The sequence below is a fragment of the Cricetulus griseus genome, chromosome 7, assembly GCF_003668045.3.
Source record: "Cricetulus griseus strain 17A/GY chromosome 7, alternate assembly CriGri-PICRH-1.0, whole genome shotgun sequence".
NCBI classification, from domain to species: domain Eukaryota; kingdom Metazoa; phylum Chordata; class Mammalia; order Rodentia; family Cricetidae; genus Cricetulus; species Cricetulus griseus.
This window is the reverse complement of record NC_048600.1, coordinates 40,963,288-41,035,376: the sequence shown is the minus strand read 5'-3', so window position 1 is coordinate 41,035,376 and position 72,089 is coordinate 40,963,288.

The window sequence follows — 72,089 nt, the reverse complement described above, 5'->3', positions numbered from 1 at the left end:
TACATTGTCCCACTGGTCTTGGGCATGATAGGCTGACTGGTGGAAGAGCCAGTCTCAGCTTTTCTATGCATCCTAATTCCAATCATACAGAATGACTGTTCACTTGTCCTTACTTTACATGTCCCTGGTGAGAAGGAATGAGCAGCTACTTTTCCCTAGAGGATGTGCTGAGGTGACTGGTGTGGGTACAGTGACTCCTACATCACAGACAAGCATCTGCCCTGGCCTTCCTCCCATTCATCTGCCATGTGAGCTGTGGGCTTCATGGTGGACGAGATTGAAACTGCCTCCAGGAAGCTGAGGATGAGACACTGGGGTGGGCATGAGTCTGGATTGGACTGCTTTGTCTTATTGCTTTTGTTACAGCAAAGCAGGCTCCATGTGGGCATCTCTTTACAGAACTTGAATCAAATAAGACAGCTTGTGACAGATTCTATTTAAAAAGTTTCCCCTGTGTATGTGTGTGTGTGTGTGTGTAGGAGAGTGCATGCTCCTGTGTGTAAATGTGTACTAGCATGTCTCACAGTGTTTGTGGAGGCTAGGGAGAGGTCAACCTTAGGTGTTGGGTCCTCATTTTCTTCCTTACCTGTGACAGTCTCTTGCTGTTTGCCATTGCATAAAGCAGGTTAATCTACCTGCAGGCCTTTGTGACTTGCCTCTGCCCCTTGTCTTGTACCAGGACTATAGATGCACACTTTGGGGATCTGAACTTAGTTCCTCAAACTTGTGTGTCAAGCTCTTTACTTGCTGAGCCATCTCCCCAGTCCACTTTCCATTTTGATAGATTGATTCTACTTGGAAAGCATTTTGGTACGTTTTGGAACATTTTGGAAAAGAAGAGCCCCGACTGGACCCTGGTGTTAGCAAGACCTCTTAATTAAGTGAGCATGCTTGAGTGGACTCACATGTCCAGGTGTGTGTGTGTGTGTGTGTGTGTGTGTGTGTGTGTGTGTGTGTGTGTGTGTGTGTGTGTGGGATGACCAGCAATTTAATGCACTTTTCTCTCTATGCTGTGGTGGAAAGACCTGCCATGATGTTGATTATCTCACAGAACATGATGCCGTGCTCAGAAAGGAAACCATTCTTTTGGTTCACAACTTTGGCCACTCTTTCTTAAGTGCAGAAGATATCCTAGCAGGAAGTCTGCTGGCAAAGTGGCCACAGAGAATGTGTCAAACCCTTTCATCTCTGCAGGCTCAGTGGGATGACTCAAAGGTACTGTCTCTGACATGCATGGTGGTAATGTTGGGGACATAGGAAATTCAGAAGTTGCAGGAACTGGAGAAATCTGACTTCCTGAGGCTCCAGTTTTCATCTTCAGTGGAACAGCATGTGGTGGTTAAAGCAGGAACTCCTTCTTGGATTTGAACTCTGGACCACTGCTGCCTGTCAGTGCTCAGGAAGGCATTTGACTTCTTTGTTTATTAAGGCTCCATCTTCCCAGGGATTTCCTGAGGCTTACTGACACCAGTGTGTGATGGAGCCAGCACCCTGTAGGGATTCCTCTGTCTTATTGCTGTGTACAAGTCGCCTTCCCATTGTGGGGGACAAGAGACAACCCACAGAACAAGGAAGCAGGCGGGATCTCTGAGATTATGCATACCTAAAGTGTATCCAGAACAACACTGAGTGCTGGGGGCTGGGTACTGGGCTTTCTCTTATCAGGTATTTGTACCAGCCACTGCACATAGCTATGCCAGCCCGCTCCTTGAAAACTCAACATCTTGTGGGCCAATTCTTGTCATGATCATCTCTGAGGAAGTCGGTCCCTTGGTACTCCAAGTAGAGATTCCAGGATCCCTGCCATATACACAGAGTGCCATTGGTGTTATTCCTATGGGGGTAAGCATGTTTAAGCTCGACCTGAGAATGCCCAGTGCAGTGGGGAGGGGGGTCTTTGTTTCAACTCTGCTTAACATAGAATGACCATTGTTTTCTCCAGGAGATTCTGGTGCAGAGAGAGGGCATGTCAGCAGAGATCCTGCAGTGTCCTGAAAGCTCAGTCTCTTGGGCAACCCTCATTAGTCTGAGTCAGGTCAGCAGAGACTAGGGTACTCGCAAAGGAGCATGAGAAATACTCTCTAATTGCCTGTTAACTTGACAAGATCTAGACTCGCCAAAAAGACCAGACTCTGGGTATTCTGTGATGGCGTTTCCACTGATTTTCCACTGATTTAATTGAGGTGAAAAGATCCACCCTGAGTGTGTGTAGCACCATTCTGTGTTCTTAGGTCCCCATTATAGCTAGTACTAATTGTCAATTCAACACAGTGTAGAGTCACCTGAGAAGAAAGGCTTTCTTTGCCTACATCAGGTTGGTCTGTGGACGTGTCTGTGGGGGATGTCTTGATTATTGACTGATGTTGTGAACTAGCTCACTACAGCAGCACCATTCCTTGGGGAAATGGTTCTGGGCTGTATAGGAAAGCTATCTGAACATGTGCCTGTGCCTAAGCTATCAGGAGTGATCTTCCATGGTTTCTACTTCAGGCTCCTGCTTGAGTTCCTACCCTGACTTCCTCAGTGATGGACTGTGACCCAGAAGTGGTAAGCAAAATAAACATTCCCTTTTCCAAGTTGCTTTTGGTCAGAGTGACACTCATCCAAGCAATAGAACCAACCTGCACAGTCCCTGAATGAATGAAATGGAAGAAGAGAGCCCAGTACCAGCACTCTCCTCTCTCTGCTTTCTTAGCTTTAGTGCAGCCAGCTGCCTAAAGTTCCTGTTGCCATGACTTTTAGCCCAGGATGGACTGTCCCCTCGAACTGTGAGCCAGAATAAACCCATCCTTCTTTAAACAGATTTTATCAGGCATTTTGTCACTGCAATGAGAAAAGTAATTAGATGAGCCTGTGGAAATTATTACATGATCTCTACTTTCCCTATGAGAAGACCAAGAAGGGCACTACTGGGGTCTATGGTCTAGCATCAGACATGGCCAAACCTTGAGAGCACTTTTGATCTGTCACCATCCTGCCTGGTAGGAGCATGAGCTTCTTGGGGATGGAGCAACTCATCTAATGCTTCCCTGCTATTAGACTTACCTGAGATGCTAGGTCTGCCCTGAACCTACCATGGGGAGGTTACTGGGCTGAACAGTCACCTGCATGTAGGTCTTGATGGCTCAGCTCTGAATCACCTGCCATGCCAATATGACATGGCATCTGACTGTATACAAATTGTATTCCAGAGGCTGGTCACCAGCTCAGTCCTTTAAGTCCCTTCTGTTCTATCATCTTGCAGCCAGACCTGAATCCTGCTCTCCCTGCCTCCCAGATTTCTCTACCTTCCATTTACAAGAGAAGTCCTGCTCTTCAAGGAGGATGGGTGTCTCTGATTTAAGCTCTTCTGGCTGCAGTTTAGTTTTCCTTTCCTAAAGTGCTTTGCAGGCCTTTGTGAATCAATCTATTTTATCATAGTGGATCTGATGCTTCCCCAAGATGCAGGAAAACTACCTGTTACAACCACTGTCTCTGATCCTGGGAGGTAGGGAGAGGTTCAGCCAGGTTTGCCAGGCCTGGTCTGTACCAGGGCTTTTCCTTTTGGGTCACCAACCAATTCCCAAATCATAACACAGAGACTTATTTATTATTAGTTATGAATTCTTAGCTTAGGTTAGGCTTATTTCTGGCTAGCTTTTTTTAAAACTTAAATTAACCTGTTTCTCTTTATCTAGCTTTTGACTCAAGGCTCTTTATCTTTCCTTCTGTATGTCTTACTTTCCTGTTTCCTCCAGTGTCTGTCTGTCTGTCTGCTACCTGGTTTCTGGCCCCAGAAACGCCCTCTCCTTCTCCCTCGTTCTATTTTTCCTCCTCCTCGCCTTCTTGTTGAACCTAGATCTCTCCTCCTACTTAGTCTCCCTGCCAGTCAGCTCCATCTATCCCTCTCCTGCCTAGCTACTGGCCATTCAGCATTTTATTAGAACATTCAAGTGCCTTGGGCAGGCAAGGTGAAGCAAACACACCTTTACATAATTAAAACAAATGCAGCATAAACAAATGTAACACACCTTCACATAGTTAAAATAATATCCCACAGCATAAACAAATGTAAGACATTGTTACATAGTTAAAATAATATTCCACAATACTGATCTCTTTCCATCAACTGTGACCAGCCTTCACCCATTTACATCCTGGTAAGAACTCGGTCCTCTCAGGCATGAGTCAGAGAGAACAAATAATTCCTCTCTCTCTCTCTCTCTCTCTCTCTCTCTCTCTCTCTCTCTCTCTCTCTCTCTTTCTCCTGCTCCTCCTCCTCCTCCTTCTCCTCCTCTTCCTCCTGTGGAACTCTCTTTGTAGACCAGGCTGGACTCGAACTCACAGAGATCTGCCTGCTTCTGTCTTCTAAGTGCTGGGATTAAAAGTGTACTCCAGTACTGCCTGGTGAGAACAAATAATTCACTGCCAAGGCTGCTGCTAGCATGCTGGCCTCCACTTTGTAGTTTCTCTGCATCTGGGACAGTTGTGTGTCCTTATGTTAGCTGGGGAAAGGCTCTGTCCACATCCTGGAGCCCAGGCAAGACTGCCTTTCTGCTTCAGCACTGATGTTGTGTTGTCTTCCAGACTTTGTTAGCACCACAGCTGGTCACTAGGTGTTCCAACAGCCATGTGGCAGATTTTGTTGCTGATGTTTCACATGGTTAGTGCAAATATTTTAGTGATGCCATCTATAAAGCATGAACGGCCTGTGCTTTGCAGTGAGAGCTATATCTTTGTTGTGATTGGATCTTTCTTTCCTTTTTTCAGCTCTATGACTTGAGTGAGAGTAATAACCACAGACAGTAGAAATGAGCTTCGTGAGCCCTGTCTCCATTCCAGGTGCTGTGTAAGAACTTTCAGGCTCTGGGCCACTGACATCTCACAATCATACAATATAACTGAGATTTTTTTTTTCTATTGATGGATAGGGAAACAAGCTCCATGGATGAAGTCTGCTTTTGTATCATTTGGGAGCTTTTGAGTTGAAAGTTCCTAAGCAAAAATTCAGAAGAGCAAAGAAATGAATAGGAATTTGAATGTGATTTGAATATTTGAAGGAGATTGATTGGTTGACATATTAGCCTAAGGAAGCCATTCTTACCCAGTAGGATCCTGTAGAGCAGTGGTTCTCAGCCTTCCTCATGTTATAGTGACCCCCAGCCATAGAATTATTTTTGTTGCTACTTCATAACTGTGATTTTGCTACTGTTATGAATTGTAATATAATGATCTGTTTTTTCCTATGATTTTAGGTGATCCCTATGAAAGTGATATTCTACCCCCAAAGGGATTGTGACCCACAGGTTGAGAACCACTGCTATAGAGCATCATTCAGGTGGGAACAGCATCCACCTCACCCACTTAAAACACGTCCATGGGTTTCAAAAGATCCCATGGACAAAATGAAGAAGCAGGTGGGGTGCCATTTCAACTGCCATGTTCTCCCTTGCTTGGAGTTTTTTGACTTTATGGGTTTAGGACATGGCATGTTTTCTGGGAATCCCCCAAAGACTTTCTCTTTTGGCTTCTTCTTGCCCTTTCCTTTTCCATGGCCCAGATTTACTCAGATAAGATCTCTTCTGGCACAGAAGCAGCCCCACATGTGGCTTCTGAGCTTTGCATCACTTTCTGTTGCCTCCCTCTTATTTCTGGTGATGTTCTATGATCTTTCTCTAGTCTTTCCGTATAGCCCAGAGCCTGAATCTGTCAACATTCATTCTTAGCTGCACCCAGACACAATTCAATATCTTACCTTAAGCCTACAAAGTAGGGTGAGCTCTACCCGTGTGGCCATGGCTCCCATTAAGCAACTCCTCTGGCAGATATGAGCTCTCAAGTGGTCCCAGTCCTTTCAGGGCATTTTCCCTGCAGGGCAAAGGGGCCAGGGAGGTAGTGATATATGGTGACTAGAACGCTGAGTGTGGCCTTTGGAGACTAGCAGACCTAATTCTGTCATTTATAAGCTGTGTGTCCTTGGGCAAATGACATGAACTTTTGGAGTTTTCATTTGTCATCTATCCAGTGGGGATTATAGTACCTTTGATGGGGATGCCTCACACCTATTGTTAAATTCTAAATCCAAGCTGGAAGAAAAAAAATAAGAAAGAAAAACTGAGTGAGTCAAATTTCTCTTGAAGCCTAAAAAATTGAAAATCATTTCACAATTCTTCACTAAGTCTAGCATAGAGAGTTTTTCTCCCAGCCATGAAAACAGGTTATTGGTTTTCCATCAAACATCTGCTAGGTCAGTAGCTTGCAAGTAGGAGACATAAACCTTAAAATCACATTCAATACAAATACTCTGATTGGGAAGTGTGGGACTTCAGGCCTGTTCTAGCCCATAAAATAATGACAGTAGTAATACTATTTATTAGTAACATTTGCAATGATGCTATTTCTCTAGGAACCTCACAAACATCTGCATGCTTTCTGAATTCATGTAAGTTCTCAAACAAAGAAAGAATTGGCCATGAACTCTACCCCACTATTTGAGCTACCCCATATGAAAAGCACCCTTACTCTTCTACTCATATGATGAGGGTGAAGTTATAGAAAACCGACAGTTCAAACTGCTTATTCTAGTATTATGACTAAAGAAAAGACTAGGGAGACTACAGCACACTGGCACTGGAAGATAACAACAGGCTAATAGTGGGACTCAGTCACACCCTTGGGAGCTGCATGCTGTTTCAATAGTCAGGAAAGAGGCAATCTTTGAAGAAAGCTTCAAAGGTCCAAAGTTGGTAAGATGACTCAGTTAGTAATGTACTTTCTGTGAAGGCATGAGAGCACAACTTTCACCCCCTAGGATCCACATACAGAGCCAGTGGTGGTGGTGCTTGTTTGTAATCTTATCCCTGGGGAGATAGAGACAGGTGATTCTGAGGCCTTACTGCCCAGCAAACTGAGCTGAATGAGCAAGTGTCAGGCCAGTGAGAGACCCTGTCTCAAAAACCAAGATGGACAACTCCTGAGGAATGATGCTAGAAGTTGACCTCTGGCCTGCACATGCATATGTACTCATGTGAGGCATATTTATATACATGTATGAATATACACACATGGACACACAGAGAGAGAAAACTACTGAGTCCAGCAGCTGTTGTGACAGGAGAAGCCTGACTGCCCTATCTATACCCACAGAGGGTCACTTCTATCCCACCTTCATTGAGATTCAGCCCCATCCAAATCTCCTGTCTCATAGTAAGCTGAGCAGAGAATCTGCATTGCACTTATAAATCCTTGTGAGAAAGCATGTTTGATTATAGGGAAGGAATTCTAGAGTTACCAAGGCCCCTGTGTTATTCAACAATAGCAAGGTGATTAGATAAAAAGGTAGATTATTGAATCTACTCTTTAAAAAATCTAGTATTTTAAATATTTTACATTGGATTGGACTTTTGTGTATTGTATACCAATATTGTATATTGATTCAAATTTGAGATTCATTTTTGTTGAACCATGCTGTACATATTTTTCTAATCTTGTTATTAGCTGTACAGGTACAATACCTGTACAGCTCATTTAATAATGTAATACACATTTTAGTTCTTGAAAGTTATTATTATCAACTATATAAGATAATGAAGAAATGAAGGTTAGTAATTATTCACCAACTACAATGGAGCTTGTAGTCTAATTAGGTACGTTTTAAAGGTCAAGCAGAGATATATTTTAGAAAGACAGATTGTCTTCAAACACTACAGAATATGGCATTTAAGATCTTTTAATAACATAAAGTTTCCTTTTTTATGACAATGAGACATGTCTGCTCCTGGCAGCACCAATCTACTTCAGAGCAGATGATAGGCATCTAAGAAACTCCACGTGGAGTTTATTTTCTTTGTAGCAAAAATAACCACTAGGCAAGAAAGTGCCTTTGCCTCAACTGCTGACAGTATGCTGTCCAAATTGGACAAGCAAGACACCAAAAAGAGTGACTGCAAACCTTGCCAAGACAAGGTGAACAGTCCTTCAGAAAAATCCTGCTTCACAGAAATGTGTCAGAGATGCTAGGCCTACAGGCTCAAGATAGATGCTGCAACATTGCAGAGGAACCTTAGGTGACTACCTAGGCAGCTAGATGTTTTTGTCATTTTCACATTTTTTAAAATAACTTGCTTGCACTTCCTGTTTACTCAGTTAATATTATTTCCTTCTCAGGTCTCTGAGGGAGTTGAAGACTAGATAGTTATAGTTTTCATTGTTTACCAGACTCAGAAAAGAAACTCACTAAAGATATGTATAGTGTAAATGGTTTGAGAGACATTAAAAGATAATTTGATAAAGTAAATTAGGTGAAAGACATTGGACTCACCAAGATAGGATAATGAAGTATTTTATCTGAATTTGTCAAATGCAAATGAACTAGATATTTTCTCTGAATTTATCAAATGAAAATGGACTAGACATTGTTGATGAACTTGTCGTCTGTATATAGTGTATATACTTACTGTATTTATTGTGTATAGTTTTTCCTATGTTAGTTGTAGCCTTCTTTTTGTGTGAGACAAAAAGGGAATTGTGGTGACATATTATTTATGATTTATTAAATTCAGAAAGCAAAGTCATCCACAAGCTATAGAAATCAGGTAGTGGTGATACACACCTTTAATCCCAGCAGCCATAGAGCTAGGAGGTGGTGGCACACACCTTTAATCCCAGAATTCAGGATTAAGAGGTAGACAGATCTCTGTTAATTCGAGGTCACACTGACTACACAAGATTGATTCAGTCCTAAAAGAAACATCTCGCATAAAGGTGATCTCTGCACTTGGGATCACACACCTTTAATCCCAGCACCAGGGTGTTGGAGACAGGAGTGATGATGATGGGCAGACAAAGGAATAAAAAGAGGAGGAGACAGGAATTCAGAGGCTTTTTGCCTCTGAGGATTCATGGAGACAGGATTACCATTTCATCTGGGTAGAGGTAAGATCTTTAGCTTGGCTGCTTTGTTTCTCTGATCTTCAGCTTGGAGCTTGAACCCCAATATCTGTCTTTGGGGTTTTATTTTTCAAGTTACAGCATGGTGGGCCCATGTGACCTTGTTGATAAGCTGATCACAAAGCTGCTTCAGCCTTCTTCCTTCTGAGGTTTAAATCTGTTCCTTGGTGAATTTGATACAAAGCATATACCTCCTTATCACCAAACTAATGATCTGGCAAGGTTCAAGGATGGTTGTCTGCATTTATATCAATATCACTACCATCACCACCATTGATAGATGACATTGTCACTATTAATCATTAGCATTACCACCACTATCATCAGTATCATCAGCACCCTCATCATCATTGTCGCCACTATGACTGTCACCACAGTTAACATCACCATCACTGCCATAACTACCAAGCTTTACCAGAATCACTGCTATCTCCAATCCCATTACCACTATTACCACTATCATCATCATCATCATCATCATCATCATCACACCACCATCATTAACATCATAACCACCACCACTACTACCATCATCATCAATATCAGTATTGCTAATATGACCACTATCAGCATCACCAACACTAATGTCAACATCACCTCCACCATCACCATCACTATCATCCTAATCACCATGAGCACCAAAATCATGGCACACTTGACATTATTTTTAGTTACTTTAATTCCCCATTAACACTGCCAACACTGTTGTTCTTTCCATCACCACTATCACCATCGTTACCGTCACCAGTATCACGATCATCACCACCCTTGTCATTTACATTATTCCCATCACTGCTGTCATCATCTTCATCATCTTTATCAAAATCACCTCTACCATTTTTAGCACCACTTCAATCATCGTTGTTAGCACTATCATCTCTGTCAACATCACCACCACCATCATGCGCTAATCTTATGTTAATCAGCAGTCTTGCTAGCTGTAGAGTTGAAACCCTTTCTGTGTCAGTTATTACACACTTCATGCTAAGCATGAACTGCGACTATCCTCATTTTACTCAAGAGACAAGAGATCTATACTCATACAAGGGGTTAGAATTTGAACCTTAGGCTTCTGAACCCAGAGTGAAGGGTGGAGGGATTCCCTTGCTTCTTGGATTGACATGTAAAGTTTAATAATGTGGGCTTAAATGTTGGAATGATTTAAAGCCAAAGCAGATCTTTTGAGGTACAGTACAGAAAGAAAGCTATATAAGAAGACCATCTCTATGTGTTCATAGGACATTTGTGCTGACAATCTGTAGGAGAAATGAGAAGGAAAAATTGCCGGACTGGAGGTCTATAAGGGAGAGTGGCAATTGAGAATTGGGAGGCTTGGGGTAATTTTCCAGCAATTTCTAATATGTGCCTTCTATCCATGGCAAGCAAAATAAGAAGGCATCACCACATCTCACACATTAGCCTCTCAATCAGTGGCCCATTATCTCGTCTGTTCAGGTGTTTAATGGAAGTTTCTCTCTCCTGCCGAGCTGAGAGCTTAATGAAGCTGGAATCCTCCAGCCTGCATCAGTGAGGCCACATTCCCCCACAAGGCGGCCTCCTTGCAGCCCTGAGTGGGGTAATATTTCTCCTCTTTTTCATATTCTAATGAATAAATGATATTCCCATTGGTTATTTATCTACTTTTAGAACTTGAATGGAATTCTTCTGATAATTATGGCATTTCACCATTTGATAGGAAATTGGTACCTGCTGCCTGGAGATAATGGTCCAATTCAGTGTCTATGAAATATGGAATTTTCTGCTAATTCCTGCCTTGAAATTTGTAAATCATCAGCGGAGTTGGTTATTAAAATTCAGGAGTTTAAAGACATGGAGCGAAGGGGGAGAGGCCTTTCCTCATTAAAATTACAGAAACTAACAATGAATGCTGGACCCAGTTTTCAGCCCAGAAGGCTCAGAGCAACTCAGCTCAGAGTTGTTGGCGATGTGACTATCTCTCCAGGAGCCTGGGACTGTGGCGTGGGAGCTAGCTGGCTGGAAGGCACCTGTCAGAATATGTAGAAATGAGAGGTGACAGCATGACATAGGAGACAGGCAGAGGCTCTGGGTAGAGTGGAGATAATGGCTTGAATGATTGTGCATGACTGATTGTACATGCCTTTCTGAAGCTCATTTTCTGCACTGGTCAAGTTTTATGTGTGTGAGTACATGCATGTATGGGTGTTAGGGGATATATGTGTTGATGCACATGTATGCACATACATGTGGTAGCCAGAGGACATCCTCGGGTGTTATTGTTTCTTAGACACTGTCTTCCTTGATGTTACTGAGACAGGGTCTCTCATTGGCCTGGATCTCACTAGTTATGGCTACACTGGCAGACACTTGCTGACTCTTTCTCTTTTGATGTCAAATATCTTAGGTGTGTGTGGGCTTTACAAAGTAGGACTCATCTTCTTAGCTCCTGCCATGCTTGTTGTCTTCTTCCAATACAAGGATGATATGTCAGTTTCTACAAACTCAGTAGCTACTACCAGCTGAAGAGTGAATGAACAAATTTGAAGGTGAATGAAGCAAACTGTTAGTGTTTTGTGATATGACAACAGTTGAGAAAAACCTAAAGGAGGGAGTATTTACTTTGTTTCTCAGATTCACATTTTTGAACCAATGTTTACTTGTCACCATCACGAGGAGTGTGGTGTGGAAGCCAATCATGGCAGGGAGAGGGTGTGGTGGGGCAGAATGCTCACCTCATGGGAGCTGGGAAACAGGGAGGGAGGTAGAGAAAGACTTAGAGATTGAGACAGACAGAAGGAGATAGAGATAGACAGAGGAGAGACAGGCAGTAGAGAGGGTGGGCAACCTGATGGGTACCAAGAATCTAACATGTGAACTGTAGTGAGTATTTCAAAGCCAAATCACAATACAAACTGAAGACGAAGGAGAGAAGATGTCTTTAAGAAAGAAGATGCCAGGAAAGAGAAACAGGTTAAGTCAACACACTGTGGCCACTCCTTGCAACATGGACTTGATGGACCTACTGTTCTCTTGTTCTCTGGTCTCTGTGCCAGGTACATCTCTGGGGATAGAGACAGTGCATTTGAGTAAGGAACATCACGGTACAATCTTAGTAGCATCCTTGCTTCAGTAGAACCAAAAGAAAGAGGACAATCTGTGGGTTTCAAGAAGAACTTTGAAACCGCCCTAGAGTTTTTGGTGCCTGTGCAATTTGCATTACTCAGGCAGTGTTGGACACCTGTGCTTCTGCAGACCACAGGGGCCACCCCTGCACCAGGGCTTTCTTGTCACACCTCAGCTATTCCTAGTGGCAAGCAAGGCAGCCATAGCCCTTGCTATGGTTAATCTCAATTATTAACTGGGCGGGATTTAGAGTCATCATGAGAATAGGCCCCTAAATGTGGGCAGCACCATTACTTGGGTTGGGTTCCATAGTGTATAAAAAGGAGGCAGTGAGCTGAGCATGAGCACTCATTCATCTCACGCTGCTTCTTGATTGCAGATGTGGGGTGAGCAGTCACCTCTGATGGAATGATCCCCTTAAACTATGAACCAGTTATACCCCCTCCATTAAATTGCTCCTTACTAGATCTTTTATTACAACAAGAAGAAAAGTAACTAAAATGGCCCCTTTCCATCTATCCTCTGCACCAAGTGGAGGATGGTTTTCCTGCCCTGCTCTCCCTCCTCTTACTTCTTGTTTTCCACTGGGACCCTGTTCTGGCCACCACACTTGCCCAGTGTCTGGCATCCAGAGAAGTGGAAGAGAACTTAGTTTTAGGTGTGATAAGAACCTGTGTGAACCTTGCTGTAGGACCAGGTTGTACCTGCACTGCCTCCCCGAGTCCTTGCGTGTGTGTGTGTGTGTGTGTGTGTGTACGTGTGTGTACTCCTTAATTATGTATTTCTTCTATACCAATCTTTTGGCACAGAGGGACTCTGCCTGAGATGGCATGACCTTAAAGATCATGGGTGTCAAGATACTCACATCCTCATGTTAATAGGTTAACTCATTATAGTTACTCAGTGCTGTGGTGATGGTGGTGGGGGGGTACATTATTAGTTAGTCTTCTCATTGCTGTGACCAGAAACTCAAGGGAGGGAAGGGCCAAATTTTGGCTTGCAGCTTAAGGGTACAATCGGTCTTGGTTAGAAGGTATGGTCACATTGTACCCACAGTCAGGACACAGAGAGATGAATGTTGGAGCTTAGTTCTAGCCCGTGGAACGGTGCTACCCACATTTAGGGTAGCTCTTCCTATCTCAGGACACCCAGTCTAGGGAATCTCTCACAGACACAACCAGAGGCTTGTCTCCTAAGTGCTTTAGATCCCATGAAGTCAACAAGATAACCCAGCACTCCCTGGGACCCTTCCTGGTCTCCCCCACATCCCTCCCCCCTTTTTTGGTCTTTTGAGACAGTCTTTCTCTGTGGCTTTGGAGGCTGTCCTTGAACTAGCTCTTGTAGACCAGGATGGTCTCAAACTCACAGAAATCCTCCTGCCTCTGCCTCTGCCTCCCGAGTGCTGGGAGTAAAGGCGTGTGCCACCACCACCCAGCTCTCTTCCACCTTTTTGTAGCATCTCCATGTAACAGGGCTGACAATGGTGGCCACTCCTATTTCTTACAATTTCCCTGGCATTAGATATAGATCTGTCTGCATTTTGTTGAATACCATATGTCAGTTGCCAGGATCTTTTTACACAAACATTAAGAAGCTGTCTCTGGCTAGGTTGCTGTGGCACATATCTTTAATTCCAGTACTTCGGAGGCAGAGGCAGGAGGATCCGTGAACTCAAGGCCAACCTGGTCTACAAGAGGGAGTTCCAGGACAGCCAGGGCTGCACAGAGCGAACCTTTCTTGAAAAACCAAAACCAAACCAATAAAATAAAAAAAATAAAAAAGAGCACTCTCTGAAGAAAATCTCTTGTCTGAACTTCACCTGCTCCTTTCTGTGTCCTGTCCTCTTCACCCACACTAGGCAGACTCTTTGCCTATTCTTTGATGTTAGAGAATCTGGACTTTCCAAAAAGGGAAAGGCCTTAGGCTTTCCTGCCCATCGCTCCTTTCCCCCAACACCCCTTCCACAGTGATGGAGAACTGAAGTCATGCCTACATGATTCCTAACAAGTTAGAAGCCATGGCCCAGGACACTGCAAATGAATGACACACACAGTATGAGAATTGGACCCTACAGAGTTGCTTTTTAATCTAAAGGAAATATAAAGCACGTTCTATTGATGCTGGTTTAACTGCAGAGTTTCAACTGGACTGTGTGAATTTGGGGGTGGGGTACATAGCATGCCAATCAGGATTCCTAAGTGACTCTATCTCCCCAACCCCCAGTGAAATTCAACACCTAGCTTCCGGAATTAGCTGTCTGATCTTGACCTTGACTACAGGAGTCACTATCCAAGCAGAAGGCAAGAAGAAAGAGACACTTAAACTACGCCTGGATTTCTGTGTGTACTTTTGGGTGGAGACTGGTACATTTCTGCTCATACTCAAAGGCCCAGTGCAGCTGCACCAGATAGCCCTGCCTGAACCTCAAGTGCAGGAACAGTTCTTTGATAACCTTCCCTGGGCTCCTGTGCCTGTGGTCTGTCATGCTTGAAGGATATGCTTCTCTTTGTTGGATGCAGGTTGGTACTAGTTCTCATTTATTTAATGAAACTATATATGTGGCAAAAGAAAGATAAAAGAAGGGATTGGGGCAATAGCTCTGTGGTTAAAGTACTTGCTGCATTTCCAGAAAACCCTAGTTCAGTTCCCAGCACCTATGTTGAGGGTCTCACAAGGACTTGCAACTCTAGCCAGGGGTTTCGGTGCCCACTCTGGCCTGGGTATGTGTGTGTGTGTGTGTGTGTGTGTGTGTGTGTGTGTGTGTGTATACATGTCACACACACATACTATAAAATAAATCTTAAAAATAAAATAAGACATGAATGAATGGAGAATTGTATCCAGTTTGAACTTGGAGGCTGATCCTGGTCAAATATTCTACATTCAACACATATTCATGTTGAGCACACAGAGTGGATATTTTGGGACTGTAGTCATGAGATGGGCAGGGGAGGAGCCTGAGTGTCAACAGAGCCTGCAGCCTAGCAGAGGGAGAGGTCAGGACAACAGGAGACAAGTTATACAGAGAGAGGAAAGCAGAAGAGTACAGGAGGGGGAACAGGACCATTTGTGAGTTATTTTATTTGATCATTAGCCCCCTGAAATCTGTAGGAAAAGGAGGAAGTGCTAAAATAGAAGAAAAGAAAACTGGAGAACATTCTGGAATACACAGCAGGTTTAAGGAAACTCTGAAATGGAGTTTGTTGTTCATAAAATATTGAAAATGGAGGGTCCCTAAGCTTGTAGGGAAGGCACATGGGGCTGGGACATGTGGCCTTTTTTACTATATGGATAGAAAACAGACAAGGAAGTCACTGCCCCAGGTTAGACCCCGTTTTAGCAGTTCATTTTGGGTTTCCAAGCAGAAGCTTTGAACATCAAAAAGATAAAAATAGTGGAAAAATAAACGGATGCTGTCCCCAGCTAGGGCAGAGGAGGTAGGAGGAGGCAGAGTGGCTGCCAAGCTCTGGGAAGGAACAAGTGTGGCCAGCTGCAGGAGGCATGATGGTGTGAGCAGCTCTTGGTGAACTTGGTATTTTTCCATAGCAAACAGAAGCCTGGAGCTTGTTGGCAATGGAGCCGTATCCTGGGGATAGAGAGGGCAGGGTGGCCACAGGGAGCCAGCAGGGGAAGCAAACATGTTGAGAGGAGGCTGGCTTTCTGGTTTCAGAATCTGGGGCTCTTCTGGGAGCCAGGGCCAGTTTGATATCCATCACGCACCCTGGCAATAAATCAGAGGTAATGACAGGTCAACCAGGGGCAGGTCAGCAAATGTGGCTCAATCTTGGCATTTTGGTATCACAGATACAACCCAGACTCCAAGGTACCTGACTGCTTGGACACATATATTCATGATTACAGTATCAAAAGTATCAGTCAGCACTTATGGTTGGGATTTTTTTTTGAAGTTTACTATGTGTATTAGTTGCTTGTTTCATTCCTGCAAAAGAATATGGGACAAAAGTAACTTTAGGACAGAGGGTTTCCTTTGGCAAGGAAGACATGGTGGCAGGAATATGAGGCAGCTGGTTACACTGCATCCACCGTGAGGAAGCAGAGATGAATGCTGGCATGCAGTCTCTCTCCCTTTTATTTACTCAAGGACTCCAGACTATGGGATGGCACTGCCCACATTTAGGGTTGTTTGTCCCACCTCAATCAACCCAGTCAAGGAACTCCTTCTCAGGCATGCCCAGATGTTTTTCTCTAGTGAAGCTGACAATTTTTTTTAAGTATTTTTTCCATCTTTTTTTTTTTTGAATTAGAAACAAGATTGTTTTACATGTCAATCCTGGTTCCTATCCCCTCCCCTTCTCCCCTACATCCCCCCCCCACAACTAAAACCCTACCTATCACATATCCTTTCTGTTCCCCAGGGAGGGTGAGGCCTTCCATAGGGGGTCATCAGAGTCTATCATATCCTTTGGGATAGGACCTAGGCCCACCCCTGTGTGTCTTGGCTCAGGGAGTATCCCTCTATGTAGATTGGGCTCCCAAAGTCCACACATATGCTGGGGATAAGTACTGAACTACTATAGGAGGTCCCATAGATTTCCGAGGTCTCCTCATTAAAACCCACGTTCCTGGGGTCTGGATCAGTCCCATCCTGGTATCCCAGCTATCAGTCTGAGGACCAAGAGCTCCCCTTTGTTCAGGTCAGAAGCTGACAATTGTTATTAACCACTGCAGTATGGGAATCGAAATCTGTGGCCTATCCCAGCCTCATGACAAACCCAGGAACCATCTTAATGTTTAGGACATATGCAGTTACCAGGGACTGAAAACCCAGAATGATGCTAAACATGAGACTCTGATAGCTCATGCTCTGAAGATTCTAGCTTCAGGGACACTTGCATCCAGGGACTAAGGCAATATTTGGGATCTATCTTTTGTTATGATTTCTTGCCTAGGCTTTTCATTTCTTGGTACTACTCTCAGGTTGCCATGGTGACACATAGCTGTGTTGACACAAGACCAGTGTGTAGCTTAGCAATAGAGACCATTTCTTGTCTCCAAAGTTTCAGTGTTATATCTTGTCATTGGTGCTGATGAAGGTGGTCTGTCACTGAACCTGTGGCTTAGGAAGTCAGTAGACCAGAGTGAAGGGTAGAATCATGAATCAGGTGTGTATTCCTGGTCCTGCTACTATGATAGAATACTTGACTAATGTAACCTGGAAGAAGGAGTTAATTTGGCTTGTGGTTTAAGGGAACCCAGTCAGTCACCGTGGGAAAAGTATGGCTGACTGAGCTCCCTGGAAGTAGCTTTGGCAGTCACTTCTTGTTCATATCTTAGTGGAGCAAGAAGTGGAACTTGGGCAGGAAGTGTAGGTACAGGTACAACTCTCAAGGCTCATTGCCCCCTCCAACGATTCACTTCCTCCAGTGAGACTCTACCTCTTAATCTTCCCCCAACAGCACCACCTACCAGGGACCAAGCATTCAAACACATGAGCCTGAAGGGGCATTTCACATCCAAACCACAGCAGGGTGTTTGCTTAAAGGAATACTTGAGCGCTAATGAAAACATGCAATGAGACAGGTGATTCCGAAGGAAAAATTGTCCCTGTCTTGGTCCTGTTATCACTTTATAGATGAAGGCTGATGATATCTGTGAAAGGAGAAACAGAAGCTTGGAAAGTGGCGTAGCTTGTCCAAGGTGACACAGTAAGTGGACATGGGTCAGCAGCCCAGAGTCCTCTGCAGCCAATTCGAGAGCATCTTCTCCAAATACTAGTTTGTCACCTTACCTCCTCCTGTTCTGTCTCCTCTTCTGTCCTTGGAGCTGGTCAGTCACTCAAGTCACCTCAGAGTGGCAGGGTCGCCCTCAAGGCAGGAGTAGAAGTCACAAGGTCATCAGCCCCTCAGTGCTGTTATTTTCAGGGGGTGGGGCTTCCCCAAGGCACAGGGTCTGACAACTACTTTGTCTGTCTTCTTTAATGCTAATTACTTTCCCCCCACATCAACATAAAACTCATCTTAAATGTCCTCATTAAAGCCGTGTGATTTCTGACCACAAGCTTTATCAGCTCAGCCTTGGAAGCCACTGTGAGGAAAGTGTTCTTAGAGTACAGTGGCAGTTCACAGTGATTTAGAATATCAAGTTTGTATGATTTTTAATCATTAAAGGAGATGTAAAAACATATTTTATACACAATCTTTTATCTTATACTTATTTTTATATTTCTCCATAACAATTTATTGGGGAGCATATATCACCATTACACTGGACATTTATGGCTGCATTAAAATTCAATGTCATCATAAATTTGGGCCGGTTAAAGTAGTGACATTTGTAACGGCTTTCACAAGGACATATTTTATATTTAAAGTGAAACTTTGAGAAGAAACTTTTGTTAAAGGGGAAAAATGTGTGTGGGTGGGAACAAAGAGAGAAGACTTCCTAGCTATCCAAAATGCCGGGTGCCTACTGTACCAAGAAGTCAGACACTCCAGCAGTGGAGGAATGTTCACCTTACTCCATAGCCTCTCCAGCATAAGCTGCCATCAGTGTTTTTGATCTTGGCCATTCTGACAGGTGTAAGATGGTATCTCAGAGTTGTTTTGATTTGCATTTCTCTGATGACTAAGGATGTTGAGCATTTCCTTAAGTGTCTTTCAGCCATTTGAGATTCCTCTGTTGAGAGTTCTCTGTTTAGATCTGTACTCCATTTTTTATTGGATTATTTGGTCTTTTGGTGGGAATGCAAACTGGTGTAGCCACTTTGGATATCAGTATGGCAATTTCTCAGAAAATTGGGAATCAATCTACCTCAAGACCCAGCAGTGCCACTTTTGGGCATATATACCCAAAGGATACACACTTACTCCACAAAGACATTTGCTTGACTATGTTCATAGCAGCATTATTTGTAATAGACAGAAACTGGAAACAACCCAGATCACCCTCAACCAAAGAATGGATAAAGAAAATGTGGTACATGTACACAATGGAGTATTACCCAGAGGTAAAAACAATGACATCTTAAAATTTGCAGGCAAATGGATGGAACTAGAAAAAGCCATCCCAAGTGAGGTAACCAGACCCAGAAAGACAAATATAATATACTCACTCATGAGTGGCTATTAGACATAAAGCAAAAGATAAAGCAAATGATAAACAGCCTACAAGCCACAACCCCAGAGAACCTAGAAGACCCTAAGAGAGACGTACATGGATCCGCCTAGGAAGGGTAAAAACACGAGATCTCATGAGTTAATTGGGAGTGTGGGGGCAGGAGGGAGAATGGAAAGGGAGAGGGGAGGAGAAAAGGGGAGTGGAGAAAATTATAGCTCAATTAAAAAAATCAATAAGGGGAAAAGAAATGTGGGGAAAAGAAAAGAAGCCAGACCCTGCTAAACCCGTGGTGTGCCAAGGCCAGTACTTAGGGATTAGCAGGCATCATACGGTAATGCTACTGTTGACTAGAATTACACCACTCTGGCCAATTTATAGCAGCCTGAGACTGGGGAGAATTTCAAAAGTAAAGGAAAATATTAACCCACATTTGAAAACTGCCAAGTCTGTTTAATGAGAGGTTTTCAGATCATGGGACACAGGATTTTCTGGCTGCAGTAGTTATGAAAGGCTTATGGTTTTCTCATTATTCCCAAGATCTGGACCATCTTCTCCACAATTTTAAGCCTTCTTTCCTCTTCTTCCTCATCCTCCTCCTTCTCCTTCATCTCATTCTCCTTCCCTTCCTCCTCCTCCCTCTCCTTCTGCATCTCCAGGAAGCAGGTAGGTAGAAACCTCCTCCATAAGACAGAGAAGATATCACATCCAATGGAGACTTTTGCTTCAATTCAAGGAAATCTGCACAAATGGTTTTCAGTCTCCGATAGCTGGGCAATGGGGACCATTGTGAGGAAAGGTGGATCCAGGAGCTGATTCTGGGGCTCAGCAAGGGCTAGACAGCTACTCACAGTCACACAGAGGTTGATAAGAGCCTTGACTCTATTTCAGGAGAAGGACCTTGGATGTATTGGGGTGGCTAGGAGGCACTGTACAGTGCAGCTGTCTAACAACTCCTTTGGTCTGAAGGAACAAGCTGACCCCAAACCAATAGTGTGTATACCTCCAGACCTCTGTATGTGAAAACCATTGAAAGTTCTTTTTTTTCTAGTTCTCCGTAAGTTTATCTCCTCAGCGAGGTTGCCTCACTGTCTGACCTCCAGTGTCCTTCCTTGCCTCATAGGTGCCTCTTCTCTCCCTTTGCAAAGAATAGCTATGCAATGTGCCTAGGTTTCTGGTAACATTTCTTACCATCTTTGAGTCTTTGAACTGCTTGTGATGAGAGAGGAAGCCATGGTGGAGAAACAGTGAGGGTCCTTGAAGTTGCCAAGTGCCAGGCCCAGGGCTGGAACTCCATCCTTGAGCTGTTTCTGATGGTTTTATTTGGAGACATACATCAGAGAGAAGGAAAGTGTGTACAAGACACAAACAAGATTGACAAAAATGTGTGTGTGAGAGAGAGAGAGAGTGGGGGTGGAGAGAGCTACTCCTTTGACATGGCTCAGTCCTTACAATGTGCTCACTAAAGTTCTAGAAATAAAGCCTTTAATAGGTCACTTAAGACAAGAGAAATCATGTCTACAAATCTTTCACTCTGTGTATTAATTGTGATTATTTTCTGTCTAGCCTCAAAAATTTAAGAGTGCAACTATATAGAATTTAGATACATTTATGGTCAAAAAAGATTTACAGTATAATATTCATGTGTCAAGGGACCTTCATACACATACAGTGGGGTTACTTCTCAGTCTAAGGGCTGTCTGCAGCCCAAGCCAGCTCACCCTGGCTGCCTGCAGCTGGCTGGGAAATTTAAAAGAAACCTCTCAGTTAGTTGGCCAGTGTCACAGTAGTATTGTAGATTGACCATTCTTGTGTCTTTATACCAGAGAGACTGGAACAGTGTAAGCCAACAGACAGCTCACCAGAAAGGCAGTTGTTAAGCATGGATCAGCATAGTACTGTTGCTTTTTCTGGAAAGTTCCACTCAAGTATGGCACTCAGTCTCACTTAGTTCCCATGTCTATGATAAAGTGGGTCACTGTGTTAAGATCACTGTTATATTAGTGAGAAAACCAAAGGCCTAAAGCCTATGGAAAATGGACTTGTGGGTTTCTGCGTCCACCACCTATCTGCCTCTTGGTATTTGATAGTTACCAGCATACAGCCTTTCTGTGTGGTCTGATCTAACTTATCAGTTCACAAATGTTAGTGCATCTGAGTTCACAGGCAAATGTGGATTATGCAAAACTACCAGAAAGCCTAGGACAGTGGTTCTGACCCTTCCTAAAGCTTCAAACCTTTAATATAGTTTCTCATGTTATGGTGACCCCCCAACTATAAAATTATTTTCATCGCTACTTCATAACTATAATTTTGCTGCTATTATGAATTGGAATGTAAATATCTGTGTTTTCTGATGGTCTTAGGTGACCCCTGTGAAAGGGTCCCTCAGTTCCCCAAAGGGGTTGAGATCCATAGGTTGAGAACCACTATTCTATCACTTTGTGGGTGTGATATGTGGAGCCTGAGGGTGACTATGCTCAGATTTGACCAGAGCTGGTGTAATGGAACTGTGGTAGTTAATACTGATTATCAACTTGATAGGACCTGGAGCCACTTGGGAGATTAGCCCCTCAGCATGTTGGGATTATTTTGGGATTACTCAAGGGATTGTCTTGGGTAGGCTGGAGTGGGAAGAAGCACACTTGGTTCTGGTTCCCTGCGCTGGAATCCTGAACTGAATAAGTGGACACTATGAGCTGAGCACCAATGTTTCTTGCTGTCTGCTTCCCTTAGTTGGCTGCCTCAAGCTCTTGCTACCATGGTGGTTTGTGTCCTGGAACCATGAGCCATTATAAACCCCTCCATCCTCAAGTTACTTTTGTCAGGTATTCCATCACAGTGACAAGAAAGATATCACGGTAGGCATTAGAAGTCACACCTGGATTGTTTGTTTGTTCAGCTGCATGTGGCTACAGTCTAGACATATATAACTTACTCTGTAGCACAAGTTGGCTCTGCCTGGATTCCCTTCCCACATACAGACCACATCATGTATGTGTTTGCTCTTATTTATTATAAAGTATGTGTGATGGGCGGGTCATTCTTTGATTGAGGACTCTGACAGCCAGGTGAGGACTTGCTTGGATTTGTCAATTCTGATAGTGATCTGGGGTGTCAGGTTGGACCAATGCAAGGGGATTCTGACTGGTCTCTCAGTGTTGGATAAATCATTCAAATCCTCACTTAGCTGCTGAGCTACCTGTCCTACAGCTTCATTTCTTTTGCAGTGATAAAATATCTTGTCCCAAAACAACTTAGGGATTCCAAGTTACAGGCCATCATGTGGGAGAGTCAAGGTGGTGGGAACTTCAAGCTATTGGTCCAGTCACATGCATAGCCAAATACAGAGAGAAATGAACATACACATTCTTCCTTCTATTTGTTAGTGCTCAGTTGAATTTCTCTACTTTTACACAGTCTGGGACATCTCTACATAGGAATGGTGCCACTCATAGTGGGCTATGGCTTTCCATATCAGCTAAGACAATTTCCCATGTCATGCCCATGGGTCAAACCAACGTAGACAGCCACTCATTGAGACTTTGTTCCAAGATGATTCTTAGTTGTATTAAGTTAACAAGTAAAGCTGGCCATCATACCACCAATTAAGATACCACATACTTTATGGTAACAAGAGCCAACACTCACTTAACAGTAGGGACAACAAACAGAACAGTACTAAGCATGGTATATAATCAACATGTCTGATGACCAAACTAGTGGCTTCTCCTGACAGGCTGTGACTTGAAAGAACTTGTTCATCAGAAAAGAGTATTTTTCATTGTGTGTCTATTTTATCAACTGCTATCATTTTTTATTTCAGAGATGAAGTATGTAATTATGAGGAGAAAATACTAGGACATGAAAGCAAAGGATGAACAGGAGCTGGGGTGGTGGCATATACCTGTAACATCAGCACTTGGAAGGTAGAGCTAGGAAAAGTAGGACTTCAAGGCCAGCTTGAGCTACAAAGTGAGTTCAAGGCCAGCCTGGACTCAACAAATACACCAACTAGCACAGGCAGGCACTAGTGTTTGGAAAGGCTCAGAAATCACCATGGCAGCTTCTGATTTCATACTTAATGCAACAGTCAACTATGAGGAATTTTAAGTAGGAGCTTGATCAGTGTGATATGCACGGAGCTGGGAAGAAATAGTTTCAAGATAGGCAATCTAGAAGATTCCTTTGTCCTGTCAGCCCTGAGCCCACTCCTTACATCCCCAAGATAAGCAGATGAATGCTGGTTATCTCCCACAGTGGACGGACATATTTAACACCATGTCATCATAGCATGGTGTGCTAATTAATTAATAAGAAAACCAGAAGCCCTATAGAGACAGTAATGAGCAAAGACTACTACTTGCCACCCTGCCCTCTCAGAAATGTCCTCACCAGAGAAGATCTTTGCTGTGAAGTTTGTCCCAGCTCCTAAATCTCCTGGCAGCTTTTTTTCTTTTTTAGCCTTATTCAGGATAGAGGCCTTGTCTCATGTCCTGGGCTTAATAATAAAGACAAATTTGAGAAGTAATTGATAAAGACTCATTCCTTGTAGAGCAATAAAATTTATCATGGCTTAACTAATCTGGCTCCATTTGTGCCTGCTGCCTGCCTTCAAAACCATCGGATGACTAATTGATAACTAATTTTCTCAATTTGTTCTCCATTACTTATCGCTGCAGAGAAGCCTCCACCTAAGTCTATGAATCACCACCAAAGCCCCACGAAATCCAGAGATGAGTTTTGCCAGGATTCAGCTTGGCACATGAACCAGCCTTGCAGGAGGCAGTACTGGCCTCTTCTTACCCATGCAGCTAAGAGGTATTTAGACCTTGCCAGGAACTGGACTGTGCTATGTGAGATAATAAATATTCCATCTGCACTGTGTTATCTTATCATGGTAAAGACAGAGGCTTGGAGAAGCCAGATGCCTCCAGACTTTTCTGGAGGTCATAGAACTTAGTGGTCAAAAGAGCAGAATTCGCAACTTGACTCTGTCTTCCACCTGCATCTTGTGACCTCTGTGTTAGTCATGCTCACACTTCCCCATGCTCTTTCCCCTCAGTTGGGTGAATGTCAGCACCAAGGAAACCTTGACAGCTATGGAGTAAAGGTGGTAGACCTTCAGGCAACCTGGCCTCATAACTTTGTGTAACTCTATGCTCTGGGCAGCATCATGACAGCTGATCCTGATCTGCCATGCTCTGGCTGCTTGGCCCTAATCCCTGCTAGTACTAACCTCCTAGGGAAACATCTTATGAACTTTCTGACACCCAGCTTTGTGTGTCTGGTGGGTCCCAAATTCAACACTCCTGCATTCAGAGGCTGCTTACCTACATGTGTCTGCTGTGTAGCGGTTTGGGGACTAGTGTGGTGCTGAGCTAGAGAAAGCTTCACTCAGAGAATTCTGAACTTGGCTGTTCACTGGTTTCTTAACGAGTTATGCCATTAGTCTTACATGGTCTCATTTTTTCATTTTCTTTGTGTGTATGTGCGTGTGCATGTGCATGTGTGTGTGTGTGTGTGTGTGTGTGTGTAAAGTTGAAGGCTATATTGTGGTATTTATCCTTGGAATAATGTTGCCATAGTTACCTCCTGACTCTATTATCACAGCGGTACAATAATTGAAGCAGCGAGGCCCAGAGATGCTCTTGTGAATATGAGCTGAACCCCCAGGTTGGTGCATGGAAAGTGTCTCTTGGATTGGGGAAGAAAGAAGATAACTTAGCCTCAGCAATTAACCCTGGAGCATGGCACAGTGGTCTGATCTGCTGATGGGGGTGTTGCTTGGTGATGTCCAGAGTGAGCCATTTCTGTGGAGGTTCTTTGTTTTCACATTGTTGTACGGTGACACTCTTAGAATGCAAGAATGTAATATCTCCATGGAAACTGAAAATGTTCAAAATTAAGACCCAGAATAGGAATGCTTCTATGAGCGCAGTTGTGCTGATCCTTAATACAGAAATGATAGGAGGCAACTACAAGGTGTTGGATGTCACAAGCAACAAGAAATAGGGAGTTGGACATCACTCAGGGCCTTTGCTTTGGGGGAACGGTGCAGGAAGGTTAAGAACACACTGTTGCCTAGGGTTCCTTCATGATCCATGGTGGGATCAGAGCTGCTGGGTCTTCATGGAACTTCAGCTTTGACTCCACTTGGCTGTTCTGCATACTCAGAAAGGAAGAGCTAACAGGATATAAGTGAGACAGTAGGATGCAATGGAAGAAATCAACAGCCATGGTTCACCAGGAAAGAGTCCCACAGCTTACAGCAAATTTGTTTTGCCCACTGGTCCTCCACTTCTACCTTTATGACATGGGGATATGAGTACCATGGGCCTTGTTGAAGGGGTTCTTCTTCACTTTCTGTTTCACTTCTCTCTGGTAGTATCTCCATGGTGCCCTCACCTGATGTCCTTATTTAATGTATTTAGTCTAGAACATTCAAATTTGCCTATGGCTGAGTTTAGCTTCTAGGACAGTCTATGACATCCTGAGGGTGTCCCTAACTACAAGTGCCATCTTCCACAGTGATGAATCCCCTGTCCCGGTACACTGGATCTCTGCCTTCCTGTCTCTCACTATTCAGGAACACTGAACACCTACATACCTCCTTCCACCAAGATCATGGGCTTTCCTTGAAATTCCACCCAGTGGCATTAGGATGGATATATATATGCTCTTGGGTTTTGATATGAACTCCAAGCTCAGGGTCTTATTAGCAATTCCTGGATCTCATTCCCTTTCTCTTTTTAAAAATTTACTTACACATTTGTGGTGCTTGGGATGAAAACTGAGGCCTCCTGCAAGCTATGTGAACATTGTACCACTGAGCTATTGCTTCATCATCACCCAGTCTATGACCCAATCTCTGTTTTTAGTGGTGGAGTAGAAGGAAATTTTCAAGCATGCATTGGGTCTCTCATCTATTTATTTATTCATTTATTTATTTATTCATTGACTTATTGTGTATGTGTGTTGGTATAAGTACTTGTATGTGTTTGTGCATGTATACATGTGTATTATGTTCACACTGGTGGGGGCATCAGTTGACTTCAGTCATTCTCTTCAGTCATTTTCCACCTTCCCTTTTGAGACAGGGTCACTCACTGAACCTAGAGCTCATTATTGACTAGATTAAACCAATAGCTTCAGGGATCTGCCTATCTGTCTTCCTGTCTTCAGAACAGGGCACAGATGTGTTGTGGAGATCCAATCCCAGATCCCCAATGCCTGCACAGAAAGTACGGTGCTCAGAGAGACACCTCCACTATACTCTGGGTCTCTCTTTAGGCAGAATCGAAGCTCCCCTGCTGACTTGCATCACATCTGCCTTCATGCTGTCGAGATGCTTTCTGCACTCTCATTCTCTTACAAATATGATGATTGGCTCTCTTCCTGGTCTGTGCAATTGTCCTCTCTAGCAAAGCAAGCAATACCCCTTCTGTGTCTTTATTTACATAGCATGAGTGAGGGCTCACTGATGGGAGCATGGGTGACCCCAAAGCAACTGACTTGGAAAATCTTAACCCAACATGCATGATGGATTTCCTGTAGCCAGATAGGTGGAGTCACATTCAGTGAAACTCCCCAGCCTGTATACTTTAGCACCTCCCAAGACCTGCATTTCTAATATTGGGGCTGGGAGGGGTGGCTGGAATCTATGGACTCTTTGCATCTTCTCCTCTGGGATCTACAGCTCACAGGTCTGCTCCTGATGTATTTGTACAATCAAGCAATCTAATCTGATGAAGGTAGGTTTTGTGTAGAGACCATGTTCTACAATACTATAGTGTTCCAAGTTTTGTTACAAGAAGCCCCATACCTTACCAATCCCAGGCCCTGGCCAACTGAGAGAGTTGGGCACTTCAAGCACTAGGGATAGATTGGTAAACAAGATAAAACAACTCCCTTCAAGAATCTGACAGTGGAATAAACCAGAAAACAAAAGCAAACATTGTATTTTGCTCCTGCATGCAGACACTTAGGAATGAAAGCAAGGACGAAAACATAAGTCATTATACACTAGAAACATTACTCAACAATGACCAAATGGTGAAATCAATACAATTTTCCATCTACAGGTGAATTGGTAAACAAATTGCTGGTGCATCCATATAATAGAATACTATTCAACAAGAAAAAGGAACAAAGCAGATGTATGCTTAAGAACACAAGAGTCAGGTGGTGGCACATGTTTGTAATCTGAGCAGTTGGGAGATAGAGATAGGAAGAACAGAGCAGGAGTCTACCTCAGTTACACACTGAATTCAGGCTAGCCTGGGTTTCAGGAGACTCTGCCTCAAAACAATAGCAACAATGAAAATACTGAATAGCACAGGAGAAGCATCTTAGGTCTTGTGCTTCACCAGATCCTAGGAGCTACAATGGGTGAGAGCCTGGATACCAAAGTGTTGTTGGGCAGGTGCAGTGCTCAAGATGTAGCATCCATCAGCCATAGAGCTGGGCTGAAAACAGATCCATGTGAGGGTAAATGAATTCCTCCACAAAGCCAGTAGCACACACTGTCTGGCAAATAACAAGCACTCAATAATTATTAATTTTCTCTATTCTTTCCTCTTCACCCTAGACTTAATTAAGATGTATCGTTGAAGCTATGAATAAGCAATTCACACACAAAAAAGAAAATTAAATGGCCAGCACATACGGAAAAATGTTCAGGCTGGATAGCAATGAGGGATTGAAAAGCAAAAGATGTTATTTCCTCCTATGGAAATGATCAAAGGGAAAAAAAAGACATAAAGAGAAGTAGGTGTTTGCAGAAGGCAGGGGCATTGGATCAGCTCCAAGAGGCTGGTAGAAATACAACTTAGAACAATATTTTTTTGGGGAAATTTGCCTATAAGACCAATTTACTTGTGTCAAAAGCATTAAACACAAGCTGGTGCTTTGACCCAGTGGCTCTATTGGCAGGAACTCCCTGGGGTGGGGGGATAATTAAGGCTGTACTCACAGCCTCAGAAAGTACTCTGTAAATAGTTGGTGAAGGAAGGAGCCAGGGATGCTCATGTCTGCATACTTTATAATAAAGAAAATAACTCATAGTGTGGCTATAAAATGGGATTGGGTGCAGCCATTTATCAGGGCTTGGTGAGGTAACCTGGATAATCCCACCATTTCCATATAGGTTTGGGAAGATACTTGTGTTTCTTCCAGTGAGAAGTTATGGTCCAAGGCATGTTATGTGGCTACAGCTAGCTTAAAAATCTGAACCCATAGTCCAGGGAGACAGTTTAGGGAGGAGGCGCTTGCTCTCCCCGGCCCCATCCTGATGACTTCAATTTTATATCAAGAATCCACATGGTGGAAGGAGAGAAACAACTGAGGTCTGCATGCATAAAGAAATCGAGGGACGAGTCTCTGAAAGTCACACAGCATCACAAGAACAGTTATTGTAGCTGGTGGTGCCGGGGATGAGCTTGTAATTTTCTTTCCTTTGCTCTGTATTCAGAGCGTGTACCGCTTTTACATTAAAAATATCTTTGTGTTTAAATAAAGGGATTCATTAGGCTTGGGTGGGGGGTGGGGCTGGGGGAGACACAAGATGAGAAAGTAGGGTACCAATGTGCCAGTCAGGAGAACTTTGGGTGTCTGGCTAGGTTAAAAGTGTGACAGATTCCAGTGGCCTCTTTCCCCTTCTCTGTTGTTCTCAGCTCTTTTTGACTGCAGTTCAACATTTGCAGACCTCAGGAGGCTTGGCTTGGCTGCTTCCTGCTTAGAAAGTGGCATGTCTGGGAAACACAGGCTGACTCTCCTTTGTCTCTGCCGGCTGGTTGTCCTAGTTGGCTGTGCTCAGGGCCACTGGTTCCAACCTCACTGGTGTGAGCCCACTTGTCCCCAGGGGATATGCAGACAGCCCGGTCCATGTCCTGGAGAGGCAGAGAGCCAGCTGTTGGCTGTGAGGAGAGCCCCTGGCCCAGGAGGCCCTGGGAGAATGAAAGAAAAGGATTGCATTTATTTTAATTTTTTTTGCACACCCTAGATTTTCACCGAGTAAAATTGCTGCGATGGAACATAATTGCTTTTCATTTTATTTTTAAAAATTGCTACCAAGGCAGTCTGCCGGCCTCCTGAAGTCAGCACAAATCTGAGAACACTCACTCCAAGGGTGTATTTTTTTTTAACTTGGATTTTGAAAGTGATTTACCCTCAGCTATTCGGTTGGCTCGGGTTCATCAGCTCAGGGTCACTGCAGTGCCAACTTGTGTGAGCCCTGGAGTCAGAGTGAAGCTGGGGTTCCTTCCATTCAGGCCTTTGCCAGGGTTGTCTCTTGGGATCACACACTATAAGCTGGCTGTCTGATGCAGTACTTCCTTCTGCCCTTTCCTGGCTCTACTGTTTTATGTTCGGATACTTAGTTATGGATTTTAGCATGGTGTCATGGATATGTCCCCTTCCTGTCTCGGCAGAATCTCCTGCAGTTGGCCTCTACCTCTGAGTGTGGAATTACAGGAGTGTGCCACAGGGCTACACTGGTACCATGTTCTGCGAATCACATCCCAGGGCTGGTTGCCTGCTAGGCAAGCATTTGACCAACTGAGCTGCCTCTCTGGCACAACAGAGTCATTCTTTCTTCTCTGGTTTTCTTTCTACCCCAGTGGAATGTGTGTACCTGGAGGGTGGCTACTTCCTCACTGATGTGCTTACAAAAGGCACTAAAGTCATGGCTTATGATTGATACTTGAGTGAGTTGGATGATAGGAGAGCTCTTTGTAACTCAAAAGAGGCTGTGGGCAGCTTGGTGGCATGTATGCGAGTCACTGAAGGTCTCCAGTTCACCCCTAGTGCCACTGAGGCCAACATTACCTATGACTGAATGTCTTAAGTTCTTAAAATCCTAAAATTCCAGCAGCACCTGTAGTGGAGCTCAGCCACCACACCAGAGCTAAGCCTCTTCTTTTTTTCAAAGGTATGATTCTTTGAGAATTTCATATATATACACATAATGCATTTTGATCATATGTATCCCCTTTTAGCTCCTCCCCTTATTCACCCCCAACCTCATTTCTTCTCTTTTAGAAAAAGTAACCCACTGAGTGCTGCCTCTATATGCATGGGTATACAGCCAGGCACCGGACATGGTCAACCTGCCAGGGTCCACACCCCTAGAGAGAACCACCTCTCTACCCCTCATCATCCATCGACTGTAAATAGCTCCTCAGCTAACACTGGGACCTTGTGAGGCCTTCCCCATCCATGCTGGAATGTTGAATGGCTTGATCTTGTACAGGTCTTGTTCACACCTTGTGTCCCCAAGGTTCAGGGAACATTGCTCACATAAGAGGAAGTGGGAGACAGTAATTGCAAATGTCAGAGACTTCTGAATGTGACAGGCCATTCAACTCCCGAACTCATAGAGCAAATAGTCGTGAGAAGAAATGTGAATTCTTGGAGCCCATCTACTGTATTTATGCTGGAGCCTCTCCACACGCATCAGTGGGATTCTCAGTCACTGGATTGGAGGTGACTAAGCATATTATGGGGGAGATGCTGGTGATACGCTGTGGCAATATGAATGGAAATGGCCCCATAGGCTCATAGGGAGGAGTGGCCTTGTTGGAGGAAGTGTGTGACTGGGGGCAGACTTTGAGATCTCAGATGCTTAAGCCTGGCCAATGTGTTACAGTCACTTCCTACTGCCTGCAGATCCAGATGTAGAACTCTACCTCTCCAGCACCATGTCTGTCTGCATGCTACCATGCTTTCCGCCAGGATGGTAATGGACTAAACCTCTGAAACGATAAGCCAGCCCCAATTAAATGTTTTCATTTAAAAGAGTTGCTGGAGTCATGTTGTCTCTTCACAGCAATAGAAACCCTAAGACAAGCAGGCTGGTTCATGATCATTTCTAGCTGTGAAGCCTGTTCTGAAAACTCAATGGACATGCCACTCTACCCTTCAAACCCTAATCTTTCCATCAGTTAAGTGGAGAAAAACAATATTTATTTCCTAGGCCTCTAGAGAAAACTCAGAGAGTTATCATGTGCAGGGTACCCCCATCTACGGTGAATGTGTGTTATAATAATAAATAATAAAATGCTTATGCTGGGGAGATGGCTCTGTTAGGTGACTGCATCTGATACCCAGAACCTGGTAAAAAAAGTAAAAAATGTGTGGTGGTGACTGTCTGTAATTCCAGTCCTGGGAGGCTAAGCCTGGAGAATCCCTAGGTTGTGTTGGCCAGCCTCTTCAGCCACTTCCAGGGCAGTGAAAGACCTTGTTTCACAAATACAAGGTGAGTTATCAAAGCCATCTGCTATCCTACACATGTGCATACACATCCACAAAACCCATACATTACATCACATAGGAACATGCACACATGTGTTACATATGTTCACATATGGATACACATGCATGCACACACATGTCAAGGCTCAGAATGACAGGTAGACAGGAAAGATTTGCAGTCCTCTTGAAGGCTGGAGAAATGGGAGCTTAGGTTTTTATTTGTCTGTTAGCCATAAGTAGATAGATACAGGGAACTAAGCCCAGGTCAGCTTTTCCTTGAGTTGCCAGCCAGGTCTGAGAATGGACCCTCATTCTGCCCTACTACCAATCTCTTTCCCTTGGCACCATAGAGAAATCAGAAAAACCAAGCTTCTTCTCCCTCCATCTGCCTTGGAGGCTCTCTACTCTCTGCAGCTCCCCCAAGCTCCAGCCCATTGCCTCTAATCTCTCATTAGGGGACTGAGGTCTCTAGACTCATTTAGGCTGTAAGAGTCTGATTAGAGTTAGACTGTAGGGCTTTGTAGAAGACAATGAGTTGTGCAATGATTTCCATAATCTTATTTCAAGATTTTGTTTGTATCTTAGTTGTGGTTGTTGTTTTGTGTGTGTGCAGGTGTGCATGCAAGTTTGTACATGCATGTGTACATTCATGGGTTATTCTGGGATAATTGCAGAGCTGCGTGAACTGTGCCTTTGCTCTGCTGGGTGGTCCAACTGTTCCTCAGGTGCTGTGCACCTTGTTATTTTGAGTCAGGGTCTCTCACTGACCTGCAGCTTACCATGTCTAAGCTTGCCAGTGTGCTCTGGGGACCTGCCTGTCTCTGTCTCCCTGGCACCAGGATTACAAGTGCATATACCATGTCTGCTTTAGTGGGCCTCAAACTCAGCTCCTCGAGCACTTTAGTACTGAGCTATCTGTCCAGCCTCTTGTTTTTCCGAGTTTTAGAAATTATGTCTTTATCAGTGGTACAGGCTCATATCCTTTCAGATGGGTACCATCTTGCACATCCGATGGTCCTTTACAGTACCTGGTTTGGATACTGGAGGGATGGCTGGGGTGGGTGGAAAGACCACAGACAATGAAAATCTGCAAGGCATCACCTCCTCTTCCCTTCTGGGAGCCCACACTCCCTTCCTGTGAGGAGGACATGGGAGCAGGAGCTGCTTACAGATGGAAGCGTATTAGAAGGAGGAGAGTGAGAGCTATCCAGGTAGTTGAAATGGAATTCTGCCCAGAGGTCACTGTCTCTAAGACAAATGCTGAGAAAATGCTGACACTGGGTAACCTAGTACCCTATGACTGTGGAGAGGCATGTGAGGGCACCCTGGGAGGAAGGAGTAGGGCATTGGTAGACCTGAGGGTGGATATGTTCCTGTCTTGCTTAACCTGCTTGAGTACCAAGTTCACCTTCATGTCCAGCATACCAGGAGTTTCATAAGCCTTCCAAGGATACCAAGAGACTTGTTAGGTAGGGTATGTTCCACGTCTTCCCCATGGTATTTTTAGGGTGGCTTCCCTCTTCATTCCTAAAAACAGCATAAATGAAGCTTTTGATCTGAAAGGGGAAGGCTGTTTACTGTAATTAGATGGTTAAAGACCCTCATTAGTCGTCTTTGCTGGGCCCAATACTCAGCAGTATCAAATGAGGGCCTTTCAGCTCAGCCTGCCTCCTTCGCACTCAGCGTCCCTCTTTGAGTTTCCCCATTCATAATTCTCTCTGGTTCTCAAGCCTCATGTCTATACCCTTGACCCTTGACCTAATGAAGTCTCATTACTTCCTCTCTGCATATGAAAAAAATATTTTCCCATCGAGAAAAGGTTAAGGAACAGTTGGACCACCCAGCAGAGCGAAGGCACAGTTCACCCAGCTCTGCAATTATCCCAGAATAACCCATTTCCATTTGCAAGAGTAGACTACATTTAAATAAGTATGCTCTTCAAGTAAGCTTTCATTAAGTTGAATCCCTCTGTCATGTGCATGCTTGATGAGCGGGCATATGTATAGGACTTACCTCCATGCTCAGGATTTGGAGGGGGAGAAATGGAATTTAGGAGACCAAGGAGCTCATTTCCGTGCAGACACCCTGGATGTAACAAAGGTGACCCTGGAATGCTCAGCAAATGGGGCTCGCTGTGGTGCTGGGGTTCTGAGGAGATGCTTAAGGAAATTTCTGGGGGGGGGGCTTCAGTGGTGTTTTGCTGCTAGAAGCTGACATCAACCTGCCAGTTTGGTTTAGACCCCTTCAGAATCCTCACACCTATGGCAAAGGTGTGATGGGTGGATGCTGAAGGATGGCAACTCGTGCCAGATACAACACATTGTTGTTTTTTTGTTTGTTTGTTTGTTTTCAGCCCAAATAGAATACAGGCTTGGCTCTTGTTTAAAAGCTACCGGGTGGCAGCATTGATTTTGGCCACCATGGCCTGCACCTCTGTACATTCTTCTTGAGTAGAGCTGACTGCCTGCTGTCAGGGAGCCAGTGGAGCTGGGTGCCACCTGTGTGAGTTCAGTGGACATGGGGCTGAGCCTGTCTCTGCTGCTTCCAGGGACTTTATTAACAATGGCTTCTAGGGTTATAAGAGTTAGAGGAGGGAGTGTGTGGGATACACTTAAAGTACATTATGTACTTGAAAGACTGTGTCCTTATGTAACCCAGTACTATGTACAATGAGTAGACACCAGTAAGAAATTTTGTTTTTGGAGACAGGGTTTCTCTGTGTAGCTTTGGAGCCTGTCCTGGCACCTGCTCTGGAGACCAGGCTGGCCTCGAACTCACAGAGATCCATCTGCTTTTGCCTCCCAAGTGCTGGGATTAAAGGGGAGAGCCACCAATACCTGGCAAGAATTTAAACATTTAAAAAAGAAACAAAAGGCTTTGTGGAAGTAATTTTAGATATCAGATGCCAGATCACACTGCCCACTTTTTGCTTTTTGAAGAGTGTCTCACTCTGTAACCCAGGATAACTCTGAACTTACTATGTAGCACAGGTTGGCCTTGAACTGGAGATCTTCCTGCTTCAGCTTCCTGAGTACTGGGATAACAGGAACATACCGCATCTAGTCCAAACTGACCACTTTTTTGGGTGTGTGTGTATGAATGTTTGCCTGCATATGTGTATGTGCACTACATATGTGCAGTTCCCTCAGAGGCCAGAAGAGATCCCCAGAGACTGGAGTTACAGATGGTTATAAGTCACCATATGGGTACAGGATTGAACCCTGGTCCTCTGGAAGAGCTCCAGGGCTCTTAACCACTTAGCCATTGCTCTAGCTCATGTTCTCTTTCTCTTTCCTCCCCTTTCTTCCTCCCCTTCTTCCCCCCTCTTTATTTCTCTCTCTATCCTATTAAAATTGAAATAGAGTCTTATATAGCCTGGGGTAACCTCAAATTCACCATGTATCCAAGGATGGCCTAGAACTTCCACCTCCTGAGTGTTTCCATTACTGGTGTGCACCATCATGGTCTATTTCTGTGGCACAGGACGTCAAACCCAGGGCCTCATGCATGCAGCGATTGCCATTCCAGCTGAGCTATATCTCCAGCTCTGTTTTTCACTTATAAAATATGAAAAAAATTATCACAGGCAGGGAGGCAGTGGGGTAGGAATGGGGTGGGTGGGGGTGCCTTTGGCATGATTAAGAATCTCAAAGGTTGTAATGGCACAAAACCTTGTTAATAAAGCCTTGGAAAATCACCAAGAGGCCAGAGGGGTGATATAATTAGAGCCAATTAAAAATTAATATGATGCAGAAGAAGGGAGATGACACCTGATGACTGTGCTGTGGGCTGAGCCATATCCTCTTGGAATTCCGAATTTGGAGTCCCAACTCAGAGTATGCTAGAATAGGACCATGTCTGAAGACAGGTTTTTATAGGGGTCACCTAGGGAAAATGAACTAATGGGGGATAGCCCCAATCCAATATGAGTACACCTTTAAGAAATGGAGATGTGTGGACACAGATAAAATTGTTTAAGGACACTTTGAGAAGGCTGCATGGGGAACAGACCTTCCCCTCTTGGCTCTGTAAGTGACCAGATTATCAGGTGGCCCCTGAACTTGGAGACAGAATTCTGTTGCCGAGCCTCCCAGTGTGAGGTGTTTTTTGCACCAGCTGCAGCATGGTGATACTGGCTAGTGAATTGGAAGGAAGTCTCAGAACTCCAGTGAGAATGTGTGTGACACAGGCAGGTTTTCTGCTGTAGTTGAGAGAGAGAGGTCAAGAGGAAAGATAAAAAGGAAAAGAAAAGAGAAGAAAGAGAAGAGAAAAGGAGAGGAGAGAAAAAAGAGAGAGGACCTTTGAGACTCTGGCAGTTCCCATCCACAGTAGCTTGTGTGATTATAGGAATGATTGCAGAAGTGTATGCAAAAGCATATTGTTTGAAGTGATGATGCTAGCTTTAGTTAAACACTGTGTTGAACTGACCAATTCTATTGTTTAAACACTTGATGTCCTGCTAGGATGTACACCATCTAGAAGAAGGTAGCATACATATCATAGATTCCATCCTCTGCTCATGGCAGACATTTCTAGTGGATCACAGAACTCTTTCTTCCTGAGCTCAGTCTTACCTCTTTATCTTTCTCAACTGGTAAAGCAGGCAGCATGATCAATCATTCTGACATGATGTGTCTCCTATTCTTGAGCAAAGACAAGCATAGGACTATTTCTGAGAAACAAGCTTTTCAGGTAAAGGTCATGGACACTTTTGTATATGAACAGACACTGCAGGGTTCCACAACCACACACTGTGGCATGTGCACTTCTCATCATCAGGAGCATGGCTGCTGTATGTGTAATTCTGGCTGCTTACCACGGCCTTGAATATGTATTATTAGCTGTGTGGTGAAGAGGAAGAGCAGTAGATTTCAACACACATATGAGGAAACTGAGGCACAGGCGAGTGCTTGGGATGATGGGAGGAGGAAGCCTCCCTTAGCCCACAGACTCACAGACCATCCTCTCTCTTCTGTTGGGAACCTTTCTTCCTGCATTCCCATACTGGTGCAGAGACTCGGATACATAGCTCACTGTGATCTGCTAGTGGGTGTTTACTCTAAATGGCTTCCAGAATTCTCCCCCACAGAGGCCACACTGCAAACACACTTAGCTTAGTTAGGGTCCCAACTCTTCCAGCCTGTTGCACTTTTCCTACAGAGTGGAGTAGTTTAGCAGCTTTGAGACCTAGCTCAGTGGGTGCTGGCAATTATTCAGCAATTATTAGATCTATCATGTGTACTGTTGACACCATCCCATAGTCATTCACCAGTGCTTACTCTGTGTGAGGGCTCTCAGATGCTGGGGAGATTTCCCCTCCTGTAGGTCAGAGGATTTAATATTTATTTATTTGTGCATATATGTTCTTGTATGTGTATGTGTGCATGTGTAGCCGATTGTGGAGGTCAGAGGACAACTTGGGATGTTCTTCAGGCAGGAACCTCCACTATTTGTGCTTCGGGAGGAAGATGATGCAGAGGAGCCCTGGATCCAGACCTGGTATAGGTCTGGCTGGAGTATTCAGACAGAAGGAGAAAAGCACATCAGCTGGTCACACTTGTGTTCCAATGGTTACATCTGCACAAGCAAAGTACCCTGAGTCCACCATAGGTAGGATGTGAGGCCTGGTCCACTGGGACTTTTTGATGCCTACATATCCTGCAGGGTGCACCTCCAACTGTTCCTCTCTGTCTTGTAAGTCCTCAGATCTAGCTGCAGCATCTCACCAGAGCCTTAGGAGAAAACATACTGGGAATCATAGATTTACCTTCTTGTATCTTTGGAGTGATAAATATTGGATATACAGCTGGGTGCAATTGATATTTGAGGCCTCTGAGACAACAGGTAGCTGGCAGTTTGTAGATGAAGGCAAACCAATCTCTGGGGCTGGGGAGATGGCTCCATCAATAAAGTGCCTTCCACACAAGTGTGCACAAGTCCTGAGTATGCATGTGAAAAACCTAGCCTGGATGTGTATGCTTGGAACCCCAGTGCTGGAGAGGCAGAGATGGGAAGAGCCCAGAAGAAGTGAGCTGCAGGCCAGTGAGAGAACCTGTTTTAAAGAAGGTGAACCCCACCTGAGGAGTGACATCCAGGCTGACCTCTGGCTTCTACATGCACAGCTGCTTACATGTGTGTCTGTACAAACATGGACATGCAGATATGTGCACATACAAGAAAAAAGCAATTTCAATTTCTATTACGTTTTAGTGTGTGTGTGTGTGTGTGTGTGTGTGTGTGTGTGTGTGTTGTGTGTGTGTGTGTGTGTGTGTGTCTGTATGTATGTCTCTCTCTGTGTATCTGTGTTAGTGTATGTCTGTGTCTGCGTATGTGTCTCTCTGTGTGTGTACCTGTGTGTGTGTGCCTGTGTGAGAGTCATTGTGTGCCTGTCTCTCTCTCTCTGTATATATGTGTGTGCCTGTGTGTGTCTGTGTATGTGTGTCTGTGTCTGTATCTGTCTGTGTGTCTGTGTGTACATGCACATGTGTCATGACCTGAGATTGGAGATAAGATTTGTATGAATTGCTTCTGTCCTTCCACCAAGAGGGTTCCAGGGATCGAACTTGGGTTCTCAGGCTTAGCTTAGCAGCTGGTGCCATTACCTGATGACGCATCCCATCAGCCTAAACACAAAAACAGTTTTAGTGGTAAAAATGCAGGTATTGGTAGATTGGGATTATTGGGGAGCAGGATCCAGAAAGACATTCCTTTGAAGGTTACCTTCCTTGACCTTCTGGTACCCCAGTCTTTGCCTGGATGACTGGTTCAGGCTCCTGGAGACAGCTCTCTGTCACCTGGCTCAGCCTGTGGGCCAAAGAGCTCCTCCAGAGCCCAGTGCATCTCAATAAAAAATGGAAATGGCTTTCCCCCTTCATTTTAATTAACATTATGCCTACATTTCTAGGATAATGGATAATTAAGTGAGTTCCCCTGGCATTACAATGTTCTCAGAAATAATTTATGGTTTCGTCTCGCTCTGCAAAGGCTGTTTGGGTTGGAGCTGAAGTTTCACCATAAATATTACCAAGGAGCATTTGCCTGTCCATGATTTGTATTCGCATGGCTGAGATCTCCTATCTCTGTCAAGTGTCTCCTATAATATTTTTCCTCCCACAGGCTACGCTCCTGTTCTTTGCTTTCTTTGTGGGCCCAGAATTGTTTGTGGATGGTGTGCTCCTTCAGCTGCCCAAGGCCACTGTTATAAGCCACGTTCATCTGGCATCAGACAAAACCTTAACTTCAGAACTGGGGCTGGGTTCAAGTCCTCTTGTCTGGAGAGGAACTATGGATCATGAAAAATGATTCTCTGCCCCTGTGCCTATGTCTGCATGTATCTGTGTGCATGTGTGCATGTGCACACAGGTGTCTATACACATGAGTATGCCAGACAGAAGTACTCTACCACTTAGATAAACCCACAGCCTCTATGTCCATAATAAAGCAATGACCAGCAGCTGCCAACATCATTCCTACCAGATACCTATCTAGAAAGTGACAGAGCTGGGTTGGAATCAAGGCAGTCTGCCTCCACCCTCATGAGTCTCTTCAACATCCCTGTCCTTCCTTTCTGGAACATGTGTACATATGGATATTTGGTGTCCTGTCCCTCCAGGTAAAGCCCCCTCAGGAGAGCTTGGTGAGGAATGTGTTATGCAGTGTGTGGTAGCGGCTTGCTGGGAGGCACTTGAGCCTGGCCTACAGGGTCCAGTTTCCAAATGCAAGCGTTGCTTCTCTCACATTTTCATAACTCCAAACTGTAGTTCCTAGTTAGAAGCTGTATGCAGCTCACAAACATCTATTTTCTGTGGTTTCTAAGACAGCTCAGCAGGTAAAGGTGCTTGCTGCCAAGGCTGTTGGCCTGAGTTGTTTGATCTCTGAACTGACATGATTGGAGGAGAGAACCAACTCTGCAGGTTAACAATCCCTCCCTCCCTCCCTCCCTCCCTCCTCTCTCCCTCCCTCCCTTCCTCCCTCCCTCCCTTCCTTCCTCCCTTTCTCTCATTACTGAAACTTGAACCAAGGCCTCAGTCATGCTAGGCAAGTTCTCTACTGCTGGGCCATATCTCCAGCTCTCTTACTTTTGATGTTGAAGCAGTTTCACTAAGTTGCCCAAACTAGCCTTAAACTCGCTTGTAGCTCAGGCAGGACTTGAAACGTACCATTCCTTTGCCCCAGCCTTCCCAGTAGTTACCAGGCAAAGTTTTACAGCATTGTAGTATATGCTGTTTAGTCTTTTACCAGATAGTGTGGGGCCCCAGCTCTGTTCTGTTGAAACTGAGAGTCGAATACTCATGGGAACCCCAATATCTCTTCAGGGTCTTTCAAAGGGACTGTGTCTTAGGGGTGTTAATGAGGATCTTTGCTCTCCTTCCCTGACTCAGTGTACATTACATTGGGATTGTTGCCATGAGGACCAGTCACTGCTGGCTGATGGGACACCCAGCATCAGATGCCACACTGTGGTGATGAAGGGAGCATGGAAGGCCATGGTCCACAAGGTCCTGGCTCTCTGCTTTCTCACCCCATGCCCTGGACTAGCCTGTGACCTACTTAAGTTTTAGTTTCCCCATTTTACAGATTGAGTGGCATCTCTAGATTCTGCCCTGATTTTAATCCTCCCATGTAAAAGGAGGATGGTCAAGTGAGATATTTCATCACTTCCACTGTTCATTTAACATTTATCATGAGCCTGAAATGCATCATGTATTCTACTAGGGACTGGAGAGGAAATCAAAACACTCCACACCATGGATATGTCTGACTTTGTTTATTAATTAAAAAGTAAATTCCCTTGAAATGGAAAGCAGACCAAGCTCTAGCATGCAAACTCTGGGTGCCTAAGGAGACAGCCATTATGAAACTCACAGGTAAAGCAGGCTGAATCCTGTTCCACTTCCTCTTCCATCCTACAGTCCAGCATGTATGAACATATTTTCTCTCTCACATCAGGCAGTGTAGTATCACCAGAGAGACAAGGTCAGGGTGAAAACACCACAGTCACAAAATGCACTTAATGCACGGGACATTGGAGCTGATGCTCAGAGTCTCTGCTTGAGAAACCACCAGAAGCAATATCTAGTTTCTAATAGTATGCTGAGGGCTGGGGATGCCTGTAATCCCAGCACTTGGAAAGTAGAGGCAGGAGGATTGGGTGTTCAAGATCATCCTCAGCTATATGCTTGGCTACATCTCTCTCATCTCCGTTTCATCTCTCTCTCTCTCTCTCTCTCTCTCTCTCTCTCTCTCTCTCTCACACACACACACACACAGACACACACACACACAGGAGGGGGAAGGGAAGGAGGGAGAGAGTATTAAATAAAGTGTCAAAAATCTCATGTTAAAATAATAAAGATGGGCTTGTGTCTGTGTAGAATTCCAATGTTCAACCCCACTGCATTTCCACGAAAGTCTGAGGAAAGTTGGTTCAAGCTCACCCCACCCATCATCAAGCTAGCCCTGCCCACCTCTAGCCCTGTCTCCTCTAGGAACCTGAAAGCCTATACTGTTGCAATGCCTGCTTTGCAGAGCAGAATCTATTGTATTGGAACCAGAGAAAGCTTTGTAGCCTACACAGTATGGAGGCCACAGGCAGACAGAACACCCTCGCAGGTCCTCCTGGGAGAGGTGGGGGTTGAGAGGGAACGTTACAGAGCCCTGGTGGGTATTTCTGTCTCTGTTAAACCTGAGTTTGGCAACTATAAAACTCTTCTTCTTGATTCTAAAACTGGGTCCTCAGGGAACCTGTGAGACAATCAGTCAAACAGCCCCCAATGCTGGGCGAGGTTAAGGCAGGTGAGAACATGCTGCTTCTTGCCTAAAGTTAGAAAGAAAAAAGAAGAAATATTGGGAGGGATTACCTTTAGGAGAGGGCAGGGTACTGATCTGTTTAGGAGCTAAGCCTTGTCTGAAACTTCTTTTTCTAGGGTAAGAACCTTCTGGAACAGATTTGTGGACAGTGTAGTGGCTAGAGGTCTGGGCGAGTCAGTTCTCATTGTATACTAGGAGAAATTACACCTAATATGTGTGGGTGATGGTCACATGTAGTGACCGTGACACCCTTGTGCATTTATATATGCTCTCTAGGGAAAGAGTTGGCAAATGTTTTCTGTAAAGATCCAGAGATCAAATATTTTGTGCTCTTTGGCTACCTGGCCATATGTTTTCTCTGGCATATGGCATATGGCAACTGGACTCTGTTGGGTGGTGTGATCTATTAATGAATAGGTGTTCTCCTGTGCAAATAAAACTTTATTTATAGACACTTATGACAGGTTGGAACTTGCTTGTGGGTGGTGTGTGGATGGCCTCTATTCTTGGGGATTTTGCTGCAATACTGAAATTCAGTGTTCTAGGTGACCAAGGTATAAATAGGCTGGCTATCCAGAATAACACTGTCAATTGGAAAATGTCAGCTTCCTCATAGAGATATTGTCTCTGTGGTTTGTGCTACTATACAGGTCACTTTCTAAGAACAGTGGTATATGTCTTACAATTCTGGAACTTGGAAGTTTAAGACTGAGGCTTGGTTAGGTTCTTTGTTGGGTGAGGACTTGATCTCTCTGCTTCCATGGGACTGTGATATATGCTACTTCAAGGAAGATCTGTGTCTTCACCTAGTGGAGGGGTCAGAAGGAGGGTAAGTGGTCAGCTCTGTCTGTCAGACCACTTCATGTGAGGTCCACCTAGTGTGTCCAGGAGGCCCCAGCCCTAACCCTGTTGCTTTGGGGGTTGGATCTCTACCAGGGAACTTAGGGTACACACTTGGATCACATAAATGGATCACAGCATAAATGGAGGATGGAAGCTATCAAGATGGGTTATAGTTTGAGCCCCCCTGTACTAGTCAGGGTTCTCAGAGAGAATGAACCAATGTATACATATATGCATGATATTGGTACTATCAGAGTTTGGGGGGTACTTTCAGAGGGATCCCAGATTTTTGTGTTCCAGAACAGAGCTTAAACAGAGACACATGCATAGTAATTAAATCAAGTGAATTTATTAAGAAGAGCACAGTTCTTTGCGGGGGAAGGGAGCTGGAACAGAGTTTAGCAGCTCACATGGTCTCACTGTACAAAGACTCGGGCTCTTAAGCCACACAATGTGGACTTTCTCTCTGATTTGTGTAGTGTGGGCTCTTCTGCCTCTCCTTTATCTGTTACATTACTACTATAGACAACTTCATGCATATTGTGTCTCATTAGCATCGTAAATCTCCACCCAGCATGCAGAGAAATGCACAGCACCTTCAGGCATTCTGGGACGACTTGTGGCACCTGTGCCAAGTGGCCAGAATTAGTTAATCCTTGGGGTGGTGGTGGTTGTTCCTAGGATTCTTTACCAATGCCTGGCTTTTATTGAATATTAATTTTATGACTATTGCACAAAATGTTGCTTTCCACTCCACTTTCTTGCCTCACACACTGTTATATGGCAGTTTCCATGGAGATAAAACATTGCATCTTGAAGGAATGCTCCTTACAGAGGATGTTCTAAGGGAAGGTACAATATTCCACCCTGTGGGGATGCTTGGTAGTAATGTCAGGAAGTAAATGATTCAATAGCTCCAGGAAGTCCCCAAGCTAACCATAGTCACCAGATTCCTCCTTCTCTGTGCTTCTGCAAGCAGTCAGGACTCGGGAAGGTACTCACAGACAAGCTCAGAGCAGCTGAGTTGCCTGGAAGAGCCAGAGAGAAGGCAGAGCTCTGTGGAAGAGACTCTCCAACCTGTTGAGCTGACCACAGGCTGTGTAGTGTGTTTCAGGTTTCTAATGAGCTGCTATCCATGCTGGGATGGACTTCCATGAGCCATTTATTTCTGTTCCTGTGGGTAACCTCACCACATTCCTGTAAATAACCCCAATAAAACTCATTGGACTTTGATGGTATTCCTACTTTAGCCTATCATTGTTCCCCATTTAGGGTCACATAAACATTTGTTTGTGCCTCCCCACAAATACTGTCACCACACACACACACACACACACACACACACACACACACACACACACACTCCACATACATGTTTGTGTGTGTGTGTGTGTGTGTGTGTGTGTGTGTGTGTGTGTGTGTGTGTCTTAGGGTTTCTATTGCTGTGAAGAGACACCATGTCCATGGCAACTCTTATAAAGGAAAACATTTAATTGGGGAGGCTTACAGTCCATTGTCATCATGGTGAGACTTGGCAATGTGCAGGCAAACATGGTGCTGGAGAAGGAACTGAGAGTTCTCCATCTTGATTTAAAGGCAACAGGAAGTGAACTGAGACTCTGGATGTGGCTTGAGACCTCAAAGTCCACTCCCACACTGACAGTTTCCCCCACAAGACCATATCTATTCCAACAAAGTCACACCTCCTACTAGTGCCACTCCCTGTGAGATTATGGTAGCAATTACCTTCAAACTACCACAATATGTATGCATATATGGGTGTCTATATTTATATGTGTATGCATACCTGTGCGCATGTATATAAAGTAATTTGTCTCACAGGATTATAGAAACGTCAAGGTTCACCAATATACTGTTTGCCTGTAGGGTCTCAGGACACCTGGTCACATGATTGAGTCCAAGCCCATCGGCCTAAAAGCCAGAGTAGCAGATGCTTCTACTCCTAGCCTGAGGGCAGGAGACGAAACCACATGTCCTGCAACCACATGTCCTAGTCCAAGTAGGAAACACAGGCGTTTGCCTTCCCTTTCTGCATTTGTCTCATCCAGGAACCTGGATCATGTGATGCTCACCCACACAGGGGAATTTCGTTGCCTTTATTGGGCCTCTAATTCATCTGAAAACCCAGCAACACACCTGAAACAGCACCTACTCAAGCACCTTGGTATTCTCTTATTTAGACCCATGGACACAATACTAACTATATCACTACTGCTGAAGACCCTCCACACTTGAGTTACAAGACACGGAGAGCACAATATGGTACTGATTAGGAAGCCTTGTCCCTTCTGGCTAATGTTCACAGTGCTGGAGGATGCTATACACACTACTGGAGGAGAAAAGTTATCATCACTCTTACCAAACTGTGCAACTGGAGACCTATAATCAGCATCTACTTGACTCTACACGCCCAATGGTGCCACAGTGGTACAAATGTCATGGGAGTAACCAAACCACTTTCTGATTAGTTCTAAGGCCCATTACACAATATGCAACCTGTGTATGACACTGTTATGAGCATCAAGAACCTGTGGCTAGATAGGTAATAGGTCCCAGAGGACAACCCTACCTCTAGTTTTCTGCTAAATGGGCATACAATTTAACTGACTCCTAATCATTTAAATTAGTGGATCTCTTAACTCTCAAGATGAAAAATTCATTTTACAGTAGGTGGTGATTAATTTAGAGCCCTTAACTGGTGAAAGTACAGAGAATTAGAGACCACAGAAGGCTCAGTTGTAAATGGGACATCTATATCACATCCCTTCTCTCAAGGATCATTGCAGAAGAGGTGACAGAAAGATTTTAAGAGCCAAAGATAGGGTTGCTGTAAGGAAACACTGCTTTCCAGACACAGAGGAGAAGCTGCACATATGAACTCCTAGTAGTTATAACAGTATGCACAAGACTTGTGGAAGCTCAAGACATACCAAATGCCAGTGTGGACAGGAGAGTTGGGCATAAAGTTGTACCCATGGGGGAGGAGATATTTTTAGTTGGTAATGATAGAAGATGAAGAGTCAGTTTTCTTTAACAAAGTGGCGCCTGGTAGGATGGCCACACTCAAGTAGACCTTTCCCCATGCCCAAGAGTACAGAGGCAGCACTAACCGGACTTTCTTTTTAAAAAGGGACACAAAGTTGATTGGGTAGGTAAGAGGCTATGGATGTAGAGGAATTGAGAGAGTGGGCTCAATATGATCAAAACACATTGTACAAAATTCTCAAAGAACTAATAAAAAAGATTAACTCTCACTCTCATGCTTACACGAGAGTTTTCAAAATAAAGGTGTAATTTACATAGTCCTAGAGCTAATGACCATGGGCCCATGTTCACTGCCATTGTCATACACACTGATTGCTGTGATGTTAGTGTGGACATGCAGTTAAAAGACTTTGGTGGTGTTGGGTTTGAGTTTTGCTAAAGAACTGGCTGGAGACTAGAGAAAGCAGAGCTGGGTTCAAGATGGTAACCCTTCAACATCCTGCCAAGTGTGTTCCCATGAGTCTTTGACAGGAGAACCAGAGTGGGAGTCACACTACCTTCATCTGAAGAACATGATGGGGTGTTGGGAAGGCTACAGTGGACCCAGCTCCATAGGGAGGGATTCCAAGGCTGTGAAAAATCAGGTCCAGTCAGCAATCTTGGGCCTCTCTAGGGTCAAATCCAGACCTGGTCTTCTTACTGTTTTCCAGGAACTTATTATTTGCTTCCAGTGAAAAGAAAAATTGACCAAAGAGTCAATCCTTCTTTTCAGAACCTGATTTTAAATTCTATTAACTGCCCTCCTCATTGGCTATGCTAGTACAACCCAGCTATTTTATTATTGTTGTTTGTTTCTTTAAAAACATGATCAACTGGCCCTTCTCTAAGACAAACCAGTCTTACTGGACTTTCAACTCTGTGAGTGTGGCACACACAATGATATGAATGTCACATTCACACAGTGTGTGACATTCACAAATCTATCCAGATTAACACATACATATTCACATTCTTACAGACACATTCACATTCTTAAATACACTCACAGTTATATCCCTCATATACATTTATGCATGTGTGATTGCATGAGCATGTGCTCACTTGTACACACACACACACACACACACACACTCAAGTGCAGTTGCCAGTGAGAACATCAAGCTATTTCTCCCACCTCTTACCTCCAAAACTACATGAAAAATTACAAATTGAAGTGAACCCCCAGAAATATTGTAGATCTCTGGAATCCTATCCTGTGTAGAGGGTTTTCAGAAATCCTTAGCAAACAGAAGCCTCTTTTGAAAAATCCACCCCTGTCCACTAGCTATGCACATCACAGAGCTGGCATCCAGCACCACTCCACTTGCAGATGGTTCTAACAGACCAGTCTTCCAGCCTAGCAAAAAGTTGGATGTCCTGGAGTCCTTGAGTCCAAATCCTTCCACTCCCGTTCCCGCTCCTTCTGCCTCATGCCACTCCAGTAAGAGGCCATGTCTGGGTAGGGAGGATTCATCAAAATCTCTAATTAAATACATGGCAGCTGGTGAATTAAGGCATTTGTCTTAGCTCTGCCATCATATAATACCTTATAATCCTGTAAGTCCAAAGTATGAATTAATTATCATTTCTGAGAAGCAGGGAGCCAGCGCCTCAAGGAGGGAGGAATATGGAAAGAGGCAGAGAGTGACAGAAAGAGGGCAGAGATAGTATCATTTCTATTGGCAAGAAGGTACTTTAGGAAGCTCACAAGCTCACACACATGTTTATTAATCCCTGCCTGTGTGTCTCTAGTAGGTGTGTCCAACATAGGATATTGAGATGTGATGTCATTAGCTACAAAATTCCTGCTTCAGAGCTACACAATTGAGTTACCAAAAATACATGAAAAAGATTCATGGTTTAAATAAGTTTATGATTTTATGTTGGGTTTCACTCCTAGCTGCCCTTGGTCCACTTATGTGTGTTGGCATGACGATGTATGTATTCTCAGGGTTCATGTATGAGCTCACACCCTTCATCCTCATTGGTGGCAATAGGTACTTTATCAATGACAGGGAACAGAGTGTGTTCTCTTGCTGCTAAGTTTCAGCCATAGCTTAATACTTGTGAGAGCATATGCCATCAGAATCTGTCTTCTACTACTATCAACACTGAAGCTCAGCATATTATCTACTTTTCTCATTGCTATGGTCAAATAACTTACAAGAAGCAATTTAAGGAAGAAAGATATTTTGGCAGAGAAGATACAGCACCAGGTAGGAAAGGCATGTTGGCTGGAGCCAGGCCCAGATGGTCACATTGTACCTGTCAGCTGCCCTCCTCTCATAAACTCTCGATTTACTGCCACCTTTACTTTCTATGTGTGTCTTCTTCACAGGACATATACACTTTTTTGTCTATCCCATGGAACACCACCTCTCACTCCTGAATCCTGTACCAAACACTCTGGGGAGCATGATAGCTCTAAGCCAACCTCTGGCCTGCATTGGTGTCTTCATAATGTTCAACAAGATGAAGATCCATGGGACATAGGCATATGGAGTAGTGTCCATGTGCACTGGGCCAGGGTGGGAGCCACTGCAATATTTAATGCACTGGAAACTGAAATGCTATCCATATACTACCCAGAGAACTGTAGATGCTTTCCAGAAAATCTTACTGTGGTGGTCAGAGAAAAATACTGCACAAGACATTCACAGGGGATATTCATCAGTAGAATGGCAACTGGAAGAATGTTGACACTTAAGTTTAGAAAACATGAGCATTGATGACATAGCACAAGAGAAGTAAAGCCACCCCATCATGTGTTGCAAGGTAGGCCAAAATGAGCTCGCGTCACTCAGGCTTCAAGGCCACTGTGTATCTCCAAGGGATAGTATCTCTGTGGATGTACATATTAAATGGATGTTATCAAAAGAAAATAATCAAAGAAATAATCACACATATGCCTATCTTGGTGAATCAAAGAATTTACTGGTGTTACCTTCAGGAATATGCTGAGGGGTCATTTCAAAGAGTATGGATGACTCTATCACCAAACCTCACACCTGTATAGGTGTTGACTTGTGACTACTGCATCTCTAGATTTTCTTGAGGTACTTGAAGGAAGTTTGGCCCTAGGTAAGTCAGTGGGCAAGTCTCCTCTCTCTAAACAATCATTTTGCTTATCTAACTTTGATACTGGACTTCATGAATGCTGTAAATTATAGGAACTACCTGAGACTTGTGAATTGTATTTATTCTTTGAGTCTTAAGCAGCCTCTCTCCAGGATGGAATGTTTCAATTCTAAGGAGATGGTGACATAACAATTCCTATCATCATGGGAACTCATTCTTGAAAAGATTATGGCAAGAGCTGGGTAACTCAAAATACACAATACACATGTGTGCAGTGCTTGCAGTGAAATGTGCAAAGCCCTTGATGTTCTTTGTGGTTGGGTTAGAATGTGCTGACCATATTGTCATGGTGGTCTACATTTCCGCTTTGAAACATTCAGCAGAATGGCTGCATCTGCCATCTGGATCACATGTGGTTGCCTCTGGAGCCAGGCAGTCTCTAGTGCATTAGGGATGTTAAAGGTGACTTTGAATCTTTATGGAGCTGGTTACACAGGATGTTTTCTGATTCCTTCTCAAGTACTTCATGAAAATGACTTAAAATCGTGGATCCCAGTATCAGGGTCTGAGTAGTAGACCCTGGAGATAAGAAGCATGTTCGTTTTCCTGCCCTAACAATTTCTGCATCTTAGAATCTTTTAAAAGTTTTAGGTGTGTGTGTGTGTGTGTGTGTGTGTGTGTGTGTGTGTGTGTGTGTGTGTTTGCCTCTGTGTTGTGTGATTTCACATGCATTTTTGTGTGCATATGAAAGTCAGAGGACAACCTTAGGTATCATTCTTTAGGTGTTGTCCATCTTTTAAATTATTTTGAGACATCATCTCTCACTGAGACCCAAAACTCACCAAGCAGGTTAGACTAGCTGGCTAGTGAGCTCCAGGGATCAGCCTGTCTCTGCTCCCTTACTACTGGGATTATAAAGATGTATCATCATGCTCAATAAAATTTTTAATTTTCTTACATGGGTTCTGGGGATTCATCCCAGGTACTATGCCTGTAAGGTAGCATGTGACTGACAAAACCACCTCCCTGGGTTCTCTGAGATCTTTATGCATTCTGGAGACATGATTCCACAGCCACATGCTTGGTGCTTGCTTAGAAAGAGCCTCTGCTTTTTCCTGCATGGGGGGCGGGGGTGTCACACATATTAAAACTCTTCTATGCCCCTTGAATTTGCATTTGCATTTTAACCTCTGATCAGTGCCAAAGAAGCCTGGCCTGCTGTGCAAGAAGCTCTTTGTACACATGCTTGGCCTTGCTTCTCTCCTGTGCTGACTGGCCTTAGAAAGTCAGTTTAACAGTGTTTGTTTCTGTCTCCTCTTGTTTTGTCAACATGCCTTTGAAGAGGAAATGCAAACCTGGGCCTTGATTAGACATCTCCCTCGGCACAGATTTACCCTGATTCTCAATTCAGCAGATTGGCACAGGTACTGAGGTGAAGCTTCCTGTCTCCCAGCAGCCTACAAAGCCACAGGAAATCTGCAAAGGTGGCATGGAGCTGACCAGAGTTCTGAAATAGAAGTGTGGCGGGCACTCGTGCTTTATTCTTCTAGGAGGTGCTGTGTTTCTGACTCACTCTTGTTAATTGTCCCAAAAACAACGGTGAACTCAGCAAATTGTCAGGGATCTGTGGGAGCCAAGGTGGGTCAGCTTAGTGGAAAGGTGTCTATGTTTGGAGGGAACTGGTTCTGAGAGAGAGAGAGAGAGAGAGAGAGAGAGAGAGAGAGCCATTAAACCTCAAAGCCTGACCCCAATGACACACCTCCCTCAACAAGGCCACACCTCTTAATCCTTCCCAAATAGTTTCACCAAACAGTCAAGCATGTGAATGAGCCTCTGGGGCCATTTTCATTTAAATCACCACAGAATGTTGCCTATGTATGGGTACACCAAAATTTCCAGGGGAATAGGGACCCAGGATTATTGTTCAGTCCTCATGTTAGAAGTCTGTGTGATCTTAGACGAGCTCCTTTAACCTCTATTTTCATTCCTTCATGTTTGTCATGCTAATAGGTAAGATACTGCTACTATGAGTATGTGAGCAAATTTCTTAACTTCTCTGAACTTTTCTCCTGTATGTGGTCACTGTGATTGAGGGATGGAACATTTGTGGTCTCTGCCTTAGTATTCAGATCCAGCACATTGAGCTGATGATGTCATCTTTCCTAGCTTCTATATTTCTGTCTGTAAAACACACATGGTATCAATCTCCACTGAGTGAGGGTATCTAAACATTGCATTGGAATGTAAAGGACATGCAAATGATAGCCTTGCTCTCTTTTTTTATTTTTCTTCACCTTCTTTTCCTTCCACCTCTACTCTTTGCATCATCAAGATTATTGCTGCCATTACCCCATGATAGGGTCAGTTTCAGTTACGCATTAGAAGCCCTGTGACTTCACAATGACAGGCACTGGCCTATCCATAATGCTAGCATAGAAACACCTCCCATGGAACTCAGTGTCAGCAGGTGTGTGTGAGTGGTGTGAGTGTGGGGGTGTGGTACACCCATGTGTTCAGGCTTTTATGTTTGCTCCATGGAGAAACACAACTGCAGGGCATGTCAGATGTCTTGTGTCAAGGCATGTGGTGAGTGAGATGAGATGCCTGTGGATGGAGGGAGATTCAGCCCAAGGAGCTGGCTGCCCAGTGGGAGGGGAGCCAAGCAGAACACCTTAATGCTGGCTTAAGCAACTTACAAATAAAGCTGAGATTCCTGGAGTTTAATTTCAAGTGACTGAACATTAACATTTAATTAGCTCCTGACTGCTAAACCAATATTAAATCTAGGTGGAGGCTGTTGGCATCTTGTACATATTAGCAACTGAGAGGCTGTGCTTCTTTAATGGCGACATTTTGTGAGGTGAAGCTTGGCTCTCACATGGAGTCACAGTACAACACACCAGCTCTGTGTTCTCTGAGACACACACACATTCACATCTCTCTTTGAACAAGAAGCAGTGTCACGCACCATGCAAGGCACTTGATTCCCCTTCCAGTTCTACTCTTCTAAATTGGATGATTTTGGACAAATGATGTAATGGACTTGAAACTTATCTCTTGCCTGGAGGCTGGAGAGAAGCATCTTCTTCATAATAACACTCCTCAACAATAGTGTTGGGTGGAGATGCCTAGACAAATCTAGACCTGTGAATGGGGGAACATGGCCCTGACCCACTCTGTTTCCTACCTCTTCTCCCATAGATTCAGTTACACAGAATGTCTTGGTTCCCGTGAAAGGACTGAGATCTTCTCCACCTCTTCATCACCACCATGCTGATCCCTTGGTCTAGATTCCTTTTCCTTGCAATTTGGTCCTGTTTCTTACAAATCTCTGTGTAGACAGCCTTTACTTATTATGTATGTCTATGCAGATGTGGGGGCAAAGGGGTCGTCAATATTTATGTCTTTCTCAGTGGCCTTTTACTTTATTTTTTGAGACAGGGTCTTTCACTGAACGTGAAGTTGTTGATTCAGCTGCACTGGCTGGCTAGTGATTCCCTAGGATGCTCTTGTCTCTATCTTACCAGTGCTGGAATTTTAGTCTTATATCACCACACCTACATTTTATATGGATGCTGGAAATCCAAACTCAAGTCTTCCTTTTACCTCACTCTACCCACTGAAGAGTGTATCTAGGCCATAAGTAACACTTCCTGAAGACTCTCTGTCTGGCCTCTGTGGAAGGTCTGTTTCCCCTTCTTTCTTATGGAGACATTGATACATCTGACCTTAGACCTAGAATTTTTCTGCTTCCAGTCTCCCCTTTTCTGCCAAGTGAAGTAGCATGTGTTTTAGTCCCAGCTTTCCAATGCTATTTGGACTTCACTATTCCAGTGTTCCCTCTAATAAGTTAGTTTCCTTGTTTGCTCCTCTAGAACCAGGCTGTCATTGCTCATCACTTGTAACAATAATCCTGTTAATAGTGGCTTGACCACTACAGCTGGTTCTTCATGTCTGTAGGATGTCCCTAGAAGGTGACATGGACTATCTTGTGAGATGGGCAGGGGTAGGGGGGAATCTGTCTCTCTGATGGCATGGCTGGGCTTTGGGGAGCTGTTATACAGAGTAATGATCTGCCTAAGGCAGGAGTCATGGATAGTAAACTTTGACATGAAGGGAAGCACCAACATCTGGACCTGAACATTAAAACATGGGTATGTTTGGATCTGGCCAGAGGTAAATGCAATCATGTGAGTGAGAACCGGCATGGATGAGGCAGTGCCTCAAGGAAAGAAGCAGCTTTCCTCAAGACAAGGCCACAGACAAAGAAACAAAACCGAGTTGTTCAACTCCCATCAGAACCAGAATTTAAGACTAGTGATTGAGTCCCCACCTCCTTATAGGTCCTGCAGCTCGGGGGAGGATATGCAAAATGATCAGTGGCCTCAGGAATATTATACTTGAGCTGTTGGAGATATAGCTCTGTTGATAGAAAGCTTGCCAAATGAACAAAGCCCTGGGTTCCACCTCCAGCACTGCATAATCAGGTATGGTGGCATACACTGGTCATCCCAGAACTGAGTAGAGGCAGAAGGACTAGAAGTTCAAAGTCACTTTTGGCTACATAGTTTGAGGACAGCCTTGGCTACTTGAGAAACTAACCTGCTGATGATCCTTGCTGAACAAGTAGCAATTACAAGACTTGGATGTGGTTCAGTTTGGTCTCCTCTCTATGTCTGCCATTTTCTTCCATAATTTTCTAGCCTATGGACCTTTTATTGTCCATTCCACATCATTTATCTACTAACTACTTGCTTGTTTATTTATTGTGCCTCCTGCATGTGCCAAGGACCTGGCAAATCATTCCATCCCTAGAGCTTATTTAGACTCCAAGAGAAAAGAGTCTAGTAAGTCCCATCAAGACAATTAACTATAGACTGACTAGTAGGGACAGCATGTTCCCTTTGGGAGAATAAGGAGCAACTTGGGGTGGAAGGAACAAGGAATGTAATAAGCTGGAAAATAATGCCTGTTCCCTATCTCTCCTTATGTTTTTCAGAGCTTAGGGCATAAGCCATGCTGACTACTGGTGCTGACAATGGATAGACATTAATGGGGCAATGGTCTCAAGACAGCTATCTCTCTGTGCCCAATTTTTTGTGCATGTATATATTTATTTGTGCATCTCTGTGTGCATGTTCATGTATGTGAAGGTGCATGTGTGTGTTCATATGTGGAGGCTAGAAGACAATCTTGGGTGTCATTCCTCAGGCACCTTCTACCTTACTTTGAATCTGGCCTGGAGATGGCCAAGTTGGCTAGGTTAGCTAGCCAGAAAGTCACAGGAATCTGCATGTCTCTACTTCACCAGTGCTGTCCTGATAGAATGCATTACCTCACCTGTCTCTTTTTGTGTGGTTTCTGCTGTTTCAACTTGGGTCCTCATGCTTGGAAGGCAAACACTTTGCTGACTGAATTGCTTCCTACCCAGTCTTTCCTAGTTCATGGTTTTGTGGTGGGAGCTCCTGAGATATTTATTCTCTTGCTGATCCAAAGACACGTCACTGTCTTGTCTTGGTCACATTTGGCTTCTTGTCAACTTCTCTAGTGGCTTGTCAGTGTGACTCAGCCCCGGTTGGTGGGGACCAATCATGTTCCAAGCTGTCCCTCCTTGTATTCAGCTGCTCATGCCAGAAAAAAAGCCGATGCAGACAATCCTAAACCCACTTAACTGTTATTTGCTTGAAATATTTGAAAGGGCTGGCTTGGCCCATCTTCAAATATTTTGTTAGCTAATCAAAGCCAGATTGTGGTCAGAGGCCATATCTAAATTTATTAGGGAAATTAATAGACCATTTAGATTTTATTGGAATTAAGCTAAAATACGATAAGCAGTCACACCAGCAGATAGTCATTAATTATTACACTGACCCTGGTGATAGGCTCCTAATGAAATATTGACTTGTACGTAAGTCTTGGTGCCTGAAGACCTGGGGACAGGATTGAGAAGGGTGTCCCCACCCTGCCTGCTTGGAATTAATTGGTTGGGACATGCAAGGAGAGGGTTTTGTCAATAGGCTCCATTCTTTCAGGCAAACACTACAATGCACCTACTGTGTGCAAGAGTCTGGGGACATACAAAGCAGAGATCCCTGATTTGATTACTAGCTCTGGGTCTTCTTAGAGTATGATTTAGATTATTTCCTTTCTCAGAATTACCGCTTCCATAGCTGAACAATAGGCACAAAAATGACTGAATTGATTGAAGAAGTCACAGAAATGGTGTATGTGTAACAGTGGGCACCTGTGCATGGCTGGGATTGTTGCCATTGTCAGCATTACTATGTGTAAGACAGAGTTTATTCTCACATTGGGATGTGGCTGATTCTCTAAGAAGAGGTGATTTCCTCTTGCTGTGTTTGAGGCAAATCCTAGTTAGAATCAGAGAAGGTTTCATGGAGTTGTTGAGGTCAGTTTCAAAGACTGGAGTTGGTTATCCAGGTTGACCAGCAAGGTCAAGGACTTCTAGGCAGATGGTGTTACCTACACAAAGGTGCAAGGACTTGGAGCTCACTGGCATCTGTGGACTTTTAGAGCTGGAGGGGACAAACTGCCATTAGATGAGGATGAGGACCACAGGGATGGCAAATGGGCTCTGTGCTGTTTAATTCATTCTCATCTCTGTGAAATGTACATGTAGTGATGGGAGTGATGAAATGGTCTTTCTGTTTCCATGTATATGTTCCTGTGTGTGTGCTCATATAAAACCTAGGAACCGAAAATGAGGGAAATCAAGCACTATCTTTTTTTCTGTGATTAGCTCAATTTAATATGGTATTAATTTAATTTAATAGGGTATCCACTAGTCACCTCCAATTTTCCTGCAAATGGCATAACTTTATTACTCTTTTAGCTAAAAAATATGTATATAAACCACATTTTCCTTGTCCATTCCTCTCTGTGAAATTCTGTGAACCAACCCAGGTTGGTTCCGTAACTTATCCATTGTTAACAGTTTTGCAATAAGCATGGGTGTGCCGGTATCTCTGTGATACTTTGATTTGGGTAAATGCCCGGGGTGGTACAGCTGAGTGATACAGAGGATCTACTGACATCAGAAACTTCCATACTGATTTCTTAAACTTAATTTTAAAAAATTAGAAAAGTGTTGCTATATATGGGCATTCTTTTCATGTACCGAATACATATATGTGTCCTTTGAAAGTGAATACATATTTCTGTAAACACTAAACACACACTCACACACACACACACACACACACACACACACACACACACAAACACACACACACAAACACACACACACACACACACACACACACACACACACACTCACACTCACCACACTCACACCATGTATGTGCATCAATCTTCCATTTCCCCAGTAATCTGTATTTGTCTAATGTGTGTGTGTATTCATCCTATACATACTCAGTGTATCCTTGATGCATTTCCTCTGTAAGTCTCTATTTGTCTATTTCTATCTGTGCACAGGCATGTGGGTAGAGTTCTTCCTATACACAGTGCATGAAGTATTCACTTCTGTTGAGGACATACCTGTATATTACATAAACAAGTATAGAGGCATGAAGTAATACATCTAACACATAGGAAATATACAGATAATAAATAGACACAATAAAGTGTAAAATGAGCTAGATCATCCCAGGGGAAAAATCAGGAAATATATGAGGGTCAAGGCTGGGTGGTTGATCCCATGACTACACTTGATGCAGTTTCATGTATCCAACTGTGTGCTGAGTTCAGATCAGCCAAGAATACTAAAGGAAAACTAAGCCTTCCATGCTCAGTGTGACTGGAGATTTCACCAGGTAAAGGAAAGGAAGAACCAGCTGGGGATCAACATCCTGCAGCCAGGGCTTGTTGGGCAAGTGGGCAGTGGGAAAGTTGTGTCTCTGTACTGGTAACAACCTAGACCCCCCTTACATCTGTGAGCTCTAACATGGTGCGAGTAAACAGGGATCTTGACATACAGGGTCAATGCTTCCAGCACATGAATATGGGTGGGCTATCGGATGAGGACTTGTGGAATCACAGGAAATGCTGTGAACAGGAACCTGTGAGTTAGAGCCTTACAATGGCCTGTGACTATTTCAGGGTGATGTTTGAAAATGAAATAGAGAAGAATGATTAGTTCCATTGCTCTTACTACCGGGTTATTATTAGGAATTTCTGTCCTCCGTTGCTTCAAGGTCACCAGCCAGGCTGCTTGGACCCCAAGAAGGTAAGATTCTCTATGGAATGGGGTTTGCTCCCTGCTGCTGCTGGGTGGATGATTAGGAAGGGAAGCAGTGCAGAGAGGCTAGTCAGCCTTCATGGATGCCAAGGTGAGAGAGGCAATAGTGAGGGAAATGAGTTAATGGTTGAAAGGTATATTATCACCAGGGCAACGGGAATGTGGCTTCTCAGATGTGGTGTGAAACCATGAGAGGCTCCAAGAAGAAATTCAAATGAATGAGTGGGTCTTGTGTCAGGTGCAAACCCTCCACTCTAGACCTAAGGAGGTAGAGTCAGGAGAATTTCCATAATTGGGGGCTAGCTTTGGCTAGCAGCAAGACACTTTCTTTTCTTTCTTTTTTCCCAATTTCCATTTATCTTTGGCTATTGGGGCAATGTCATCTTTTCAATATGAGAAAAAAAAAGAGCAGCCAAGTTCAACACAAAATAGAAGGGGAGGGTAGGACCAAGCCAGGAAGAAAATAGCAGAAACAAAGACATCACCTTCCCTCTGGGAAAGGTCCCCACTACCCCAACAAAGAATAGCCAGGAGTAGTGATACATGCCTGCAATGGAAGTCAGAAGCAGGAGGATTACAAGCTTCAGGCTGGCAGGGCTGCATAGTGATTTCCAAGAAAGCCAAATCCTCTAAAAGATTCAACGAATTGTAACTTGGGGTTCCATGTCTGATCACACTATTTACAAAATTAATTTCATTTGTTATTATGCCATTATTATTTTTGTTGTGTATATGTGTGTAAAACACTGCATGTGTGGAGGCTGGAGGATAATTTTCAGGAGGTGGCTTATCCCTCCACTGTGGGTTCTGGGGATTAAACTAGGGTTGCCAGGCTTATGCAGAAAGTGCTTTTACTCAGAGACATCTTGGCTATATATATGTGGACTCTAATCCTAACCCTAATTCTAACCCTAACACCCAAACCTATATTATATATATATATATATATATATATATATATATATATATATATATTATAGTGACAGGTTCTTACTATGTAGCCTACATAATTCTGCAGTTCACACTCTTCTGCCTCCCATGTGCTGGGATCACAATTGCTTATTTGGAGGAAGACAAGTGTGTTAAAACACAGAGCAGGTTCAGAGGATGGCTGGAAGCAGATGACAAGGTTCTGGGGACATGTGTGACAGCAATGCTTTAGGGTGTTCAGTAGCCACCCACCCCGGGACTCCTGACCTTCTATGCAGCACATTAATGTATTTTACTAATTATAAATGCAATTAAAAAGTACTGAAATAAAATTAGGCTGATCTATCTAATTTACATTAAGCACTTTCAAATTATGCAGATTGTAAAGTCTTTCTCTCTCTCTCCTCTCTCTCTCTCTCTCAATTTGGGTTTCAGGGTAAAATTGTCTGCATTAAAACAGCTGGAAAAACCCTTGTAGGAAAACAAATTTCTTTTCTGTGATTATTCTCAGTGTGTGAGTTAATTTCCCAGGCAATAATATACTTGGCTGACATCCGGCTGTGGGTCCCAGAGCAAAAGACATATGTGTCTGGGGCAGGCTGGGGGTAGGACTGTGGGGGTGGGGTGGGGAAGGTGGGGTAGGAGTTGTTTGGCTACTCTGGGAAGGAGGTGGGAAGGCCTATGGTTGCTAAACTGTTGAGATTTACAGAGAGTGGGACAAGGCACAATGGCAGATAGACACTTTGTGTAGGTCCTTGGAGTATAAGCATCTGGTGGATTTATCAAGCACTGTAGGGTCTTTTCATTTTTATTTCTTCTCTCTTTCTTTTTCATTTTTTTTTTTACATCCTTGGCTGTTAGGCAGGAAAGAGTGATTGCCAAGCATTATTAAAAATCAGGCCATCCTTTTCTGCCAGCGGTGGAGGCTGTGTACAGAGCGTCTATAGTTCACATGCAGAAATGAAACTGAAGATTGGGGTCTAGTGTGAGCTGAGCTGTTTTGCCACCCAGGGATGGGCTTTTGTGCTTGCTTCCCCAACTGGGGCTGGGAGGGGACCCTGGCTCAGCTTGGCTCTGCTAGAGGCTGTGTTCACCCGAGGACGAGACCTTACTGGGGGCCTGTTTGCAGATTAAATCTGATCCCTAGCTTCCTTGGAAGCCAACATATAATAAGCTCTTCTTGGGAGTTGCCTCTAAGCTCCTTAAAACGCTGCGGTGTGGTTTAGCTTCCCTTGCTCCGTGCACTCAATTTTATTTGCAGCCCAAACTTTGCCCTTTAAGCTCCCCATCAAAAGGTAGCCTCAAGTAATTCCTCAAATTGAAGCTGTTGAGCTGGAGCAACGAGGAGGCTTGGGCAGCCCTCTTTTCTCCCACTATGTTTTGGATGCTAAAGGGATGCTACTGCTCGAGGGTTGGATACCAGCCTTGTCTCCTCTGTCACGGAGATCATAGTGGATGCTGACCTTCCATGATCTTGCCAAAAGGGTGTTGGACTTTTTGGTACTCTCACATGTGTAGGATATGAACGCTTCTGTCTTTTTAGATCTGCAGGCTCAGTGGCTATTGGGGTGAAGAGTCTCTTAGCTCCTCAGTCCCCAGTCTCTGCCACATCCTCATGTCCAGCTTGAGTGCCTTCTTCCTCATGTCAAGAGAAAGTCATTCAGGTCTTTTTGGAAAAGCAAGCCTGGATCCCCATAGGCAATCAGGTGCTAAGACAGACCTGGACTTACAGCTCTGTCTACTCACGACACAGCTGAAGGCAGGATTTGATTCGGTGGAGATCTCACTTCTCTCTATTCTTTGTGTTATCCCCCCACCCTCAGTTCAAACCTAAACCCAACACAACAGTGGCAAACATTTCTGTTCTTGTCTTTGAAATTTTTCCTGGTCCCTTGGCTACAAGAAAGTTCCTATGTGCCTCTGGGCTCCAGGCTTGTGTCTTTGTGCACACACAGAGTTCCAAGAAAGCCTGCATCCTTAAGGTCCTCCTTCTCTTAGCTTTCAAAGGGATGTGAAAAGTGGGGCAGAGAAATAACAGGTGCTTTAAAAACAACATGCCCTCTCTTGTTCCAGCCACTTAAAAGGTTTTTAGTAAGGCATGTGTGTGTGTGTGTGTGTGTGTGTGTGTGTGTGTGCGCACACACACACACACACACACACACACACACACACGTGATATGTTGCATATATGTGTAGAGCCTATATGTCTGGTATTTTCCTCTATTATTCTCCACTTTATTTATCTATTTATTTATTTATTTTGGGTTTTCGAGACAGGGTTTCTCTGTATAGCTTTGGAGCCTATCCTGGCACTTGCTCTGGAGACCAGGCTGGCCTCGAACTCACAGAGATCCGCCTGCCTCTGCCTCCCGAGTGCTGGGATTAAAGGCGTGTGCCACCAACGCTCGGCTCCACTTTATTTTTTGAGATATACTTTCTCACTGAATCTTGAGTTCAATGAATGTCTTTCCAAGCTGGCTATCAAGTCCTAGCGATTTGCCTGTCTCTGCCTTTTTGAATGCTAGGGTTATAGATGTGTGCCTGGCTATTATATGGGCACTGGAGATCCAAATTCAAGTCCCTGTGCTTGCATGGTATGTAACTTACCCATTGAGCTGTCTCTACTGGTCTCTACTTTCCTCAGCTGCTTTGAAGGGTGGAATTTTGCACACTGGAAGTACACAAGGAAATGGTGAACAGGAAGCGGGAGCATAGAGCCTGGCATTACTCTCTTGCTTAAAACCTCTCTGTTGGGCATCTGTGAACTAGTTGATGAAATGGGGATGAATTAATGAAGTGATAGAGTTCTGCTAATGGGCCATGGGCTCTTACAAAACTGGGGTGGCATATTTAGGCAGTGGGTCATATCAGGTTGAGTAGGAGATACCACCTTCTCTCTGGTCCCTCTATAAGATCAAACTGTTCCATGAAACTGTGGTTTTGGCCAAGGCTTTGAAACTTCAGAAAGGGCATCCCACTCCTCCATTGTTCTTATCTCAGTTTCTGCCAGCAGTGATCTTCCAGGGCGCATTTCCTGTCAGGTAGAACCTTCTCTGTTCACCCTAACTTATGCCTTTCTCTACTTGTCAAACTTACTCTTCTTCAAAACTCAGGCCATAGTGTTCCCCTGGAAAGTCCTGCCTCATCATCACAGTTAGTTTATGGCTACAGCCATTCATTCCAACTTGGCTAGCTGGCTGTCTAGAGGACTCCTTGAAGACGGAGGCCTGAGTCTTGGATGCTAGCATGGTGCATGGAATGGAGTACGTGCTTAGTAGATGCCACTGAGTGAAAAATGAATGAAAGTAAGTATGGATACATGGACAGATGGTTGGGTTGAAAATATCTATATGTATATCTGTCTGTGTTTATATCTATGTCATCATCTATACAGACAGTCAAAGAGCTAGATAAACATTCTTACACATTATTTCTGAAGGGAAAGACATTCAGAACTGCTCAGGATGAATCCATTTGTCTTCATGTGGGTAGCCAGACACTAATTTAGAGATGGAGACATGGATCTCAGATCTCTCATTTAAGAAGGACCTATAAAGTAGCAGGTTTTGATTGAATAGGTGTATGGCCAGTTCCTCTATATCCTTCCTCTTACCCCTACCCTAACCAAAACCTAAATGACAAAGTATATGCAGATGGATAGATGGATGAGATGGAAATATCCACAAATAAACAGTTGGTTGGCTTGCAGGCTGGATGAATGAGAAATACCTCATATATAAGTTAGCAAATAGATAGTTGGATGGATGGACAGATGGATTGATGAATGGATGGGTAGATAAGAAAAGAAGAAAGTGTGTGAGACATAAATACATGGATTGATGGATAAATAGGTTTAGTGATTGAGAGCAAGAAACATTCGTGCACACAAGAGTCCATGGTTTGATGGATGGATGGGTAGATAGATGCATGGATGGTTAGGAAAGAGAGGAAGGCATTCCCACAATTTCATGACTGAATACATGGATAGTAGGTGGATGTTCAGATTAGACAAGGAGAGAAACACTCACACATGTGTGACTGCATGAATGGAAGAGTGGATGGATGGATGAAAGAGGGAAGAATGAATTCATACGTGAAAGAATATGTGGATTGGTGTTTAGGTGGATGAGGTATTAATCAATAAGTAATACATGTATATGCACATGTATGATATATGTTTGTACAAATGAATGAACACACAGGTGGATATACTTACTGGCATTACTAGTGGCACTTCCTAGACCCAGCAGCGCTTTAGTTACAGACACAGCAAGCTGAGTTGGTTGTTCACTGGTAGGACCCCCACCTTGGGGATGGTTTTATAGAGAGTCCCTGAGAAATGCACAGGCTAATAATTCCAAGGACAGATGGACATGTTGGCCTGCTGTGACTCTAGATATGAAGAGCACTATACCCAGACTGAGGCAGCCTGGCCTTTGTGGACTGTACACCCTTCCCCACCTGCTCTGTCCCCCTTCTTTCCCTCAGGGGCTGTGATAGCCAAATCCTAATTAATTGTGGTAACCTTCCAGCAGGCCCAGCCTGGACACCAGGGTTTTCTCTGCCACCATGACAGCTGCCTGCCCTTGTGGCCTGCAGGCTCCCCTCCCAGACAAATGTACTTAGCGGGTGCTTTCTTGACATTAATAATCAGAATTGACAAGTTCTAAATGAGGCCCGCCTTGGTGTGCAAGGCAGCTCTGATGGATAGGTGGGGGGACTGACGGCTCCAGAGAAATGTTTTTGCCATTACCTGCATTTCTCTGACAGATTTTTAATAGTCCCACTAAAACTGAAGTATATTGGAAAAATTTGTAGATGAAGTGCAAAGAAATGGAGCGACTTGGAAGTTCTGAGGTGGGAAAAAAGCAGTCTAGGGAAGACGGAGTTGCTCTGAGCATGTTGTACTGTGAAGAAGCCCCTCTGGGGGTGTGGCATTGAAGTGGGGGATGATTTGGCCAAAGGCCTTTGAGGAGACCTGAGTTGGGTTGGGGGCAGTGCTGAGGCCTGAATGATTCTTGTGAGCTGTAGCTGAGCACTTTGGGGTAGATCTCCAGTGGGGATAGAGTATGTTAGTGTCCAATGCCATGGGGTCCATCACTTACACACTCACTCATTTGTCAGACATTTATCTACCACCAATGCATACATCACAGATAGGAATTAGTCTCTGTGAGCTCAGAGTATGCAAATGGATGGGAGGCCCTGGGAGATATGGGAACTTGGATTCTGAGCCTCATCTCTGCTACTTCCAGCATGAGGAGGTTGTTCACACCTTCTCCTATCTTTGAGGGTTAGAGTCAACTATATCAGATTTGGGGTGGCTCTGAGTCCACATCATAAGTGGGACTAGGTGCCAGAACTAGGAAGAGTTTAATAGAGGCTTAATGACCAAAGGGTTTAGGGAAGCTGAGAAGAGGGACAGTATTGGAGATTGGTACCAAGGGGAGATGTCTACACTCCTAAGATCCAAGGAACATCGACTGGGTATTCTAAGAACTAAGAGGTGCTATAGAGGGTGGCATGCTAGAGGATTAGCTATTAGGAGAAGATAAAGCCATAACTAGCCAATATTCCAGCAAAGAGGCAGTCTGGAGAAGGATACTCCGAACACTCCTTCCATTGCACCACAGCCATTTGCTGTCCACCTGATGTCTCTCTCTCTGATCAAACCCAATAGGATAAGGACTCATACTGTCCATGGGGGCAGCCTGATTGAGCACATAACTGGGTGGACAGGTGTAAATGGGAAAGCACTGCTCCCAGGGAATACACGGTGACATCAGTCTACATAGATATCAGCTCATGGGCAGCTGCCAAGGTGGTATATGGTTTAAGGAGTATCCATCTGCACAAAGATATATTGGATGGCTGGTCATATTTGCCTTTGAAGCTGAAGTTAGGTAGGCTCAGTGATTAACCAGGTCTTTGCCAGTGGAATTCCATATCCTCATTTTCACCTTTCCTTCACTCACTCTAAGAAAGTTGTCTTAGTCTTATTTGCATTAGTATGACAAAATACCTGAGGCCAAGTAATGGGAAGACAGATATGTATTCTCTCATGATCTGGAGCCTAGGTGGATTTCTTGCTGGATACTTTCTTGGTAAGAAGAACAACAAACAGAGGGTATTAGATAGTTTCATCTAGTTTATTCCCTTTAAGATGGAGATGACCTGAAATTCATTGTAGAGCCCAGGCTGGCATTGAAATTTCAGCTCAGGAAACATCACAACACTAATTCTAGAGAGGCCACATCACTGTCAGTCAGAAGCAGGCTAAGTCAGTGTGGTGGTATAAAAGAAAATGGCCTCCAGAGATAGTGGTACTATTAGGAGGTGTGGCCTTGTTGGAGTAGGTGTGGTTTTCTTGGAGGAAGTGTGTCACTGTGGAGGTGAGCTTTGAGGTCTCATATGTGCTCAAGCTAAACCCAGTGAGACAGACCCCTTCTAGTTGCCTCTGAGTCAAGATGTAAGGACTGAGCTCCACCACCCTGTCTGCCTGCATGCTGCCATGTTTCACCATGACAATAAGGACTAAACTTCTGAACTGTAAGCCACCCCAATGAAATGTTTCCTTTGTAAGAGTTGCTGTGGTCATGGTATCTTTTTGCAGCAACAGAAGCCAGTTACAGATAAGATAGCCAGTTACAGGTCTGTTTGATTTTGCAGTGAAACAATTGATTCAACAATCAGGTCTTGAGGCTGAAATCAACTTCTGGGCATTCATGAAGAATTTGGGTCTTTGATAGGAACTGCAGTTGGTAGGAAAGATGGAACTGAAGTCTGAACAGATGTGGTGCTATCCTAGAATCTGTTTCTCTGGTTAATGTTAAATGCAAAATCAGATACACTTAGCCCAACTCAGCCCTCTGGGAACCTTCACATTGGGCCTTCTTATTTCCTGGCCTTTTTCCTAAGCTGCCAGCCTTTCCCAGGAGGGCATAACCCCAGGAAAAGAACCAAAGACTGTTAGAGACACATCCCTGTGGCCTGATCAGAAAGAATGTGGACACATCTCCCAATCTGTCTTATAGGTACCAGCTTCTCTCTCTGCCAAGCCTGGCCAGTATGCAGACTTTGGCATGGGGTATTCAAGTTGGACTTAAGATACTTGCCACCACCCTGGGTCCATGGAATAATCTGAACCACACCCTCTTTATTCCTTACATGAGGGTAAATTTACTGAATTCCCTCTCTCTGTGTGATGGCTCATCTTGGTTGTCATCTCTATACATCTGGGAAGAAGGAACCTTGATTGAAGAAGTATGTCCATATCTATGGGCATATCTCTGGGTATTTTCTTGATTGTTAATTGATAGAAGAAGGCCTAGAACATTGTGGACAGTACCATCACTAATCAGGTAGGCTTGGGGTGTGTAAGGAAAATAGCTGAACAGCATAAGTGAGCAATCCAGTTAGCAGCACTCCTCCATGGTCTCTGCTTTAGTTCCTGCTTTTAGGTTCCTGCCCTGCTTTCCCTAGATGATGAAGCATAATCTGAAATAAATCCATTTCTTTCCAAGTTGCTTTTGTCAGTGTTTTATCGCAGTGACAGAGACCTAACTTGAACACAATGTAGTAGTTTTAACTGCCAACTTGACACAATGTAGAGTTACCTGGGAGGAGTGTCTGAATGAGGCATTGACTTGGTCAGGTTGGCCTATGGGCATGTCTGTGAGGGATTATTTTTGATAAATTAACTGAGGTGAGAAGAACTGCCTAGTGTGGGCAACACCATTTCATGGACTAGACTCTGCACTGTATAGAAGGAGAAAATGTACTGCACACAGGCACACATACACCCCTTCTATTTCTGTCCTTCACTGTGGGTGTTACTGGCTCTCACCAGCTTGTCTTTTCCGCAATTCGAGCTATTATTTAGAACTATTAGCTAACGTAAATCCTTGCTCCCTGAAGTCACATCTGTCTTTTTATCACAGCAACAGGAAACAAAGCTAAGCTAAGATACCCAGTGTTTTTGCTTGTTTGTTCGTTTTCGAATCTTTGTGTGTGTGTAACCTTAGCCCAAGAGTTCTAAAGTGACATCACTGGTGTTGAATATCTCATAATCCTCACCTCCCAGAATTCTTTTTGCTATTTGGCAGAGACCTATGAACTAACCCCTTCTTGGTATCTTCCCTGCAGGCTGTCTGACCACTAAAGGTGATAGCCTCACAAGCATTAGGACTTGAGTTCAACTCTCAGAACCTAGTTTTCAAATGTTTCCCAGTAATCCCAGGACTGGAGAGGTGAAGATGGGTAGCTCCCTGGGGCTCACTGCTCAGCCATTTTAGTCTTTTTATTGGGTCCCCCACCAGAGAAAGGCACTGTCTTAAAGATGTAAGGTGGGCAGTGCTTGAGGAACAATACCAGAAGGTGCCCCCTGGTTTCTACAGATGTGTGTATATACATGCCTGAATACCTACACATATGCATTCATATGTGAACAAGCACATATGCATTCACATGTACACACACATGCATATGCACATAAACATAAATGTAGTAATGTAGTGCCAATCCATGCTGTAATATGGATGAACTCAGAATACACTATGTTCTGTGAAAGAAGCCAGATCCTCACAAGATAACATACTATAGGATTTAATTTATATTAAATATCCACAACAGGCAGGCCTTATTATTGAATTTAAATTTTTTTTTGTTTAAGAGGGGTCTTTTATCACGTGGTGAAATTTGTCCATACTATAGTTTTAAATGAGCCAGTATGTTAAACACTTGGTATAGTTTCTGCAATATAACATGTGTAATATTTATGACCTGTTATTTAGTATTTGTGCTATTATTTCAGTCTGGTCTTATTGGGAGTTTTCACATTTTATTCTGACACTGGACTCATCGAGGCAATGAACAGTCTGAGCTCCTGGGTTACAGCATTAGAATTACTGTAGGAATGACTGGAGGGTTGGCGCACAGGAGTTTCTCAAGCCATTTCTGTTGTCTGATGTAAGTTCTTTTAAGCAGCTATGACCACAATGACAATTATGATAACAATTATTAATTTAAATGGCTACCCTCTGTCTCCAAGTGAACACTGCTGTAATTACTCTTGCTAGAGGGTCTCTTCTTGTGCTTAGAATCTTCCAGCACCGTTGTCTTCCAAGTCCATTCTTATTGCCCATGTCTCTATTCCCATTCACACACCGTCCTTTCTCAGCCTTCCCTGAGTCTCTCTTGCAAGCCACAATCCCATCCCTCAAATGCCATTCCTAGCACAGAAGACATGTGGATTTCAGTCCCTCTAAAAAATCCTTAATTTATACCAAGATTTGTGTTCGACCACCCTAACCCCAGCTTTTTGGCCATCAGCACCACTACCATCATTATTCCCAGTGCTACTCTGTTTGAAGTACTGGGCACTGATCCTACCAGTGAGCTACATCCTCAGCCCTTTCCCACTATCACTTCTTTAAGTTTTGAGAACAGAGTCTAAGTAGTTTGTCTAGGCTGGCCTTGAACTCGCTGTATAGATCAGACAGATGAGACAGATCCTGAACTTAGCAGTCCCCCTTTCTCAGCCTCCTGAATCACAAGGATGACTCTCAATGAGTCTCTCTTCTTCATGTTGCCAGCAACAGTGACTACAGTAAGCATGGACCAGGTGCTGAGATAATGGCTTGCTTCAGTTAATTGAGTCTGCTCCACCTGCAAATGACATCATGCCCATTGCACAGAGGAGGCGATCCAGGTTCAGAGGTCACGTGATTCACCCAAAAGCACCCCGGTGGCATATATCTGACTGACAGCCCATCCCTGTTCAAGCATCTACATCTTCTGCTTTTACATTGTGTGTATTTGTATGTGTGTGTGTGTGTGTGTGTGTGTGTGTGTGTGTGTGTGTGTGTGTTTGCACATGTAGAGGACAATCATAGATATCATTCTTCAGGCATTGTCCACCTTTTCTTTTAAGGTAGGAGTCTCCACTGGCCTGAAACTCACAAATGGGCTAGACTGGCTGCCCAGCAAGCCCCAGGGGTCAGCCTGTTTTCCACCTTGGTGGGGGGATTACAAGTGTGTATCACCATGCCTGGATTTTTTAAACATAAGTTTCTGAAGGATGAAACTTTGGTCCTCTTGTGTGTAAGGCAACACTTGAACTGTTGAGAAATCTGTCTGCTCTCTCACTGTCTTCCTGCATGATCTGATGATGTCTGACTCACAGGTGGGTTTCTTTCAAACCCCCTTCCACATGTCATGCAAGACCCTTTTGGAGGCTTCGGGAGGTCATACTTGGCCAATACCTGGGCACTCAAGGGTCTGGCCCCTAACATATTTCATGGCTAGAATAGGTCAGTTTGTCTGACCAGGAGCTTAAGCTGCTGTGACAGATATGACCTTGAAAAATGGACATGTAGTCACTAATGGACCAAAAAGAGGCCCTGTGGTCCACCAGGCCCCACTCAGAATGTCCATCTCCCTCTCTCAGGAGGAGCTAAAAGGAACAAAGCCAACTGTTCCAGGAAAACAAGCTCTGGCAGTTTCCACGGAGGCAAAGAGAATCATTTTTCTTAGGTGTGTGAAGGTCCTCGAAGACTGAGGTAATAGGTTTCTTTATTAAAAATTAATCTTCTTGTAAAACCATTGCAATACAATGCACTTTAATAAATCAACCCACACTTCCGAACACATTTATTATCCATTCTCTGGGAACCGTGGAGCCCAGAGAAATTGGTGCTGCTGTTAGTTCACAGTGGGGCTCACTAATGAACTCAGACGGGGGCAGAGCCCAGGACTGCCTGAGTTCTGAAACCTGCAGGGTGGTGGAAATGTCACCTGGGCATTGTGACCCTGTTGGGATCTATTGGGCTTGGTTGGATTTCCCAGCAGCTGTGATTGTGGCCTTGGGCACTCTTGGTAGGAGAGAACCCATCGATTTAGTACCTTGCCTGCTATGTGAGCCTCCTATTCTCAAGGTGGGGACTCTCGAATGTGATGATATTGGTTCTGAGTTGCTAGTCAGGACTGGATGTGAACACCTGGTGGCTTGTTAATGGTGCTACTCCTCTGGAATTCATCTCCATTTTATGTGTCCTGATGCATTTCTTGGGGACATTAGGACCCCCAGAACCAGGTAGAATTGCCCCTTTCTCTCCCACTTGCCCCTCTAAGCTCTATTCTTTCCTACCTGTGTTGCATTTGATCTCCAGTGTTCTTGTTGTGTACTTTTTATTTGTGTATTTTTATGTGTTTGTGTATATGAGCAGATGAGCTCAGAGGTCAGAAGAGGGCATCAGGTCCCCTAGATCTGGAGTAGAAGGTGGTTGTGAACATCCATTGTAGGTGCTAGAAACCAAACTTGAGTGCTCTAATTGAGCAGGAAGCACCACACTGAACAGTATCTCCAGCACCCAGCTCATCTATGTCTGACTTTTAGATCAGTGCAGGTTCCAAACTTCTCCCAGGTATGTTATAGTCTCCCTGGCAGAACCAGCCTTTTCTCTGTAGAAAACACATAGCCCTCCCTTCCTCCTCATCAAGGTGTCACCTAGCCCTAAAGCCATGCTGCCTGAATCCCAACTTCTAACAGGCCCCGCCCTTCCTTCAGACTTCCCTTCCTCAGTGGCTCTGTATCCCTAAATCCAGATGGAGAGACAGTCTAACCTCTGTGTGTTCTTTTCCTTGAGGCACCAAGGAAACACATTTCCTCCCATCTCTGCTTCTCTTGTGTGAATAAACACCCGAGACAGGAGATCCACCCACCTGCTAGTAAGCCCCATAACAAGACAGATTCAAAATTCCGTCTGGGGTTCAGCTCAGGACAACTCACTTGCCTATATTCCCACATTGCATGTGTATCTCTGTGTGAATTTATGTGAATATGCATTCAAATGTGTGTGTATGTTTGTGTGCATGTGCCATGTATGTGCACCTGTGTGTGCATGTGAAGGCCAGAGGACAACCTCAGGTATTATCTTCAAGAATGCCACGCGCCTTGCTTTTTGTGAGATACCATCTACTTGACCTGGAACTTGTCAAGTAGGCTGGGCATTGAAGCCTGGGGATACGCCTGGCTCTGCTTCCTCAACACTGGAGTTACAAGCATGTACAACCACACTGTCTTTTTACTGTGTGTGTCCTGGGAATTGAACTCAGGTCCTTCTGTTTGCAAGGCAAGTGCTTTACCCACCGAGTTATCTCCCTGGCAGAGGACTGATATTTTCTAAGAGGTTTTGGTGGGGTGGAAGAAAAGGGAATACCTTTACCATGAAGGACAAGGAAATGATATTGGGAGTAGAGGCAGCCACCACTACCCATGGCTGTATCTTAAATGTCACAACTTCCCTTAGCTCCCACATTTGACTCACTCTCGGGAGCGTACAGTAGAAATACACCTCTCATATCTCCCAGGCTCAGTACATGGCTCTTCTTCTCGTCATCATACCACCTTCTTTGGTTCTTCTCATCATGTAAATTCACAGATTGTTGTCTCTAAATCCTTTCAATTCTTCTGCATCCCATCCCTGCCGACTTCCTGTTTCTACATCCCCTTTGCTGCTTGTTCTCTTCCTGTCTTGATGTGGTGCTGTAACAAAACACCACAGGCTGGCCATTGGTGTATAACAAATATATTTCTTACAGATCTGGAGGCTGGAAGTCTAGGATGAGAGGCACGAGCTGTGCATGCCACTTTCCAAAGGGGAGATTGATTCTTGCTTTTGTTTTTAATTATTTGTCTGTGCCTTCTGTCTTTTTTTTTTTTTTTTGACTCCTTTCTCCATCTGGGTCTCTAACCAAGGGGATAGTGCCACCCACATCCAGGCACTATGTTTTCATTCCATAGTTAAACTCCCCTTAGACACACCTGAGAATGTGCCTCAGCCATCCTCTAGGGGGTGCTCAACCAAATCAAGTTGATAGTGATAACTATCGCATTACAACTGTAACATTACTTCGGGAGATGGCTCAGTGGCTAAAGAACCTGTTGTGCAAACATGAGGACTTGAGTTTGGTTTCTAACCACCCACTTAAAAGCTAGGTATGGCCACATGTGTTTGTGGCCACAGTGCTGGCCAGCCAGTCCAGCCAATTGGTGAGCTCCAAGTTTAATGAGAGATCCTGTCTCAAATAATAAGGTAGAAGCAATGGAGGTAGACACTTGACATTGACCTCTGGGCTCCATACACAAGCATACACATTTGTACACAGACATTTTTACACACTCATGAACACAAACACACACATACACATACAAAAATTTTCAAAGTTAAATAAAATAACTACTATCAGTTTGGAGGTTAGGATTTCAATACGAATTTTGGGTGGGCAAAGGTATTCCGGTTAGGACTTTAGCATCATCTCCCTGTGTGTTATTTTTGATTCCAGCCATGCTCGTCCTCTGCTCAAGAGTGATCTCTCAAAGCACAGGATTGGGGATTGGGACCTTCTCTGTCTGATCCCTGCAGAGGCTCTACTGTCCCCGACCAATATAGAACAGAGTCCTGCCTCAGAAATCTGGCTCCTCCACAGTCTGTGTTCTCTTTGCCAGGAGTCTTGTCTTCTGTCACTCACTCCTCATGTCACCTCGGGGCTGAACTATTTGGCATTTCCCATCAGTCATGGCTTTGAACCGTTGCCCAGGCTGGTTCCCCTAGGGGCCTGCTCTTGTTTCCCTGCTATGTCTGCTGGTAACTGATTGCTTATCTTGTAAGACTTAGATGTGGCTTTTTGCAACATGTATTTTTGGAACATTTTCTCTATGTGACCCTGTCAGGGTCTGGAGATGGAAAAATGGCCACCAAATACCTCCTGTGGCAAGCAGCTGACATTTCCCCTCTTTCATTCTTGGTCATTTACCTCCATCAGAGAAGGTCACCTCTCTAATCATGTAATCATGTCACATAGTTGAAAACAATCACAGGTGTGTGTGTGTGCAGGTACACATATGTGTGTATATACCAAGGCCAGACAGCAACTTTGAATATCATGTCACTCCCATAGGTGCTAGCTATCTTATTTCTTGAGAATTTCTCATGGATTGAGATTTACCAAGTAGCTAGACTTGCTGACCAGAAGGCACCAGTGCCAGGAGTACAAGCATGCTACCACATCAGGCTTTTCTTTTCTTTTCTTTTCTTTTTCTTTTTTTTTTTTTTTTTGCTTTTTCGAGACAGGGTTTCTCTGTGGCTTTGGAGGCTGTCCTGGAACTAGCTCTTGTAGACCAGGTTGGTCTGTAACTCACAGAGATCCACCTGCCTCTGCCTCCCGAGTGCTGGGATTAAAGGCGTGTGCCACCAATGCCCGGCTTCACACCAGGCTTTTCTATATGTAGGTTCTAGGGATCCAATTCAAGTCTTTGGCTTGCTTGGTAAGCTATTTACTGGCTGAGCTTCTCAGGTTTTTGTTTTGTTTTGTTTGTTTTTCTAGTTTTTAGGCAGGGTCTTGCTATATGGCCCAGACTGGCCTGGAACTTGTTTCAGCCTATAGAGTAGGTATGAGCTGCCATACATGCCTGTTTGTTCTAAATCCCCTGTCCTCCTTCTGGCTGGGAGGTCTGGCCTGGAGGGATGACACACTTTTTTTTTGCAGTGTTCCCTTCAATTGAACCCTGTGCCTCTGCACAGAACCTCCTGTTCACATTGGGTCTTCCCTACCTCTAAGAATAAAGGTTGCTATTAATCCCATTTGCTAATAGTTGGGTCGCAAATGGCAACTAAATTCTGAAGTTCCCTCTCCCCTTCAGCTGTATCCTGGGGCTCTTGGTGCCTTCCAGTGCAAAAGAAACCTGACCGCGTGGGATGAGAGCCTGGGGAGAAGGAATCTGGAGCAGAGGACATCAAGAGGAGACAGG